Source organism: Pseudophryne corroboree, chromosome 9, assembly GCF_028390025.1.
Source record: "Pseudophryne corroboree isolate aPseCor3 chromosome 9, aPseCor3.hap2, whole genome shotgun sequence".
Lineage (NCBI taxonomy): Eukaryota > Metazoa > Chordata > Amphibia > Anura > Myobatrachidae > Pseudophryne > Pseudophryne corroboree.
Window position 1 is genome coordinate 352410836 of NC_086452.1, and position 63206 is coordinate 352474041.

General features: G+C 46.4%; 1 protein-coding gene across 1 annotated transcript; it reads right to left on the minus strand.

Annotated features, from left to right (window-relative positions):
* Positions 1-6567: 6567 nt before the first annotated feature.
* Positions 6568-38312, minus strand: MUSTN1 (musculoskeletal, embryonic nuclear protein 1). The gene is made up of 3 exons (XM_063940678.1): positions 38205-38312; positions 16335-16455; positions 6568-8049 (listed from the first exon to the last, which is right to left on the minus strand). Exons 1-3 carry the CDS (start codon positions 38217-38219, stop codon positions 7943-7945), a joined length of 243 nt encoding a protein of 80 aa, XP_063796748.1. The 5' UTR covers positions 38220-38312; the 3' UTR covers positions 6568-7942.
* Between the last annotated feature and the right edge of the window lie 24894 nt (positions 38313-63206).

The following is a 63206-nucleotide window of genomic DNA, read 5'->3' on the forward strand; positions in this document are numbered from 1 at the left end:
TGCAGTGCTGACAGTGTCCAGCAGGTCCGTCATTATATAATATATACCTGTCCGGCTGCAGTAGTGATATATATATATTTTTTATATCATTATCATCCAGTCTATATTAGCAGCAGACGCAGTACGGTAGTCCACGGCTGTAGCTACCTCTGTGTCGGCAGTCGCTCGTCCATCCATAATTGTATACCACCTACCTGTGGTGTTTTTTTTTTCTATCTTCTTGATACTAGTAGCTTACTTTAGGAGTCTGCAGTGCTGACAGTGTCCAGCAGGTCCGTCATTATATAATATATACCTGTCCGGCTGCAGTAGTGATATATATATATATATTTTATATCATTATCATCCAGTCTATATTAGCAGCAGACGCAGTACGGTAGACAATGGCTGTAGCTACCTCTGTGTCGGCAGTCGCTCGTCCATCCATAATTGTATACCACCTACCTGTTGTGTTTTTTTTTTCTATCTTATTGATACTAGTAGCTTACTTTAGGAGTCTGCAGTGCTGACAGTGTCCAGCAGGTCTGTCATTATATAATATATACCTGTCCGGCTGCAGTAGTGATATATATATATTTTTTATATCATTATCATCCAGTCTATATTAGCAGCAGACGCAGTACGGTAGTCCACGGCTGTAGCTACCTCTGTGTCGGCAGTCGCTCGTCCATCCATAATTGTATACCACCTACCTGTGGTGTTTTTTTTTTCTATCTTCTTGATACCAGTAGCTTACTTTAGGAGTCTGCAGTGCTGACAGTGTCCAGCAGGTCCGTCATTATATAATATATACCTGTCCGGCTGCAGTAGTGATATATATATATTTTTTATATCATTATCATCCAGTCTATATTAGCAGCAGACGCAGTACGGTAGTCCACGGCTGTAGCTACCTCTGTGTCAGCAGTCGCTCGTCCATCCATAAGTATACTAGTATCCATCCATCTCCATTGTTTACCTGAGGTGCCTTTTAGTTGTGCCTATTAAAATATGGAGAACAAAAATGTTGAGGTTCCAAAAATAGGGAAAGATCAAGATCGACTTCCATCTCGTGCTGAAGCTGCTGCCACTAGTCATGGCCGAGACGATGAAATGCCATCAACGTCGTCTGCCAAGGCCGATGCCCAATGTCATAGTACAGAGCATGTAAAATCCAAAACACCAAATATCAGTAAAAAAAGGACTCAAAAATCTAAAATAAAATTGTCGGAGGAGAAGCGTAAACTTGCCAATATGCCATTTACCACACGGAGTGGCAAGGAACGGCTGAGGCCCTGGCCTATGTTCATGGCTAGTGGTTCAGCTTCACATGAGGATGGAAGCACTCAGCCTCTCGCTAGAAAAATTAAAAGACTCAAGCTGGCAAAAGCACAGCAAAGAACTGTGCGTTCTTCGAAATCACAAATCCACAAGGAGAGTCCAATTGTGTCGGTTGCGATGCCTGACCTTCCCAACACTGGACGTGAAGAGCATGCGCCTTCCACCATTTGCACGCCCCCTGCAAGTGCTGGAAGGAGCACCCGCAGTCCAGTTCCTGATAGTCAGATTGAAGATGTCAGTGTTGAAGTACACCAGGATGAGGAGGATATGGGTGTTGCTGGCGCTGGGGAGGAAATTGACCAGGAGGATTCTGATGGTGAGGTGGTTTGTTTAAGTCAGGCACCCGGGGAGACACCTGTTGTCCGTGGGAGGAATAGGGCCATTGACATGCCTGGTGAAAATACCCAAAAAATCAGCTCTTCGGTGTGGAAGTATTTCAACAGAAATGCGGACAACATTTGTCAAGCCGTGTGTTGCCTTTGTCAAGCTGTAATAAGTAGGGGTAAGGACGTTAACCACCTCGGAACATCCTCCCTTATACGTCACCTGCAGCGCATTCATCATAAGTCAGTGACAAGTTCAAAAACTTTGGGCGACAGCGGAAGCAGTCCACTGACCAGTAAATCCCTTCCTCTTGTAACCAAGCTCACGCAAACCACCCCACCAACTCCCTCAGTGTCAATTTCCTCCTTCCCCAGGAATGCCAATAGTCCTGCAGGCCATGTCACTGGCAATTCTGACGAGCCCTCTCCTGCCTGGGATTCCTCCGATGCATCCTTGCGTGTAACGCCTACTGCTGCTGGCGCTGCTGTTGTTGCTGCTGGGAGTCGATGGTCATCCCAGAGGGGAAGTCGTAAGACCACTTTTACTACTTCCACCAAGCAATTGACTGTCCAACAGTCCTTTGCGAGGAAGATGAAATATCACAGCAGTCATCCTGCTGCAAAGCGGATAACTGAGGCCTTGGCATCCTGGGCGGTGAGAAACGTGGTTCCGGTATCCATCATTACTGCAGAGCCAACTAGAGACTTGTTGGAGGTACTGTGTCCCCGGTACCAAATACCATCTAGGTTCCATTTCTCTAGGCAGGCGATACCGAGAATGTACACGGACGTCAGAAAAAGACTCACCAGTGTCCTAAAAAATGCAGTTGTACCCAATGTCCACTTAACCACGGACATGTGGACAAGTGGAGCAGGGCAGGCTCAGGACTATATGACTGTGACAGCCCACTGGGTAGATGTATGGACTCCCGCCGCAAGAACAGCAGCGGCGGCACCAGTAGCAGCATCTCGCAAACGCCAACTCTTTCCTAGGCAGGCTACGCTTTGTATCACCGCTTTCCAGAATACGCACACAGCTGAAAACCTCTTACGGCAACTGAGGAAGATCATCGCGGAATGGCTTACCCCAATTGGACTCTCCTGTGGATTTGTGGCATTGGACAACGCCAGCAATATTGTGTGTGCATTAAATCTGGGCAAATTCCAGCACGTCCCATGTTTTGCACATACCTTGAATTTGGTGGTGCAGAATTATTTAAAAAACGAGAGGGGCGTGCAAGAGATGCTGTCGGTGGCCAGAAGAATTGCGGGGCACTTTCGGCGTACAGGCACCACGTACAGAAGACTGGAGCACCACCAAAAACGCCTGAACCTGCCCTGCCATCATCTGAAGCAAGAAGTGGTAACGAGGTGGAATTCAACCCTCTATATGCTTCAGAGGATGGAGGAGCAGCAAAAGGCCATTCAAGCCTATACAACTGAGCACGATATAGGAGGTGGAATGCACCTGTCTCAAGCGCAGTGGAGAATGATTTCAACGTTGTGCAAGGTTCTGCAACCTTTTGAACTTGCCACACGTGAAGTCAGTTCAGACACTGCCAGCCTGAGTCAGGTCATTCCCCTCATCAGGCTTTTGCAGAAGAAGCTGGAGACATTGAAGGAGGAGCTAACACAGAGCGATTCCGCTAGGCATGTGGGACTTGTGGATGGAGCCCTTAATTCGCTTAACAAGGATTCACGGGTGGTCAATCTGTTGAAATCAGAGCACTACATTTTGGCCACCGTGCTCGATCCTAGATTTAAAACCTACCTTGGATCTCTCTTTCCGGCAGACACAAGTCTGCTGGGGTTCAAAGAACTGCTGGTGACAAAATTGTCAAGTCAAGCGGAACGCGACCTGTCAACATCTCCTCCTTCACATTCTCCCGCAACTGGGGGTGTGAGGAAAAGGCTCAGAATTCCGAGCCCACCCGCTGGCGGTGATGCAGGGCAGTCTGGAGCGACTGCTGATGCTGACATCTGGTCCGGACTGAAGGACCTGACAACGATTACGGACATGTCGTCTACTGTCACTGCATATGATTCTCTCCCCATTGAAAGAATGGTGGAGGATTATATGAGTGACTGCATCCAAGTAGGCACGTCAGACAGTCCGTACTTATACTGGCAGGAAAAAGAGGCAATTTGGAGGCCCTTGCACAAACTGGCTTTATTCTACCTAAGTTTCCCTCCCACAAGTGTGTACTCCGAAAGAGTGTTTAGTGCCGCCGCTCACCTTGTCAGCAATCGGCGTACGAGGTTACATCCAGAAAATGTGGAGAAGATGATGTTCATTAAAATGAATTATAATCAATTCCTCCGTGGAGACATTCACCAGCAGCAATTGCCTCCACAAAGTACACAGGGAGCTGAGATGGTGGATTCCAGTGGGGACGAATTGATAATCTGTGAGGAGGGGGATGTACACGGTGATATATCGGAGGATGATGATGAGGTGGACATCTTGCCTCTGTAGAGCCAGTTTGTGCAAGGAGAGATTAATTGCTTCTTTTTTGGTGGGGGTCCAAACCAACCCGTCATTTCAGTCACAGTCGTGTGGCAGACCCTGTCACTGAAATGATGGGTTGGTTAAAGTGTGCATGTCCTGTTTATACAACATAAGGGTGGGTGGGAGGGCCCAAGGACAATTCCATCTTGCACCTCTTTTTTCTTTCATTTTTCTTTGCGTCATGTGCTGTTTGGGGAGTAGTTTTTGGAAGGGCCATCCTGCGTGACACTGCAGTGCCACTCCTAGATGGGCCAGGTGTTTGTGTCGGCCACTTGGGTCGCTTATCTTAGTCACACAGCTACCTCATTGCGCATCTTTTTTTTCTTCTTTGCGTCATGTGCTGTTTGGGGAGTAGTTTTTTGAAGGGCCATCCTGCGTGACACTACAGTGCCACTCCTAGATGGGCCAGGTGTTTGTGTCGGCCACTAGGGTCGCTTAGCTTAGTCACACAGCTACCTCATTGCGCCTCTTTTTTTCTTTGCGTCATGTGCTGTTTGGGGGGTGTTTTTTGGAAGGGCCATCCTGCGTGACACTGCAGTGCCACTCCTAGATGGGCCAGGTGTTTGTGTCGGCCACTAGGGTCGCTTAGCTTACTCACACAGCTACCTCATTGCGCCTCTTTTTTTTCTTCTTTGCGTCATGTGCTGTTTGGGGAATAGTTTTTGGAAGGGCCATCCTGCGTGACACTGCAGTGCCACTCCTAGATGGGCCAGGTGTTTGTGTCGGCCACTTGGGTCGCTTATCTTAGTCACACAGCTACCTCATTGCGCCTCTTTTTTTCTTTGCGTCATGTGCTGTTTGGGGGGTGTTTTTTGGAAGGGCCATCCTGCGTGACACTGCAGTGCCACTCCTAGATGGGCCAGGTGTTTGTGTCGGCCACTTGGGTCGCTTATCTTAGTCACACAGCTACCTCATTGCGCATCTTTTTTTTCTTCTTTGCGTCATGTGCTGTTTGGGGAGTAGTTTTTTGAAGGGCCATCCTGCGTGACACTGCAGTGCCACTCCTAGATGGGCCAGGTGTTTGTGTCGGCCACTAGGGTCGCTTAGCTTAGTCACACAGCTACCTCATTGCGCCTCTTTTTTTCTTTGCGTCATGTGCTGTTTGGGGGGTGTTTTTTGGAAGGGCCATCCTGCGTGACACTGCAGTGCCACTCCTAGATGGGCCAGGTGTTTGTGTCGGCCACTAGGGTCACTTAGCTTACTCACACAGCTACCTCATTGCGCCTCTTTTTTTTCTTCTTTGCGTCATGTGCTGTTTGGGGAGTAGTTTTTTGAAGGGCCATCCTGTCTGACACTGCAGTGCCACTCCTAGATGGGCCAGGTGTTTGTGTCGGCCACTTGGGTCGCTGAGCTTAGTCATCCAGCGACCTCGGTGCAAATTTTAGGACTAAAAATAATATTGTGAGGTGTGAGGTGTTCAGAATAGACTGAAAATGAGTGGAAATTATGGTTATTGAGGTTAATAATACTTTGGGATCAAAATGACCCCCAAATTCTATGATTTAAGCTGTTTTTTAGGGTTTTTTGAAAAAAACACCCGAATCCAAAACACACCCGAATCCGACCAAAAAAATTCGGTGAGATTTTGCCAAAACGCGTTCGAACCCAAAACACGGCCGCGGAACCGAACCCAAAACCAAAACACAAAACCCGAAAAATTTCTGGTGCTCATCACTACTCTTTCCATTAAAATGCGTCTTATTCACAAAACTATGTGAATAGGATGCACAAGTAGACTGCTGATTAAAATATGTGGCATGCCTATATTCTGTGTGCGACCTCAGTTATATCTGCATACGATAAAAACACTGTAACGTAGCATTTCGTATGCAGATACAGACACAGACGCACAGAGAATATAGGCAGGCTGCATGTCATGTTAATCAGCAGAGTCTGCTTATGCGTCCTATGGTCGTTGTTTTGTGAATGAGATGCGTTTTCGGAAAGAAAAAAAAAGACAGACGCTAACGGAGTTGTACAGGATCTGTCACCTCACTCGCGCTAGGCATCTCCCGTTGCGTGGCGTATCGAGGCAAGATGTATGAGGACACATCAGAGCATTCTGACCCTCCTGGAGAGGGTCATGTTGGGAGATATGAAATTGTGATTGCTGATGTATGGGCCCATATAGACCAGTGTTTCCCAACTCCAGTCATTAAGGACCCCTAACAGTGCGTGTTTTCCATACCTCCTAGTTGGTGTACATGTGTATTTATTACTGGCTGTGACACAGGTGGAGCTAATTATTTCACTTGTGATACTGGAGAGATCTGTAAAGCATGCACTGTTTGTGGACTGGAGTTGGTAAACACTGACTTAGACCAATAAAACTGCTTCAAAGAAACAAAAAAAAACAACAACCCACTAATATGGTATAGATAGACCATTATTAGATAAATAATTAGTTGCACAACCTTTATAATTTTTAGATGTTTATTGGCAAAAAAGTAGAATAAAAAACAGCTGATATAAGACACAAACACCTGTATCCAAGTTAGGAAAGAGAGTGAACATTGCTCAGAAAGCCAAAGTTAGGTTGAGAGTGATATGTAATGATACTGTATGTAGTTCAGCATTGGCGGGCTCCATGACGACAGAAGTGGTTAGCAGAGGATTGATGGACTAGTAGTGCTAGGCCCCAGGGGCAGATTGGGATGGAAAACCAGCCCGAGAAATGTATAGAAGCAGACCTAATGAGGGTGTGGTCTGATGAGGGGGTGGGATCTGTTTGAGAGGGGCGGGATTCCTCCTCATAATGCCTAATTGCACGCAGTTGCAGCTTTCCTTGCATCTTTTGCTGCAGTTGTGTCTGAGATCAGGGGCAGATTGGGAATTAAAAGTGTCCCTGTAAAATTTTGTGGAAGTGGCCAGACATGGGCAGCACAAGAGGTATAACATGCCGTGTAGCCATGGCAGTGTCACTGGATGGCAGAGTTGCTGTACTGCAGAGATGGAATAACAGAATGAATGGGGACAATGCAGTGTACTGACTGCGGTGGACTGCCTATCAGGTAGGGGGTGGGGCCACATAACAAAACACAAAAATAGGCCCCACCGGCACGTCGGCCTACCAGGAATCTTCCTGGTGAGCACTATGGCAGATCCGCCCCTGCTAGGCCCCATAAACACAGTAACCCCTGAAATGGCAGCAATTTCCCACAGAGATCAAATCCTTAGAAAAACATGATGTCTATGCATTATCTTGAGGGGATTTATACATAGCTATTACTGTACTGTTAATATAGGGGTTATATTCACTATTACAGCAATGATGGGATTACAGCAATGATGGGGGAAATTCAAGGCCAATAGAATCTAACAAATATCAAAAGGACAAACAAAAAACAAAAAGTATACTGCCTGGTTAAATATTGCTGGGCGTTTTTAAGTTAATGTCAACAGACGTTAATAAACTTTGAACTGGGCACATAAATCTGGATAGCACAGCCTAATCACAGACGCCATTTCTTTATGGCCAGGTTTGTGTAAAATGCTACCAATTTCATTACTACAGCTAATAAGGTCCATCAATTTCACTGGTGATTCCATACTGAGAGGCATAGTCCACTCATAACTTGTAGAAAATAATGATTTACAAAGTAGAAAATAATGATTTAAACAAGGTACTGTATACCTTTCATCACATATAAGCTGCTGCAGCACAAATAACTTCAAAAGTAAATGGTTGAAAATAGCCAGCAGAATGTAAGACTTTCACGCGGTGCATTCACAATCATAGATATTAAAGTGTTTTTTTGATGTTGTTTTTTTTTTAAATCCTTATTGCTATTCATCCAAATACACTCTTTGCCGGTCCTTCTTTTGGTTTCTCAAAGGCGGTCTCCACTCCCGTCCTGTTCTGGCTAAACACAGATGGAGCTGCACTTCCAGCTTGTTCTAGAAATTAATAAGGAGAAAGTGAATATATGTTGTACGCAACAAAATGTAAAAGTCTCTGAAGATAATTGCCACCTAGGTCAACTTGCCAAACATCTTCTTCTATGCTAGAAGTGATCCTGTGGGTCAGTACTATGGTCTCAAAGTCCAGAATGTTTATGCAGGGGCAGTTTAAGAGAGGAGGGGGCCTGTGTGCAGGCTCCGTGTGGCCCCTCTTCTCTCCAGTGGAAAATGCATAGGTCACCGGCAACATGGCGCCCATGCCTCGTTCCAATGACATCTTTTCTGCGTATGCGCAAATCACTTGGAAGAAGGCTGCCACACCCATGCCATTTTCCTGGTGATTTCTTTAGATCATCAGCCAGTGCTGGGCTGACAGAGCGTTAAGTAAAATTATATAGGTGCAGGGTGTGCGATGTGTGGGCCCCCCTGGACCCAGGGACCTGTGTGCAACTTACACCCTGCACCTATTATAGATGCACCAGTTTGTTGATCCTACTTATGAAATCACAAAAATAAAGATTTATGCTGTAATAAATATGAGTAAGGCACGGGGGATAGACTTAGGGCAGGGCTGGATTAAGGGCTACATGGGCCTGGGGCTGAAAATGTTCAAGAGCCTATACTTAGCAGGAGAAGAGTTGTGACCAGTGCTGTGTGGGTGTGGCCAAAGCCATGTGTGCGTGTACACCCCCTACACTATCAGCCACAATGTCTTCATAAAAATGTACAAATAAATTCTGAGGAACCTAGAAATACTATCTTAACACTTATGATTTATGGCCGACTGTGGCTAGTTAGGCAGCTGGTCATCATCCTGCTGTCATAATAATGGGCCTATTTTTACACGGAGGCCTGGAGCTGGAGCTCCATCCACCATATTGTTAATTTGGCCCTAGGTTAGGGTGGACACTGCCCTAGGCACAGGGCAGGATTAACGCTCTCCGGGGGGGCCTGGGTTACTTAATTCAAGGGGGCACCCAGACACATATATATTTATATATATTTTGAATACATCCACACACACAGCATACATACATACATACATACATACAAACACAACACAGGTGTCATACATAGTCACACACAGCATACCTACACACACATAGCATGCATGCATACACACATACACACACACACACACAAAAAGCATACATACCGTTACACCAAGCATACCTACAAACACACATAGCATGCAAACACACACAGCATATGTACACACAACATACACACAGTAATATACAGCATAACTACAAACACACACATAGCATGCATACATACATACTACACTCAACATACCTACAAACACATATAGTATACGCACACACACACACACACACACACACACACACACACACACACTAAAGCACTAACCAAGAGTGGAGAGGAGGAGGAGATTAACTGCAGGAGTCCATGTGAGCCAAACTGCTGCTGCTGTACCTGGTAAGCAGCTCCCTCGGCTGTGTGTGACTTTGCAACAATGGGCCTGATTCCGACCTGATCGCTGCTGTGCGTTTTCGCACAGCGGGCAATTATTTAACTACTGTGCATACGTATGCACCACAATGCGCACGTGCGTCGCCAAACAGCGACAGGATGGTGCGAAAATTTCGATTGCATGGCTGTTCACAAGGTGATTGACAGGAAGAGGACATTTGTGGGTGGTAATTGGCTGTTTTCAGGAAGTGTCTGGAAAAATGTAGGCATGCCCAAGCAATTTCAGGGCGAGTGTATGACGTCAGCTCCAGCCCCAATCAGCCTGATTTCTTCGCACTGGCATAGGCGTGCGCACGGGGGGTGCCTGGTGCGCACAGGCACCCCCTAATGTCCGGCACCCCCCGCACATCACACCTGCAATCCGATCATCGCTGTCTGTGTGCTGCTGTTGTAGCAGTGCTACTGCTACTACAGCAGCGCACTGATAGCGATGATCGGATAACCTGAGTCCTGCATCCAGCATTCACCCCTTCCCGCTGCGCCGCCGCCGGTCACACTCACACAGCTCCCTGTCAGCTGCACATAACATAAGCAGCTTCTTCGTGGACGGGTGGGCTGGCCGCACAGCCCAGCCCACCCACCGTCATAATCTGATTGCCTCGCGTGTGACTTCAGCACGTCACACCGCGCGCCCTCCCTCCCTTCCTGCCCTGCTTTGTCGGCTGTCCTCCGAGTCCCGGCTCCCGCCCGTGCTCACTTCTAGACAGTGGCAGTGAGTAGTGTGTGCCCTGCCATTTTCGACCGCTGGTCCGCTGGAGGAGAACAGTATCCTGCCTGAGCCTTCAGAATGTGAGTGAGAGACTCACTCACTCACTGTCTTTGTGTGCACCAGGGCACAGTTCAGCCAGGCAGGGGGTGGGGGTGTATAAGAAAATAAAGGGTTATTATTATTATTACTATATATATATATATATATATATATATATATATATATAGCTTGTAGAAGGTGGCACTCCCAGGACTTATATACTTATATATATATATATATATATATATATATATATATATAGTGTAAAGAGCTGGCACTCAATGGATGGTCCGTTAGTTGCCTTCCCAAAAACGCCTTGCAGCGAATTAAAGACAGCTTGTAAAAGGCGGCACTCCTAGGACTTTCTTATAGATAATATAAATGGGTGACGAGCAACACAATAACCTGTTAACGTTTCAGTTTTATTACAAAAACTGACGAAAGTATTTGTAATAAAACTGAAACGTTAACAGGTTATTGTGTTGCTCGTCACCCATTTATAATATCTATAAGTAAGTCCTAGGAGTGCCGCCTTTTACAAGCTGTCTTTAATTCGCTGCAAGGCGTTTTTGGGAAGGCAACTAACGGATCATCCATTGAGTGCCAGCTCTTTACACCTTATATATATATATATATATATATATACACATACACTGCTCAGAAAAATAAAGGGAACACTAAAATAACTTATCCTAGATCTGAATGAATGAAATGTTCTTATTAAATACATTGTTCTTTACATAGTTGAATGTGCTGACAACAAAATCACAAAAAAATTATCAATGGAAATCAAATTTATTAACCCATGGAGGTCTGGATTTGGAGTCACCCTCAAAATTAAAGTGGAAAAACACACTACAGGCTGATCCAACTTTGATGTAATGTCCTTAAAACAAATCAAAATGAGGCTCAGTTGTGTGTGTGTGGCCTCCACGTGCCTGTATGACCTCCCTACAACGCCTGGGCATGCTCCTGATGAGGTGGCGGATGGTCTCCTGAGGGATCTCCTCCCAGACCTGGACTAAAGCATCCGCCAACTCCTGGACAGTCTGTGGTGCAACGTGGCGTTGGTGGATGGAGCGAGACATGATGTCCCAGATGTGCTCAATTGGATTCAGGTCTGGGGAACGGGCGGGCCAGTCCATAGCATCAATGCCTTCATCTTGCAGGAACTGCTGACACACTCCAGCCACATGAGGTCTAGCATTGTCTTGCATTAGGAGGAACCCAGGGCCAACCGCACCAGCATATGGTCTCACAAGGGGTCTGAGGATCTCATCTCGGTACCTAATGGCAGTCAGGCTACCTCTAGCGAGCACATGGAGGGCTGTGCGACCCCCCAAAGAAATGCCACCCCACACCGTTACTGACTCACTGCCAAACCGGTCATGCTGGAGGATGTTGCAGGCAGCAGAACGTTCTCCTTGGCGTCTCCAGACTCTGTCACGTCTGTCACATGTGCTCAGTGAGAACCTGCTTTCATCTGTGAAGAGCACAGGGCGCCAGTGGCGAATTTGCCAATCTTGGTGTTCTCTGGCAAATGCCAAACGTCCTCCACGGTGTTGGGCTGTAAGCACAACCCCCACCTGTGGACGTCGGGCCCTCATACCACCCTCATAGAGTCTGTTTCTGATCGTTTGAGTAGACACATGCACATTTGTGGCTTGCTGGAGGTCATTTTGCAGGGCTCTGGCAGTGCTCCTCCTGTTCCTCCTTGCACAAAGGCGGAGGTAGCGGTCCTGCTGCTGGGTTGTTGCCCTCCTACGGCCTCCTCCACGTCTCCTGATGTACTGGCCTGTCTCCTGGTAGCGCCTCCATGCTCTGGACACTACGCTGACAGACACTGCAAACCTTCTTGCCACAGCTCGCATTGACGTGCTATCCTGGATGATCTGCACTACCTGAGCCACTTCTGTGGGTTGTAGGGAGGTCATACAGGCACGTGGAGGCCACACACACTACTGAGCCTCATTTTGACTTGTTTTAAGGACATTACATCAAAGTTGGATCAGCCTGTAGTGTGTTTTTCCACTTTAATTTTGAGGGTGACTCCAAATCCAGACCTCCATGGGTTAATAAATTTAATTTCCATTGATAATTTATGTGTGATTTTGTTGTCAGCACATTCAACTATGTAAAGAACAAAGTATTTAATAAGAATATTTCATTCATTCAGATCTAGGATGTGTTATTTTAGTGTTCCCTTTATTTTTTTGAGCAGTGTATATATATAATCTATCCTTACAGCAGCAGCCGGCACTCCCATAAAAGCACAACTTGCTCAGGTGCTCAGAAAGATAGATATATAAAGGTCCATAAAAAAACTGGCACTCAGAGACAGCAAAATGATTAAAAAGCAATATGTAATATCCATGTCAAGAAAATATGGGGCTAGGCACACCCAGTGGGCGGGGCTAGGCACACCATTCCAGTCGTGCACCCCCTAATAAAATGTGCTGCGCACGCCTATGCACACTGGAGGAGTAAGTGTTTAGCTATACACAGACTGCACAGAATAGGAAAAACTTTTGGCAATCAGAGCTCTCTGTGAGGAGAGCAGCTGCCAGCCGGGCATCTGCATCAGCCATGCCTGCGGTGCAGAGATGGAGGCCAGGTTGTCTCCATTTCTGAAAAACTAATTTGGTCCGGCAAGGGGGGCCCTTGAGATTTGGGGGGCCCAGGGTGACGTATCCCCTGCCCCCCCCCCCCCCCCCCCCCTTAATCCGGCTCTTCCTAGGCATTGTGTGGAAATTAGTGATTGTGCAATTTACAGGCCATCATTCATTCCTCCATTATTTCACTTGAGACGTATCAAACCTTTTAAAGAGGTCAAATGGTGTTGTTGCCCATAACAGCCAAGCAGATTATGGGAGACATGTACTAAGCAGTGATAACAGTGGAGAAGTGGCCCATGGCAACGAATCAGCTGCTCTGTATACTTTTATAGTATGCAAATTATAAATGTTACATCAGTGCTGATAGGTAGCCATGGGCCACTTCTCCACTTTTATCACTGCTTAGTACATGTCCCACTATATCTATTATTTTGTAGACTGTTCTAGTCTAGATCAATGGTTTCTATGTGTAACTTTTGTACTTGTCCTCTTTCTAAGGTTTTATACATCTCCCCCATAGGGAGACATTGGGGCTGATAGTGTAGTGGGTGGGCATTGGGCAGTGGTGGATTCAGTGGGGGGAAAGTGTGTGTGTGTGTGTGTGTGTGTGTGTGTGTGTGTGTGTGTGTGTGTGTGTGTGTGTGTGTGTGTGGTGGGGGGGGGGGGGGGGGGAGGGGTGTTTAAAAAGGCACGTGCCCTCCTCCTTCCCCCTGTCATTTAGGATAATTTTCTTCTTATTATTATTATTAAAACAGCTACTATTGAATCAAGAATCACACCAGGAATCATTCCTATTTCCTACACATACCAGGAACTAGGAATCCGGTGCCCCCATGGGACATTGTGCAGTCTAGCCCTTAATAACGTATCCCAAGTCCCGAGTACTTCGGCATCCCTCCTGAACAATTACAGCTAATTACCACCAGCTGCACAGGACTGAGCCAACAAGCTGGAGCGACTGCTACACTGCTACACTGGGCATTAAGGAGGTAATTCAGACCTGATCGCAGCAGCAAATTTGTTAGCAGTTGGGCAAAACCATGGGGGTAATTCCAAGTTGATCGCAGCAGGAAAATTTTTAGCAGTTGGGCAAAACCATGTGCACTGCAGGGGAGGCAGATATAACATGTGCAGAGAGAGATAGATTTGGGTGTGGTGAGTTCAATCTGCAATCTAAATTGCAGTGTAAAAATAAAGCAGCCAGTATTTACCCTGCACAGAAACAAAATAACCCAACCAAATCTAACTCTCTCTGCAGATGTTATATCTGCCCCCCTGCAGTGCACATGGTTTTGCCCAACTGCTAAAAAATTTCCTGCTGCGATCAACTTGGAATTACCCCCCATGTGCACTGCAGGGGGAGGGGGGGGGGGGCAGATGTAACATGTGCAGAGAGAGTTAGATTTGGGTGGGTTATTTTGTTTCTGTGCAGGGTAAATACTGGCTTCTTTATTTTTACACTGTAATTTAGATTTCAGTTTGAACACACATGGCTGACAGCCGACGGCTGTCTTTGCCTAGCGATTGCCTCATTGACAGGCAGAGGCGGTCGCTGGGCGGGAGGGGACGGCACGGCAGCGTTTGGCCGCTGTCTTGTGGGCGTGGTTCAGCCAACGCAGGCGTGGCCCGGACTGTGCGCTGCAACCCGGGCAGCGCCGAGTAGCTCCTGGTCAGCATGCAAAAGCTGCGCTGGCCGGGAGCTACTCCTGAAGTGCAACAGCATCGCCGCTGTGTGATGCTTTTGTACTTCTGCGGGGGAGAGCGGGCCTGACATGCGGGGCGGACTAGCCCTCTGCTGGGCGCCCCCGCATGTCAGTGTTCCTGATCATAGCCCTGCAAAATTTTGCTACGATCAGGTCTGAATTACCCCCCATGTGCACTGCAGGGGGGGGGCAGATATAACATGTGCAGAGAGAGTTAGATTTGGGTGTGGTGTGTTCAAACTGAAATCTAAACTACAGTGTAAAAATAAAGCAGCCAGTATTTACCCTGCGCAGAAATAATATAACCCACCCAAATCTAACTCTCTCTGCACATGTTATATCTGCCCCCCCCCCCCCCCCCCCCTCCCTGCAGTGCACATGGGGCCTAATTCAGACCTGATCGTAGCAAAATTTTGCAGGGCTATGATCAGGAACACTGATATGCGGGGGCGCCCAGCAGAGGGCTAGTCCGCCCCGCATGTCAGGCCCGCTCTACCCCGCAGAAGTACAAAAGCATCACACAGCGGCGATGCTGTTGCACTTCAGGAGTAGCTCCCGGCCAGCGCAGCTTTTGCGTGCTGACCGGGAGCTACTCGGCGCTGCCCGGGTTTCAGCGGCTGCGTGTGATGTCATGCAGCCGCTGCGGCCCGCCCCCCCGCACGGACCGGCCACGCCTGCGTTGGCTGAACCGCGCCCACAAGACAGCGGCTAAACGCTGCCGTGCCATCCCCTCCCACCCAGCGACCGCCTCTGCCTGTCATTCAGGCAAAGGCAACCGCTAGGCAATGACAGCCGTCGGCTGTCAGCCATGTGCCAGCGCACTGCGGCGCCAGTGAATGCGCACTTCTGACCTGATCGCTGCGCTGTGATGAATGGCAACGTGCGATCCGGTGAGAATGACCCCCGTGGTTTTGCCCAACTGCTAACAAATTTGCTGCTATGACCAGGTCTGAATTACCCCTTAAGCCAGCTCCCTGCACCACCTATGACAAGATTACATGGACCGGAGCAGTAGTTGCAGACAGCCAACAGAGCCGATAATACAGTAGCTAGGTTGAGGATAGGGTTAGTTTTTTTTCTACCCTGCACAGCTCATGCAGGTATATGCTACAAAGAGGTCTATAAATATTCACTCTCCATTTATTATTAATACTCTTTCTATATTTAAGTTTCATTCGTTGGTTAAATTTTTTCAGCTATTATTCAATTATTATTTTTAACATTATTGTTTATTATTCTATTTTATTTATTATTATTATTATTTATATCTCCATCTTTCTATTTGTTGCAGCTATACTTTACATTCACTTACATTAAAACTTTTTTCACCATTTCACTGCCTTTACCCATCACCCTTTCCTGTCATTCACTGCCTCCCTGATTCCCACAATATCTCCCCGTCACCTCTCTCTCCTATCACCCACCGACTCCCCCTCGCATAACCCACTTCCTCCCCATCATCCGTTCCCTGATGTCACCCATAGCCTCCCTCTGTCACCCATTCCCTGGCCTCACCCACTTCCTCTCTGTGTCATCTTCTGCCTCTCCCTGTCACCCACTATCCTCCATCTCCCCATCACTCTCTCTCTCTCCTGTCACCCTCTGCGTCTCCAAGGCATAACCCTCTCCCTGTCATTTGGATACGGCACAAAAAGCTCTAAATAGGATTTAAGAAGAAGTCCTTGCATTATAATGCAAAATATATTTTTTGCCTGTACTCACCACATTCTTTCATAACCATGTACGTCTTGGATTTGATTGGAGTTTGTTTGCCAAGCTTATTTTTTGCCCCTTTGAGATCTTCCTCCTTCATCACTGGTCTCTTCTTTTTAATGGGGGCATCCTGGAAAATAAGTTTGTATTAACAAATATTTATCTGTAAATAGCAGAAATCTAAATATATGATCTTATTCAGCTTCAGTTGCAGTTTTGCTAATTTAGCAAAACTGCAACTGCTAGCACTCGCATGTTGGGGTCCGCTCAGCACACGGCAAGGCCACCCAGCATGCTAATGGCAGTGATGCATTCGCAATTCAATTGCGATCTCATTGCATACCCCGCAAACTAAGGGAAGCCCCCTGCCTGCTCAACATGGCTGCGAAGGAAGACGCAATGCGGCCATCTTGACGTCAACCCGAAAAGCCATGTTGCACTGCAAGTGGGGCAACGTGGCATTGGGAAAAATGAAACAGCCAGTATTTATTTGCACGTTACATGCATATAAACACTTGCTGCTTAATTTTTACATTGCAATTTAGATTTCAGTTTGAACACATCCCGCCTAAATATAAATCTCTCTGCACATGTTACATCTGCCCCACCTGCAGTGCAACATGGTTTTGCCCAGTTGCTTTATTTTTTGGTTTGCGAACAAACCTGAAAAAGGCCAAATGTACTACAATTTTGAATAGCATTTAACATGCTTTTTTTGTTAACCTTTAAATTTTAAAAAGTTTTTTTTTTGCCTCCCGTCTACAACTAAATTATATTTTGGTATCTGATAACATTTATGATAAATCTAAGATCTAAACCCCACAACTATGATGTGTAGTTTATTCTTCTTGTCATTCTTACTGCTGATCTATTATCAAGTAGCTGTCCCGACTAGGCTATGGCTGAATCTCAGTACCGCACCTGCTAGCAGGAACCAGTGGGAGAGTGGAGAAAAGCAGAAAGAGCATGCCTCCTACCGGCTCTTCTCCAATGCTGCAGATAGGATGACACATAGAGCCGATTCTGTGCCGCACACAAAGCCGATGTTCACAGAGTTAAGTGAGTATTTGCTACTGTGTTAATATCCCTAAAAACCTCTTACATTGCATGAATTGCACAGTGTGTAAGCACAGAGGCACAGTGGTAATGGAGACACAAGGTCTCAGAAATGTATTGGAAATGTGCTGGACATTCCTAGGTGGTGACTCTGAGGTGACTATTCACAGATGGTCTGTCCTATGGGTGTGTTATGGGAGCATTGTGGCCACGTTGCATAAATGGTTTCGAACTCAGCCACTTACTCGGACATATTGGATGCCTTACTTTGGCATAACATCTACAATTGGCATGGGGCTGGTGCAAGATTTAAGGGTGCATCAGATGGTTGCATCGAAAAATACACAAAGCAGTATTACAGCCATACTTGCCTACTCTCCTGGAAAGCCAGGAGGCTCTCGAAAATTGGGTGTCACTTCCGCCCCCCCCAAGGAAGTGGGCAAGTCTCCCTCATGCCGCTCACCCCCACCGCTCACTGCATCCCCCTGCTCACAGCAGCAACCCGTCACACAATAGAAGCGGGGCAATTATGCGATTCGGGCTAAATCGCAACATCGTAGCCCCGCCCTCCACTTTACAATGCCGGTAATGTGGTCATTGTAAAGCACCGGGGGGGGGGGGCTACAATGATGTGATTGCATCACCACGCCCCCGTACCACCTCCTCCATGCCCCCTCCTATGTGACTTGGCCGAGGGAGCAGCCAAAAGTATGATTACAGCGTATTCACATGCTCACAGTGGACGTCCCAGTCTTTGTACATTTAGAAATACGCTTGTACAGCAGGGAAAGGGCGGATACCAGCTAGATGCTAAACAAGAGACAACAGTGTGGAAGGTGACTTGTGCTGTGTGCTAAGCGATCTAGGTGAGCACACATCGCTCAGCACACATCGCTATACATACAGTGATGTGTGCTGAACGATCTGTGCTAACCAGTGTTCTTATGCACATGATAGGCAATCTAACTAGATCTTGCCTGCATGTCCTAAAGATCTGAGCGGGCGATGGCGATGCGCGGTACCGCGTATCGCCATCGCTATGGGGTGTCACACGGAGCGATCCATGCTTAATTTCTAAGCAATCTAGACCCCCCCCCCCCCCCATCTTTCCCAGGACCTAAAATTACCCCGCCCCTCCTTCGACCTCAGTCTTTCAGTACCCTCTCTGCTGCTGCTTCTTCATGGACACCAAAGGGCAGCTAGTCTCTTGTAGAGTAAATGAGTGTTTTACTGTATACAAAATGTCTTATGAGGGCAGGTCTGGACTGGTTCATTTATCTAGGTAAGCATATCTAAGGAGTATGGTGGTCATTCCGAGTTGTTCGCTCGCTAGCTGCTTTTAGCAGCATTGCAAACGCTAGGCCGCCGCCCTCTGGGAGTGTATCTTAGCTTAGCAGAATAGCGAATGAAAGATTAGCAGAACTGCTGCTAAATAATTCCTTGCAGTTTCTGAGTAGCTCCAGACCTACTCCTAGATTGCGATCAGCTCGGTCCGTTTAGTTCCTGGTTTGACGTCACAAACACGCCCTACGTTCGGCCAGCCACTCCCCCCGTTTCTCCAGCCACTCCTGTGTTTTTGCCTGACATGCCTGCGTTTTTTAGCACACTCCCTGAAAACGGCCAGTTTCCACCCAGAAACACCCACTTCCTGTCAATCACACTACGATCACTCGAGCGATGAAAAAACGTTGCTCAAGCTTGTGGAAATCTCCAAAGTTTTGTGTTAAATTAATGAACGCATGCACGCTGCGTACCATGCGCATGCACATTTTCCACCTAATCGCTCCGTTGCGAAAAACGGCAACGAGCGAACAACTCAGAATGACCACCTATGTTGGGTATTAAAGTAAGAGTGTTTATTTCATAATGGGGGTAATTCCAAGTTGATCGCAGCAGGAATTTTTTTAGCAGTTGGGCAAAACCATGTGCACTGCAGGGGGGGCAGATATAACATGTGCAGAGAGAGATAGATTTGGGTGGGGTGAGTTCAATCAGCAATCTAAATTGCAGTGTAAAAATAAAGCAGCCAGGATTTACCCTGCACAGAAACAAAATAACCCACCCAAATCTAACTCTCTCTGCACATGTTATATCTGCCTCCCCTGCAGTGCACATGGTTTTGCCCAACTGCTAAAAAAATTTCCTGCTGCGATCAACTTGGAATTACCCCCTATGCACAAAATTTGTCACAGTGGTCTACTTGGTCAATTGCAGAGTAGGACACAGGGGATCAGTACGTAATCCCGCTGGACGGGATCCCGGCGGTCGAAATACCGACGCCGGAATCCCGACCACACAATCCCGACAGGGGTGGCAAGCGGAACGCAGCCCCTTGCGGGCTCGCTACGCTCGCCACGCTGCGGGCACGGTGCCTCGCTATGCTCGGCACACTATTATATTCTCCATCTATGGGTGTCGTGGACACCCACGGAGGGAGAATATGTCGGGATTGTGGCGGTCGGGATTCCGGCGTCGGTATTTCGACCGCCGGGATCCCGTCCAGCGGGATGTTGACCGCATCCCGGACACAGATATACATAAACTACTGCACAAATCTGTTCTAGAGTTAATAGTGTATAACAATAGTAATGCACCTACTAATATTAGTTTCTCTAACGTCCTAAGTGGATGCTGGGGACTCCGTCAGGACCATGGGGAATAGCGGCTCCGCAGGAGACAGGGCACAAAAATAAAGCTTTAGGATTAGGTGGTGTGTACTGGCTCCTCCCCCTATGACCCTCCTCCAAGCCTCAGTTAGGTTTTTGTGCCCGTCCGAGCAGGGTGCAATCTAGGTGGCTCTCCTAAAGAGCTGCTTAGAAAAAGTTTTTAGGTTTTTTATTTTCAGTGAGTCCTGCTGGCAACAGGCTCACTGCATCGAGGGACTTAGGGGAGAGAATTTCAACTCACTTGCGTGCAGGATGGATTGGATTCTTAGGCTACTGGACACCATTAGCTCCAGAGGGAGTCGGAACACAGGTCTCACCCTGGGGTTCGTCCCGGAGCCGCGCCGCCGACCCCCCTTACAGATGCTGAAGATTGAAGGTCCGAAAACAGGCGGCAGAAGGCTCTTCAGTCTTCATGAAGGTAGCGCACAGCACTGCAGCTGTGCGCCATTGTTGTCACACACTTCACACCAAGCGGTCACGGAGGGTGCAGGGCGCTGCTGGGGGCGCCCTGGGCAGCAATATTTAATACCTTTATGGCAAAAGAATACATCACATATAGCCATTGAGGCTATATGTATGTATTTAACCCATGCCAGATATCTAAAACTCCGGGAGAAAAGCCCGCCGAAATAGGGGGAGGGGCTTATTCTCCTCAGCACACAGCGCCATTTTCCTGCTCAGCTCCGCTGTGAGGAAGGCTCCCAGGACTCTCCCCTGCACTGCACTACAGAAACAGGGTAAAACAGAGAGGGGGGGCATTTTTTGGCGATATTTTGATATATTTAAGCTGCTATAAGGAACAACACTTATATAAGGTTGTTCCCATATATATTATAGCGCTTGGGTGTGTGCTGGCAAACTCTCCCTCTGTCTCCCCAAAGGGCTAGTGGGGTCCTGTCTTCGATAAGAGCATTCCCTGTGTGTCTGCTGTGTGTCGGTACGTGTGTGTCGACATGTATGAGGACGATGTTGGTGTGGAGGCAGAGCAATTGCCGATAATGGTGATGTCACCCCCCAGGGAGTCGACACCGGAATGGATGGCTTTGTTTATGGAATTACGTGATAATGTCAGCACATTACAAAAATCAGTTGACGACATGAGACGGCCGGCAAACCAGTTAGTACCTGCCCAGGCGTCTCAGACACCGTCAGGGGCTGTAAAGCGCCCTTTACCTCAGTCGGTCGACACAGACCCAGACACAGACACTGAATCTAGTGTCGACGGTGATGAAACAAACGTATTTTCAAGTAGGGCCACACGTTATATGATCACGGCAATGAAGGAGGCTTTGCATATCTCTGATACTGCAAGTACCACAAAAAGGGGTATTATGTGGGGGGTGAAAAAACTACCTGTAGTTTTTCCTGAATCAGAGGAATTAAATGATGAAGCGTGGGTTAACCCAGATAGAAAAGTGCTAATTTCAAAAAAGTTATTAGCATTATACCCTTTCCCGCCAGAGGTTAGGGCGCGCTGGGAAACACCCCCTAGGGTGGATAAGGCGCTCACACGCTTATCAAAACAAGTGGCGTTACCGTCTCCTGATACGGCCGCCCTCAGGGATCCAGCTGATAGGAGACTGGAAACTACCCTAAAAAGTATATACACACATACTGGTGTTATACTGCGACCAGCCATCGCCTCAGCCTGGATGTGCAGTGCTGGGGTCGTCTGGTTGGATTCCCTGACTGAAAATATTGATACCCTGGATAGGGACAGTATTTTATTGACTATAGAGCAATTAAAGGATGCTTTCCTTTATATGCGAGATGCTCAGAGAGATATTTGCACTCTGGCATCGAGAGTAAATGCGATGTCCATATCTGCCAGAAGGAGTTTATGGACGCGACAGTGGTCAGGTGATGCGGATTCCAAACGACATATGGAAGTATTGCCGTATAAAGGGGAGGAATTATTTGGCGTTGGTCTATCGGATCTGGTGGCCACGGCAACTGCCGGAAAATCCACCTTTTTACCTCAGACCCCCTCCCAACAGAAAAAGACACCGTCTTTTCAGCCGCAGTCCTTTCGGTCCTATAAGAACAAGCGGACAAAAGGACAGTCATATCTGCCTCGGGGCAGAGGAAGGGGTAAGAGAGGGCAGCAAGCAGCCCCTGCCCAGGAACAGAAGCCCTCCCAGGGTTCTGCAAAGCCCTCAGCATGACGCTGGGGCCTTACAAGCGGACTCAGGAGCGGTGGGGGGTCGACTCAAGAATTTCAGCGCACAGTGGGCTTGCTCACAGGTGGACCCCTGGATCCTGCAGGTAGTATCTCAGGGTTACAGGTTGGAATTCGAGAAGTCTCCCCCTCGCAGGTTCCTAAAGTCTGCTTTGCCAACGTCTCCCTCAGACAGGGCGACGGTATTGGAAGCCATTCACAAGCTGTTTTCTCAGCAGGTGATAGTCAAGGTACCCCTCCTACAACAGGGAAAGGGGTATTACTCCACGCTATTTGTGGTACCGAAGCCGGACGGCTCGGTAAGACCTATTCTAAATCTGAAATCTTTGAACCTGTACATACAAAAATTCAAGTTCAAGATGGAGTCACTCAGAGCAGTGATAGCGAATCTGGAAGAAGGGGACTTTATGGTGTCCCTGGACATAAAGGATGCTTACCTGCATGTCCCAATTTGCCCTTCACATCAAGGGTACCTCAGGTTCGTGGTGCAAAACTGTCATTATCAGTTTCAGACGCTGCCGTTTGGATTGTCCACGGCACCTCGGGTCTTTACCAAGGTAATGGCCGAAATGATGATTCTTCTGCGAAGAAGAGGCGTATTAATTATCCCTTACTTGGACGATCTCCTGATAAGGGCAAGGTCCAGAGAACAGCTGGAGGACGGAGTAGCACTAACCCAACTAGTGCTGCAACAACACGGGTGGATTCTGAATTTTCCAAAATCTCAGTTGACCCCGACGACACGTCTGCTGTTCCTGGGAATGATTCTGGACACGGTTCAGAAAAAGGTGTTTCTTCCGGAGGAGAAAGCCAGGGAGTTATCCGAACTTGTCAGGAACCTCCTAAAACCAGGGAAAGTGTCTGTGCATCAATGCACAAGAGTCCTGGGAAAGATGGTGGCTTCTTACGAAGCGATTCCATTCGGCAGATTCCACGCACGAACTTTTCAGTGGGATCTGCTGGACAAATGGTCCGGATCACATCTGCAGATGCATCAGCGGATAACCTTATCGCCACGGACAAGGGTGTCTCTTCTGTGGTGGTTGCAGAGTGCTCATCTGTTAGAGGGCCGCAGATTCGGCATACAGGACTGGGTCCTGGTGACCACGGATGCCAGTCTGAGAGGCTGGGGAGCGGTCACACAGGGAAGAAACTTCCAGGGAGTATGGTCAAGCCTGGAGATGTCTCTTCACATAAATATACTGGAGCTAAGAGCGATTTACAATGCTCTAAGTCTGGCAAAACCCCTGCTTCAGGGTCAGCCGGTGTTGATCCAGTCGGACAACATCACGGCAGTCGCCCACGTAAACAGACAGGGCGGCACAAGAAGCAGGACAGCAATGGCAGAAGCTGCAAGGATTCTTCGCTGGGCGGAAGATCATGTGATAGCACTGTCAGCAGTATTCATTCCGGGAGTGGACAACTGGGAAGCAGACTTCCTCAGCAGACACGATCTACACCCGGGAGAGTGGGGACTTCATCCAGAAGTCTTCCACATGATTGTGAACCGTTGGGAAAAACCAATGGTGGATATGATGGCGTCCCGCCTCAACAAAAAACTGGACAGGTATTGCGCCAGGTCAAGAGACCCTCAGGCAATAGCTGTGGACGCTCTGGTAACACCGTGGGTGTTCCAGTCAGTGTATGTGTTCCCTCCTCTGCCTCTCATACCAAAAGTACTGAGAATTATACGGCAAAAGGGAGTAAGAACGATACTAGTGGCTCCGGATTGGCCAAGAAGAACTTGGTACCCGGAACTTCAAGAGATGCTCACGGAGGATCCGTGGCCTCTACCTCTAAGACGGGACCTGCTTCAGCAGGGACCGTGTCTATTCCAAGACTTACCGCGGCTGCGTTTGACGGCATGGCGGTTGAACGCCGAATTCTAAGGGAAAAAGGCATTCCGGAAGAGGTCATTCCTACACTGGTAAAAGCCAGGAAGGAGGTGACTGCACAACATTATCACCGCATTTGGAGAAAATATGTTGCGTGGTGTGAGGCCAGGAAGGCCCCACGGAGGAATTTCAACTGGGTCGATTCCTACATTTCCTGCAAACAGGATTGTCTATGGGCCTCAAATTGGGGTCCATTAAGGTTCAAATTTCGGCCCTGTCGATTTTCTTCCAGAAAGAATTGGCTTCAGTTCCTGAAGTCCAGACTTTTGTAAAAGGAGTACTACATATACAGCCCCCGGTTGTGCCCCCAGTGGCACCATGGGATCTTAATGTAGTCTTGGATTTTCTCAAATCCCATTGGTTTGAGCCGCTCAAATCGGTCGAGTTGAAGTATCTTACATGGAAAGTAACCATGCTACTGGCCCTGGCTTCAGCCAGGAGAGTATCAGAATTGGCGGCTTTATCATATAAGAGCCCATATCTGATTTTCCATACGGACAGGGCAGAACTGCGGACGCGTCCTCATTTTCTGCCTAAGGTGGTGTCAGCGTTTCACCTGAACCAGCCTATTGTGGTGCCTGCGGCTACTAACGATTTGGAGGATTCCAAGTTGTTGGACGTGGTCCGGGCATTGAAAATATATATTTCAAGAACGGCGGGAGTCAGAAAGTCTGACTCACTGTTTATATTGTATGCACCCAACAAGATGGGTGCTCCTGCTTCTAAGCAGACGATTGCTCGTTGGATTTGTAGCACAATTCAACTTGCACATTCTGTGGCAGGCTTGCCACAACCTAAATCTGTCAAGGCCCATTCCACAAGGAAAGTGGGCTCATCCTGGGCGGCTGCCCGGGGGGTCTCGGCATTACAACTCTGCCGAGCTGCTACTTGGTCAGGGGCAAACACGTTTGCAAAATTCTACAAATTTGATACCCTGGCTGAGGAGGACCTTGAGTTCTCTCATTCGGTGCTGCAGAGTCATCCGCACTCTCCCGCCCGTTTGGGAGCTTTGGTATAATCCCCATGGTCCTGACGGAGTCCCCAGCATCCACTTAGGACGTTAGAGAAAATAAGAATTTACTTACCGATAATTCTATTTCTCGTAGTCCGTAGTGGATGCTGGGCGCCCATCCCAAGTGCGGATTGTCTGCAATACTTGTACATAGTTATTGTTACAAACAAATTCGGGTTGTTATTGTTGTGAGCCGTCTGTTCAGAGGCTCCTACGTTTGTCATACTGTTAACTGGGTTCAGATCACAAGTTATACGGTGTGATTGGTGTGGCTGGTATGAGTCTTACCCGGGATTCAATATCCTTCCTTATTGTGTACGCTCGTCCGGGCACAGTATCCTAACTGAGGCTTGGAGGAGGGTCATAGGGGGAGGAGCCAGTACACACCACCTAATCCTAAAGCTTTATTTTTGTGCCCTGTCTCCTGCGGAGCCGCTATTCCCCATGGTCCTGACGGAGTCCCCAGCATCCACTACGGACTACGAGAAATAGAATTATCGGTAAGTAAATTCTTATTATTTGCCTTGAATCGATCAAAAGCTGCACTTAAAAATGCAGTTACACAATTATTTATTAATATATCAAAACATCTGTGTTTACAGAAAATTGTGGAACATTTTCCAAAATCGTATTACTTAAAAACTAGTGTATTAAATTTAACACAAAATATAATTCCATTATTTAAACTAATCGTTTGTCATACATTAATTAATAAAGCTGTTTCTGTAGCAAGTATTCAAATAAAGTGCAGTTTTATTTCTTCTGAGATGGATCCAGGCAGCCAGTGTGTGTAATTTTCAATAGATGTGTTTATTTCAGTAGTTTTTTAAAGGTACAGCCAACATTGCTTTGTGGAAGCACTTGAACAAAACCAGTGTTTACCTAATGCAGTGATTTTCAACCTTTTTTACTCGTGGCACACCAGACAATATTTTAAAATTGCCAAGGCGCACCATCAGTTCCCCACAGAAAAAAAACAAAAAACACACATTGGCCCTCACAGTTAAAAGAACAACACACATACATTGGCCTACACAGAAAAAAACAATCACATTGCTCCCCACATAAATCATGTTGCTCCCTACATAAATCAATCACATTGCTCCCCACATAAATCATATTGCTCCCTACATAAATCCTATTGCTCCCCACATAAATCCATGTTGCTCACACATAAAGCAATCACATTTCTCCCCACATAAATCCTATTGCTCCCCACATGAATTATTCACATTCTTCCCCCCATAAATCCATAAATCATTATTCTCCCCACATAAATTCTATTGTTCCCCACAGGAGAAATAAAATAACAAATATTAGCCCCTACCGGTCAGCTGTCCTCCTCCCTGTCCCTCTGTGGCAGGGGTTGTTCATAGTGGAGTGCTGCAAATTCTGAGCAGCGGGCAGTCAGGCAGGTGTGGATGTGGGTGGGCAAGGAAAGCTGTGTATGCAGGCAGGAACTGGAAGATGTGTATGCAGGCGAGTGGGCTGGCTGGGTGGTGAGATGCAGCGTCCGTGACCTATGATATCACACCGCCGCGCCTTCAAGGCATAGATCACGGTCGGAGCATGACTGATCCTCTAAGAAGAGCCCGGGCCGACAGTTCACTCTGAAGGTGCAGGAAGTTGCTCTGGCTCCGCGGCACACCTTGCAACTGGTTGCGGCACACTAGTGTGCCACGGCATACTGGTTGTAAAAGCCTGACCTAATGTTTGTGTTTATAGTTCTGATTAAGGGGTACATTTACTAAGCAGTGATAAGAGTGGAGAAGTGAGCCAGTGGAGAAGTTGCCCATGGCAACCAATCAGCACTGAAGTAACATCTATAATTTGCATACTATAAAATTATACAGAGCTGCTGATTGGTTGATGGGGAAATTTCTCCACTGGCTCACTTCTCCGCTCTTATCACTGCTTAGTAAATGTACCCCGTGCTGTTTATATACCTCTACCATATCTCATGAAATGGGATCTGGTCAGGACCCGGCAATCAGAATATTGACGCCGGAATACCGACAGCCAGGATCCCTACGACCATACGCCGCCATGATGGAGAGGTAAGCCGCGGGGTGGGAGGTTAGGTTTAGGTTTCGGAGGAGGGTTAGGTTGCTCCCTGGGGTATTCGGTTTAGGCCTTGGGGGTGGGGTAGGGGAGGGTTAGGTTTAGGCTGCAGGAAGGGGGGGTGCAACCGTGGAGGGTTAGGGTTAGGCTATGGAAAGGTAGGGTTAGGGGTCCAGGATTTGGAATTCATTATCGGGATGCCGCGGTCAGTAAGTCAATCCCATCCACATGCAAACATATGACCCGGGAATTTCTCAGCTCAGACCAGGGTTTTTCAACAGAGCAAAAACCAGGGTTTTCCCTAGAGACTCCCCCTTCCACTACAGTTTGGACCCAGGAAATTCCCGGGTCGACTCCATTCACACTTAATGTGGGAATTTGCATTTTCTTTTTTTAACACACACATCCTAACTGTCCCACAGAACTGTGGTTCATTGGTGGTGTGACAAGAACACTGGGATAGTGTTTGAGGGCAGGTATATTTGTCCCAGGTTCTTGTCTTACATGTTTTAGAAAATGTTAACTTCTAGGAAAAATGCTTTTTGTTTTGTCTGAACCTTTTCAGTTTGCTGTAAAAGCTGGGTAAAGGCTCTGAGAGAGAGATAAGGCGAGTTCTAGACATTGGGCCCAGTTCGGGTCTTTGGCCTCACAGAGGGCTAATCAGGGTTTCAGCTGTGTAAGTGTGTTATAGTGCTGCTAACCTGATTAGTATGGGCAGACTGCCTGGGAAGGCTGAGGGATCTGTGTGTGAGAGACACGCTTTCTGAGGCAAGTGAGCTATACAGTATGTACTGAAGAACTCTGTGTTTTGTTTAGTGACAGTTAGGAATATCTTATGTTTAGTTAGTGCCGGACAGGCAAGGTATTTTTATTTTGGGGTTTGTTTTATTTTCTGTTTCAATAAAACTGGCCGGGGTCAGTTGTACCAGAAACTGGACTTGTGTTGTTCCTCAGCTGCTGCGTGCTACCATATTCCCCAGGAAAAGGCGCCTTGCACCCCTACAGTGTTACAACTTGGTGGAGAATGCGAGCAACCCCGTTCTGCGCATAAGTGAAAGCAGCAGCTTTGTGAGGCCTGCAGAAAACGGTGGTTTATGCAGATACAGCCCAGTGTGAAGTTACTGAGACTCACCCCTGAGGGTTTGATATATGTCTTGGGTGAAAGCAGCTACAAAGCCGCCTGAAAAATCTGTCGACATGGAGGATCTGCTTAAAGCCTTGCTGCAAGCTACAGCGGCTCAGCAGGAGGCCAACCGACAGCAGCAGGTGGCAATGGAGGAAAATAGGAGACAGCAGCAGGTGGCTATTGACGAACTTTACCGGCAACAGCGTCAGGATAGAGAGGCCTTAACAGAAGTGGTGCAGAGCCTTGCAGCCCGGATTGGAGATGTGGCCGTCAGTGCTCCGACCAGCTCTAGTTCTATACGGGCCAGTCACTTCTTGCAGAAAATGACAGAGGCTGACGATGTGGAGGCCTACTTGACCACGTTTGAAAGGACTGCAGAGCGTGAGAACTGGCCAAAAGCACAGTGGGCCAGTCTGCTGGCACCTTTTCTGTCAGGTGAGCCCCAAAAAGCGTACTTTGATTTAAGCCCTGCTGAGGCTCGGGACTATGATAAACTAAAGACTGAGATCCTGACCCGCCTGGGAGTCACGCTGTCAGTACGAGCACAACGGGTGCACCGTTGGGTGTACGCCATGGAGAAGCCTCCGCGCTCTCAGATGCACGACCTTATTCAGCTAACAAAAAAATGGCTACAGCCAGAGACATTAACTGGTCCCCAGATGGTTGAAAGAGTCGTCATGGACCGCTACTTGAGATCTTTGCCCATGGTCCTGCGCAAGTGGGTGAGCCATGGAAACCCGGGTACTGCTGACCAATTAGTAGACATGGTAGAGCGGTATTTGGCAGCAGAGGAACTACTGATGACCACCCAGCAACCCATAGATCCTCGACAGCGCCCTTCAGTAAAGACTGGTAAGACTGTTCCGTGGGAAAACGTTGCTGGGCGGTTAAGAGAACGCAAGGCTGGAGAGACTGTAAACACTGGCCCTGGAGACAGGCCAATGGGGCTAGAACGGTCTATGTTGCCCAAACGGGTTGATAATCGTGTGGTTAAATGTTTTAGATGTGGTATGCCAGGTCATGTTGTTGCCAATTGCCCAGTCATGCAAGAACCCATGCAATGTGATGCTGCCTTTGAATGTCGCAGAATGTCTTTCTTTGCTAGGTTAGCCTGTACTGTGGTACCTTCACCTGAGCTGGAAAAACAAATGTGTGATGTGTTCTTAGAGGGTAACCGGGTAGAGGCCTTGCTAGATTCAGGAAGTTTAGTTACCCTCGTGAAAGCTGGGTTAGTGAACCCCTTAAAGGTCCAGCAAATACCTATTGGGGTAACTTGCATACATGGGGATACCCAACATTATGCCACTGCTGAGGTGAATATAGAAACTTGTTGTGGGTCAGCAACGGTTAAAGTGGGACTGGTCCCTACCTTGGTGCATGAGGCCATAATAGGGAGGGATTTTCCTCATTTTTGGAAACTGTGGGAATCACGGTTATCAACAGATGTGAGAAGTAAAAAGCCAGTTGATAATACCGGTGATTTTATGGATGTACGTGGGTCTTCGGAACTTTCTGGCCCTTTGCCTTTTGCTAGTTTGGCTGGGGAAGTGACAGATGGGGAGTCCAGTGAGGACCCTCTTGCCGGGAACAGAGACATAGTAGTTAGAACTGAAAGCGTGCCTGACCTGGAGGTAAAGAAGGATCTGTTTGCGTCTGAACAGTTAAAGGATCCTACCTTAATAAAGGCTAGAGAGAATGTTAAGATTGTTAATGGGGAACCTGTGGTACCAGGTGACAGGGTTACGTATCCCCACATGGCCATCTGTAATGAGCTCTTGTACCACATTGTCAAAAGGGGTGAGGATGTGGTAGAACAGCTGGTAGTTCCCCAGCCTTATCGGAGAACGGTACTAGATTTAGCTCATAGTCACGTTACCGCAGGACATTTAGGGGCAGAAAAAACCACTGAAAGAGTTTTACAAAGGTTCTTTTGGCCAGGGGTTTATAAAGAAGTGTCTGAATATTGTTCTTCCTGTCCTGAATGCCAGTATCATGCCCCTAGACCCCATTTCAGGAGCCCACTAGTTCCCATGCCTATTATAGAGGTCCCGTTTGACAGAATAGCCATGGATCTCGTGGGGCCCTTGTTAAAGTCTGCTCGGGGCCATCAGTATATCCTGGTAATTATGGACTATGCCACTCGATATCCTGAGGCTGTCCCTTTACGCACTATCACAACCAAGGCGATAGCTAAGGAGCTGGTGCAGGTATTTAGTAGAGTGGGAATACCAAAAGAAATTTTGACTGACCAAGGTACTCCATTTATGTCAAGGATCATGAAAGAATTGTGCAAGTTATTTAAGGTCACTCACCTCAGGACGTCCATCTACCATCCCCAAACTGACGGGTTGGTGGAAAGGTTTAATAAAACATTAAAAAGTATGTTAAAAAAGGTTGTTGAGAGAGATGGGAAAAACTGGGATTGTTTGTTGCCCTACTTGTTAATGGCCATCAGAGAAGTTCCTCAGTCCTCTACGGGGTTTTCTCCATTTGATTTGTTGTATGGTAGACACCCCAGAGGGCTGTTGGATATTGCCAAAAAGACGTGGGAAGGACAGCCCACTCCTTATAGAAGCGTTATTGAGCATGTAACACAAATGCAGGATAGGATTGCAGCCGTGGTACCTGTTGTCAGAGAGCACATGGAACAGGCCCAAAGTGCTCAACAGAGGGTCTATAACCGGAGTGCCAAGATACGGGAATTTGCTCCTGGAGATAGAGTTCTTGTTTTGGTACCCACTGTGGAAAGCAAATTCCTAGCTAAATGGCAGGGTCCATTTGAGATTAGGGAAAAAGTGAATGAGGTTAATTACAAAGTATACCAGCCGGGAAAGAGAAAACCCGAACAGATTTACCATGTTAACTTAATCAAACCCTGGAAAGATAGGTTGTCTCTGTCAGCGGAGCCTTGCCCTTCGGTGTCTTCACCCCGGTTGCTTCCCGCAGTGAAGGTGTCAGAGACATTATCAGCTGATCAGAACAATCAGGTTAAAGAATTTCTCATCCAAAATAGGGAGGTATTTTCAGAGCTGCCTGGCCGAACGACCATAATAAAACATGACATTGTCACAGAACCAGGGGTCAGGGTTCATTTAAAGCCATATAGGATTCCTGAAGCTCAGCGAGAAGCTATTTCTAAGGAAGTTAAAACCATGTTAGAACTTGGAGTCATAGAGGAGTCTAACAGTGAGTGGTCCAGTACCATAGTGCTCATCCCGAAGCCCGACGGTAGCATACGCTTCTGTAATGACTTTCGTAAGTTAAATGAGGTGTCCAAGTTTGACGCATACCCCATGCCCCGTGTGGATGAGCTTGTAGAAAGGCTGGGAACAGCCAGGTTTCTCACCACATTGGACCTGACCAAAGGTTACTGGCAAATACCTTTATCTGATAGCGCCAAAGAAAAAACAGCCTTTTCGGTTCCGGAGGGGCTGTACCAGTATAAGATGTTACCCTTTGGGTTGCATGGGGCTCCAGCAACCTTTCAACGGGCGATGGATAAAATTTTGAGGCCCCATAGAAAATATGCAGCTGCCTATTTGGATGATGTGGTAATTCACAGTACAGACTGGGGGTCCCATTTGGTTAAAGTACAAGCAGTACTGGACTCAATCAGAGAGGCAGGGTTAACTGCTAACCCAAAGAAGTGCTGCCTCGCAATGGAGGAGGTCAAATACTTGGGCTTCACCATAGGCAGAGGTCTGATTAGGCCCCAATTGAATAAAGTTGATGCTATTCAAAACTGGCCTCGTCCAGTGAATAAAAAACAGGTAAGGGCTTTTTTGGGAATTACTGGGTACTATAGACGGTTTATTCCTAATTTTGCGACCACAGCGGTGCCGTTGTCAGACCTTACCAAAGGGAAGCAGTCAAATGTGGTGAAATGGAACCCTGATGCAGAAAAGGCGTTCCAAGCGTTAAAAGTGGCTTTGTGTTCACAACCGGTGTTGATAACACCAGATTTTTCAAAAGAATTTGTGGTACAGACAGATGCCTCAGAGGTAGGGATAGGTGCTGTGCTGTCCCAAACCAGAGATGGGGACGAACACCCTATCATTTATTTGAGTAGGAAACTCAATGAGCATGAAAAAAGGTATGCCATTGTGGAAAAGGAGGCTTTGGCCATTAAGTGGGCACTAGATACCTTGAGATATTACCTCTTGGGTAGACAATTCAGACTAGTGACAGACCATGCCCCTTTAAAATGGATGTATGTAAATAGAGGCAAGAATGCTCGTGTAACTAGATGGTTTCTAGCGTTGCAGGACTTTAAGTTTACTGTCGAACATAGACCGGGAACACAATTGGCCAACGCAGATGCATTGTCTCGCATCTTCTGTTTGGGGGCTACAAGTGTTCCGGCCCCTAGGTCGAAACAGGGGAGGGGGATATGTGACAAGAACACTGGGATAGTGTTTGAGGGCAGGTATATTTGTCCCAGGTTCTTGTCTTACATGTTTTAGAAAATGTTAACTTCTAGGAAAAATGCTTTTTGTTTTGTCTGAACCTTTTCAGTTTGCTGTAAAAGCTGGGTAAAGGCTCTGAGAGAGAGATAAGGCGAGTTCTAGACATTGGGCCCAGATCGGGTCTTTGGCCTCACAGAGGGCTAATCAGGGTTTCAGCTGTGTAAGTGTGTTATAGTGCTGCTAACCTGATTAGTATGGGCAGACTGCCTGGGAAGGCTGAGGGATCTGTGTGTGAGAGACACGCTTTCTGAGGCAAGTGAGCTATACAGTATGTACTGAAGAACTCTGTGTTTTGTTTAGTGACAGTTAGGAATATCTTATGTTTAGTTAGTGCCGGACAGGCAAGGTATTTTTATTTTGGGGTTTGTTTTATTTTCTGTTTCAATAAAACTGGCCGGGGTCAGTTGTACCAGAAACTGGACTTGTGTTGTTCCTCAGCTGCTGCGTGCTACCATATTCCCCAGGAAAAGGCGCCTTGCACCCCTACAGTGTTACAGTGGTCATTCCGAGTTGTTCGTTTGCTAGCTGCTTTTAGCAGCATTGCAAACGCTAAGCCCTCTGGGAGTGTATCTTAGCTTAGCAGAATAGTGAACGAAAGATTAGCAGAACTGCTACTAAATAATTCCTTGCAGTTTCTGAGTAGCTCCAGACCTACTCCTAGATTGCGACCACCTCAGTCCGTTTAGTTCCTAGTTTGACGTCACAAACACACCCTGCATTCGGCCAGCCACTCCTGCGTTTTTACCTGGCACGCCTGCGTTTTTTAGCACACTCCCTGAAAACAGCCAGTTTCCGCCCAGAAACACCCACTTCCTGTCACTCACACTACGATCACTCGAGCGATGAATAAACGTCGCTCGAGCTTGAGCAAATCTCCAAAGTTTTGTGTTAAATTAGTGAACGCATGCGCGCTGCGTACCATGCGCATGCGCATTTTCCACCTAATCGCTCCGTTGCGAAAAACGGCAACGAGCGAACAACTCTGAATGACTACCATTGTGAGGTATGGGTGTGGGGGTTTTTTACGCAAATAATGTTTTTGTGTCTTTTTTTAGGCATAGAATGGGCCTTCCGAAGGAAGGTGCCGTAAGTTTTTTTTTGGTGGTTTATTGTGTCATAAACCAGTCACTCCACTGGAACCCAGGTCGTTTTGGCCATGTAGGGAAATTACCGGGACTTTGAAGCATGGTTCAGATGAGCTTTGTGTTGCACAAAATTATATGTTTATAGTTCTTAATGCAGAATGTTCAAGGGATACGTTTCTGTGCTGGCCAGAATTGTGATCTGTAACAATGGGGGTAATTCAGATCTGATCGCTGCTATGCGTTTTTTTCGCACAGCGGGCGATCAGATCCAAATTGCGCATGCGTTTGCACCGCGATGCACAGGCGCAACGGACGGCTGCAATGGGGATCGTTGATCAGCGACGGGTTTGTGGTAAGGATCCATTTGCACGGGCATTCGCAAGGAGATTGACAGGAAGAGGGCGTTTGTGGGTGGCAACTGACCATTTTCAGAGAGTGTCTGGAAAAACGCAGACGGGACCAAGCGTTTGAAGGGAGGGTGTCTGATGTCAAATCCGGTCACGGACAGGCTCATGTGATCGCAGCGGCTGAGATAGGGGGACATATACTAAGCAGTGATAAAAGTGGAGAAGTGAGCCAGTGGAGAAGTTGCCCATGGCAACCAATCAGCATTGACATAACACTTGTAATTTGCATACTACAAAAGTATACAGAACAGCTGATTGGTTGCCATGGGCAGCTTCTTCACTGGTTCACTTATCCACTTTTATCACTGCTTAGTACATGCCCCCCTAAGTCCTAGTCTGCAAGAGACTGCCCTGTAGTCGGCGACAACGCAGGACAGCAAAAATCGCTGCCTAGCGATCAGATCTGAATTACCCCCAATGTGTGATACATGTCAGATGGCTTAAAACGGACAGATATATCTCTAGCATTCTGTAAGCTGTATTCTGTAAGCTGTGTTGAGCTGTATTCTTTAAGATTCCATATTCATGATGGACTCCGATATAGGGCTTCATGTTGCACAGCTCCAAGGGAATAGTGTAGAGATTGTAGATAGAGAGTACATTTGTCATAGTCAATCTGCTGACATTGGTCCTATTTTGGCAGGAGGGGGTACACAAATGAGATTGTTGACAGTGCCTGCTGTTCCTCGGATGTCACCCATCCCAGTACAAGCCAGGACTATACTTGCTTTGCTTCCAAGTTCAGATGCATTTGGATTTCTCCAGACTGCTTTGACTGTTTGCATCCATTTCCCCTTTTGTGAGTGAGCTGTGTCTCTTAGGTTCTACTTCAGGCTATTTGCACTTCCTTACCTTTTACTGTCTTCTCATCCAACTGAGTGTGGCCTTGTTAACTATATTCATCATTTCAAAAAGCTTGACAATTTGTAGTCTAAATTATGGCCTCTTGCTGACAGAGTCTTCTAGATATAAATACACTTGGGGGGTAATTCCAAGTTGATCGCACAAGGAAATTTTTTAGCAGTTGGGCAAAACCATGTGCACTGCAGGGGGGGCAGATATAACATTTGCAGAGAGAATTACCCCCTTGGTTTCCTCTTATGAGATTATGTTGGTGCACCCTCTCTTCACTACAGAATTTGTATTGCCTTTCTTTATCATCTTCTGTCTGCTGGCGTGGCCTGCTGACTTTTCTTCACTGTCAGCGCCACAACATCATATATTCATAATGTCACATGCAGTGCAAGAGGAGGAGGTCTGCAACTGGTGACAGGAAACTGGGAGCATCTTTAGGTCACCTCTCCAGAAATTCGCTTAGCTGGGCACAGGTGCCAATCCTCCAACCAGGACTGTAAAAGTGCTAATAAATGGTTTTATTTTTGAATGGCTGCAGTAGACACAGCTGTTTGACACAATTACTAAATAGCTTTCTTTAGGCAACTTAAATTCACAATCAGCTGTTAAATCGCCACAATGAATTACCCCCTTGTGTATCTGGTAAATTTCTCCTCACCCGCACACTTGCTTTCAGGAGAATTTGGGAAATATTTATCTAGAGGTACTGTATCAAAAACATGTACTAAATCACTACCACATCTAATAACTGGAACTATAACCTGATCCTTGTCAATAGGGCATTCCATGAGGCTAATTCAATTACATGTGAGTAGCTATACAACGTGCACACATTACAACAATTACGTTGTATGCTTTTTTTCTATTTACAACACTATAGCCAGAAATGGAATGTCATCTCAACACCTCAAACATAATCTTCCAAAACAGAATTAATAATATTTCCACTGATTAGTAGTACTTACCAACCTGATGTCTCCATCACTGTTGATAACTCAACAATCAACCCTACCTAACTAACTTGCTGCCTAGGTGTCATCCTTGACTTAGAACTGTCCTTTGTTCTCCACATTCAATCTGTTTACAATCCTGTTACATACATCTACAAATACATATCCAGAATATTCCCCATATCTTACACAAGACACTGCAAAAAATGCATGCACTTATCTTCTGCATTCATTATTGCAATAGTCTCCTTACTGGTCTTCCCCAAAACACACTCTGAAGAATGCCCTCCTGTGCACAATAAGACTTTCCTCTAGTCTCTGTGAATACTTAAGTACATGTGATTTCTTAATTTTTTTATTTTTAATAAATTTGCAAAAATCTCAAACACTTTTTTCACGTGGTCTTTATGGGGTATTGTGTGAAGAAATTTGAGGGGAAAAATGTATTTATTTCAGTTTGGAATAAGGCTGTAACGTAACAAAATGTGGAAAAAGTGAAGCGCTGTGAATACTTTCTAGATGCACTGTAGCTCTTATACTTGTGTATCAATGCCTATTTCCCTATAGATTGTAAGCTTGCGAGCAGGGCCTTCCTACATCTATGTCTGTATGTTAATACCCAGTTTTGTTTTATTACAGTTTTCTTCACAATTGTAAAGCATGGCAAAATATGTGGGCATTGTATAAGTTACTATTAATAAATAAGAGACATATATTTCTAAGCCGGTCATGCGGCACCTTGTGTATAATTGAATCAGTTCCCAAATTTGGGGGTGTGGTAAGCAATATTTTAAAACGCAAAACACAAAAAATTGTATGGAATTGCAAAGTCAAAGATTTATTTCTGCAAGTTGAAAAGTGCTAAGCAACAAATCCCACCAGTGTATCCTCGCCATAGAACCCCATTGTAATATTGTACTGTATTGTACTCACAAAGGTAATGGAATTAAAATACATTTTCACATTACATAATAAGTTTACCAAATGTGAGTGACTGTATTATAAACACAGGCAAAGAAAACTTCATATGTTAGGATTACACAAACCTCTCACCCTTTACATAGTCATTATGGCATGCTCCAATAATTTAGATAGGGAGGGGGTGAGGGCATTTAACCCTCCAGAGCTGGAAGCTCACTATACTCCCAGCAACATTGGTCTCTGGATAAAGATCAAGACATTCAGTTGTCAACTCACTGAGAAACAAGAGTGACAAAGACAAGAGTTTCTAATTTAGAACACTGAGTCACAGAAGTCACCTTGGGAAGGTCTGATTCGTAGGAGCATAAAAACTTAAAAAGACTCTGTGTGCCATAGCTGAAATGATGGTATACCCAAAATTACATCAGCTTTATGAGTGAGAAAGACTACAGAATTATAATACATTGGCATCATGAAAATGTGTGCAGAAGTTAGTTCAAGTGTTTCAACCGTGAAGTGAAGGTTTTGGAATCAATGGGAATCCATTTATTTCAAAGTTTACCCCTATGTACAGACAAAAATCTATATTAGCACGGTCCACTTTTTTCAATGGAAGATATGTGGGATATATACACTGCATCGTAAAGTGGGCCTGTATAAGCTGGTAAGACATACTGTCACTTCTACTGTCTCAACTGAACTATTATCAAATTGAATTCACTTCTAGGACATGGAATTCATTACAATGTCAAAATCACTGTAGGGCTACCTGCCGAATCAGGAACCAATATAGACAGACAGACCGACCGACCGACCGACATGCATGCATAGATACATAAACACTTATTCAGCAGCAGAGTCTACGAAAAATATGACAAACAATAGCGCCTATAAGGCATCTCAAACAGTGTTTGTTGGAGGCAAGTGAGAAAAAGTAAAATATCTTGGAGTGAGCCAACAATCCACAAGAAGCAGTTATAGAAATAGTGCAATTTACACTCTAAAGTATTATATAAAACAGGAGCAATCTGTAAAAAAAAAAAAAAAAAGATATAAATATAGTCCTGACTGTTGGTAACTTGCCCAACACTCTTGAAGCTATACGAGTTTCCCAGCAGCAGAGTACTAGTGAATTTCAGATCTATTTTACTATGAAACATGTAACCCGCAATGCTTTTAGCAATCCAGCGCTTACTGTACCTCAGGCTGGGACATCTCTGATCTCTCAGTTGATGAAAAGCACCAGCAATGCCTCGGAGACGGTTCTGAGCCCACTGCTTAACAGCTGCATCTATATATGCAAGAAGGGGGTGACGTGGGGAGTGGGTGTCTCACCAGATTACACACACAGACTCTGCCTTAGCCAGAGTCGCAGGATGCTGTGTTTTATTCTGATACATGACTCCAGTGCAAAGAATTCAAGCAACTGTTCTGTAAACTGGAACATGTTACGGCAGTTGCCATATTTATAAATGAACACAACACCGATTCCAGTAAAACACAGCAGATAAATTACCTAAGGCACCAATTTATCAGATTTGCTTTTATTTTGCTACAATACACGTTGTAGCAGCATAATCATTATTTTATGCAAAAACAGGGAACGTTTAAAACTAATGGTGCCCATACACTTGTGCGATGCCCCGCAACGCGACATCGCGGGGCATCGCACCGGCAGTTTAGGTGCGATGAAATCGCACTTGAACTGCCAAAGTGATTACCATGCGATCATGCGATAGATCGCATGGTAATCACGTGATGGGCACGTCACCGCCGAGTGGGGAGCAACCTCAGGCCGCTCCCGGCGGGTGCCCATCGCACATCGCAGTGTGATATATTGCATGTGTTTTAAAAAACACATGCGATCGCACTGCGATGCAATAAATATTAAGGGCAGCAAGGTTTCAGTTTTGGGTGCCTTGTCATGCAAGCCACCGTATTTAGTGTTTCATAATGACAGAGCGGAACTTTAGATGAATCCCGCTTTCCTGCCAAAAGTAGGGTCCTCTTTTCGCATATCCAATAGTAGTTCCTGTGTTAACAGGAGATTCTGGAATTTTGGTTGTGGTACGTGCATTACGCGTTTATGTATTCCGAACGTCTACAGTTCCTAAGACGGATACGTTGTTATTCTCTATGATGCGGCCAAGATGGGTTGGCCACCTTCTAAGCAGACCTTATCCAGATGGATAAAACTGACCATACGTCAGGCTTACCTTCATGTTAGGTTACAGCCGCCTACATCAGTAAAAGCTCATTCCACACGTTCTCCGGGAATGTCATGGGCAGCTGCTCGTGGAGTTCTACGACACAGCTTTGCAGTGCGGCTACATGGTCTTCAGTGCACATGTTTGTGCTCTTTTACAGGTTTGATACTTTTGCGGCATCAGCATCTAGCTTTGGCCGTCTAGTGTTACAGGTGCCAAACAGCTCTCCCGCCCAGGGGGGAAACTTTGGTACATCCCTAGAGTACTCCAGTGACCCCTAGTGGATGAAAAAGAAAATAGGATTTTGGTACTTACCAGGTAAATCCTTTTCTTTGAATCCATAGGGGGCACTGGACGCCCACCCAGAGCAGTTTTACTGGCTTGTGGTAAGTTCAGGGAATCTAATGGTAACACACTCTCACCGACTGGTTCAAATTAGCAAGTTTGTCGGGTTGGTGTCAACTGATAGTTGTCAGTAATGTTATGTGTCAACTTTATTGTTGTCCGTTTGTTATATGTAATTCTCCATTAACCTCTATAGCTCCTGTTCCGCTCAGTAAAAAAACACTGAGGTACTCTGGGATATGGAGGGGAGGTATAGTCAAATTTTAACTATTCAGTGCCTAGTTCCTGTGAAACCGTCCATATCCCTAGAGTACTCCAGTGCCCCCTATGGATTTAAAGAAAAGGATTTACCTGGTAAGTACCAAAATCCTATTTTTATTAATATTAGTTAAATATGATTGATACAACCTATACTAAAGTCGATTGTGTTAAATATTAATACTGTATTACATACGGTATCCAATGTACTGTATAAAAAGACCAATGTGTACAGTAATGTCCAGGGTCGATACTAGGTTCCCCCACACTTGCTCCAATGTTCCACAGAGTGGGAGATTGTAGATTGCATTTGGAAACCTCTCTCTAAAAATCATGTTTGCCACTGTACAGTACCCTTTTTTTAACAGTCTGTACTGGCAAGCAGGGCTGCACCGATTTGTACCAGTTGCTGGCAAAGCCCCACATGATCTCTATAGCACTACAGCACTGCCTAGAACTGACTTCCACAGTGCTGGTGAACCGACAGTCTGCTCTGTCCTCTGTGTAGCTACAGCATTGCTGGGGGGGAGACACCCCCAGCCAGATTCAGACTTATTATGCATTATGCCGCATCCAGAATGCCGCCAATAGCATAGAAATAGCAGCGATGAGCATGCAGTCAGATGGGCGAGTTAAGCAAGGCTAATCCTTTGTGACTCATCTCATGCCCCTTTTACCTGTGACCATGTCCCCTGTATCTGTGGCTACACCCCCCTTTCCCTCATCTGGGGAATCAAGTGTACTGCTTTGTAAATGTGAGATGTTGGAGGGAATGAGGCATTTCTGCACTTTAGTTAAAACTGTATTCACAGGTAAACTGTAATGTTTAACAAGACAAGACTGCTCCTTCTACTTAGTGGAGCCCTGAAACCTGCATACAGTATTGAAACAATTTTTACCAGGTTGGCTCCGTTTGTGTAATACAGAAGAACACCATCTTATGGGGCAATGGGGGTAATTTCGAGCTGTTAGCTCGTTGACGATTTTCGCTATACTGCGATTAGTCGCTTACTGCGCATGCGCAAGGTTCGCAGAGCGCATGAACTTAGTTATTTTACACAAAAGTTAGGTATTTTACTCACGGCATAACAAAGCTTTTTCATCGCTGTGCTGATCGTAGTGTGATTGACAGGAAGTGGGTGTTTCTGGGCAGAAACTGGCTGTTTTATTGGAGTGTGCGGAAAAACGCAGGCGTTCGAGTTGCAAAATGCAGGAGTGGCTGGAGAAACGGGGGAGTGGCTGGGCGAACGCTGGGTGCGTTTGTGACGTCAAACCAGGAACGAAAAGTACTGAGCTGGTCGCAATGGCTGAGTAAGTCTGGAGCTTCTCAGAAACTGCGGGGTAATCATTACGAGAAAATTAACGAAGCTTTCGTTAGCAATTCTGCTATGCTAAGATACACTCCCAGTAGGCGTAGGCTTAGCGTGTGCAATGCTGCTAAAAGCAGCTAGCGAGTGAACAACTCGGAATCACCCCCAATGTGTGACCAGTTTATGACCCCACCCACCAAGAAAATGTACAGAGCATGCAGCTTCCTATTGCTCCTCCTACTCACACCCATTTTCCAGGTGCCATTCTAGAATGGCAATGAAGTCACCCATCTACGGCTAACTGGGCACAAGAAATCAGAATAACACAAGATGATCTCATGCTGGGTGTAGTGCTGTAAAGTCTGGGAATGGGACTGATTATACAACAGGCATCCTTGGCTATGGACAGTGGTAGCTTAAATACATTATAATGATCCTCAACAGAGGAGTTTAACCCTTTACATTATTTTTGTGTATAAGCTCCCTTCAAGCACAGTTTCCTGTCCCAGAAATGGATCTGAGTACCGTTATATATGGGTGTGGTATGGTATGCCGGCGGCTGGGCTCCCAGCAACCAGCATACCGGCGCCGGAAACCCGACCGTCGGCTTACCGACAGCGTGGCGAGCGCAAATGAGCCCCTTGCAGGCTCGCTGCGCTCGACACACTGCGGGCGCGGTGGTGCACCACGCTATCTATTCTCCCTCCAGGGGGGTTGTGGACCCCCACGAGGGAGAGAAACTGTCGGTATGCCGGATGTCGGGATTCCGGCACCAGTAAACTGTGCGCCGGGATCCCGACAGTCGTCAACCTGGAGACCACCCCTTATATATATATATATATATATATATATATGTATGTGTGTAGCTCAGATAAATTATATATAATCTATCTGAGGGTAGTTCCTCATTTAAAACACGATGGACGTGTGTAGTTATATGCTACTGTATGAAGGATTGAATTAGGGTTCTATAATGTTGTTCTTTTACAGGTTGCTATATAAATAGTAGTGATGAGCGGGTTCGGATCCTCGGGATCCGAACCCGCCCGAACTTCACCTTTTTTTTCACGGGTCCGAGCGACTCGGATCCTCCCGCCTTGCTCGGTTAACCCGAGCGCGCCCGAACGTCATCATCCCGCTGACGGATTCTCGCGAGATTCGTCGCCGCCATTTTCACACGTGCATTGAGATTGATAGCGAGAGGACGTGGCTGGCGTCCTCTCCGTTATAGTAGAACACAGAGTGACTTAGTTAGTTATAATTGTGGGGAGGATTGGGGACGGGGAGCAGCTGTTAGGGAGTACAGTGCAGGGTTTTGATTATAATACCACCAGTGAGTTTAATCCGTTGTTTCTCTGCCTGAAAAAACCGCTCCACCATATCTGTGCTCACTCAGTGTGCTGCACTGCTGCATATATCTGTGCTGAGTGCACTGCTTACACTGCCTAATTGTGGGGACTGGGGAGCAGTTATAGCAGGGGTACAGTGCACAGTTTTGCTGACAGTGACCACCAGTCCAGTATACGTTTGTCTGCCTGAAAAACACTCCTGTGGTGGCTTTTTTTTTCTTCATACTAGTTTAGCAGTCTGCTGACAGTGTCCACCAGGTCCGTTATTATTATACAGTATATTATATATATATATATATATATATATATATATATATATATAGCAGTACGGTAGGCCACGGCTGTACCTACCTCTGTGTCGTCAGTGCACTCGTCGTCCATAAGTAATATAATACTATACTATAGTATCCATCCATCTACATTGTATACCTGTGGTGGCTTTTTTTTTCTTTATACTAGTTTAGCAGTCTGCTGACAGTGTCCACCAGGTCCGTTATTATTATACAGTATATTATATATATATATAGCAGTATGGTAGGCCACGGCTGTACCTACCTCTGTGTCGTCAGTGCACTCGTCGTCCATAAGTAATATAATACTATACTATCCATCCATCTACATTGTATACCTGTGGTGGGTTTTTTTTTTCTTCATACTAGTTTAGCAGTCTGCTGACAGTGTCCACCAGGTCCGTTATTATTATACAGTATATTATATATATATAGCAGTACGGTAGGCCACGGCTGTACCTACCTCTGTGTCGTCAGTGCACTCGTCGTCCATAAGTAATATAATACTATACTATCCATCCATCTACATTGTATACCTGTGGTGGTTTTTTTTTTCTTCATACTAGTTTAGCAGTCTGCTGACAGTGTCCACCAGGTCCGTTATTATTATTATACAGTATATATATATATATATATATATATATAGCAGTACGGTAGGCCACGGCTGTACCTACCTCTGTGTCGTCAGTGCACTCGTCGTCCATAAGTAATATAATACTATACTATCCATCCATCTACATTGTATACCTGTGGTGGGTTTTTTTTTCTTCATACTAGTTTAGCAGTCTGCTGACAGTGTCCACCAGGTCCGTTATTATTATACAGTATATTATATATATATATAGCAGTACGGTAGGCCACGGCTGTACCTACCTCTGTGTCGTCAGTGCACTCGTCGTCCATAAGTAATATAATACTATACTATCCATCCATCTACATTGTATACCTGTGGTGGTTTTTTTTTTCTTCATACTAGTTTAGCAGTCTGCTGACAGTGTCCACCAGGTCCGTTATTATTATACAGTATATTATATATATATATATATATATATATATAGCAGTACGGTAGGCCACGGCTGTACCTACCTCTGTGTCATCAGTGCACTCGTCGTCCATAAGTAATATAATACTATACTATCCATCCATCTACATTGTATACCTGTGGTGGTTTTTTTTTCTTCATACCAGTTTAGCAGTCTGCTGACAGTGTCCACCAGGTCCGTTATTATTATACAGTAAAATTATATATATATATATATATATATATATATATATATATATAGCAGTACGGTAGGCCACGGCTGTACCTACCTCTGTGTCGTCAGTGCACTCGTCGTCCATAAGTAATATAATACTATACTATCCATCCATCTACATTGTATACCTGTGGTGGTTTTTTTTTCTTCATACTAGTTTAGCAGTCTGCTGACAGTGTCCACCAGGTCCGTTATTATTATTATACAGTATATTATATATATATATATATATATATATATAGCAGTACGGTAGGCCACGGCTGTACCTACCTCTGTGTCGTCAGTGCACTCATCGTCCATAAGTAATATAATACTATACTATCCATCCATCTACATTGTATACCTGTGGTGGCTTTTAGTTGTGCGCATTAAAATATGGAGAACAAAAATGTGGAGGTTAAAAAAATAGGGAAAGATCAAGATCCACTTCCACCTCGTGCTGAAGCTGCTGCCACTAGTCATGGCCGAGACGATGAAATGCCATCAACGTCATCTGCCAAGGCCGATGCCCAATGTCATAGTACAGAGCATGTAAAATCCAAAACACAAAAGATCAGTAAAATGACCCAAAAATCAAAATTAAAAGCGTCTGAGGAGAAGCGTAAACTTGCCAATATGCCATTTACGACACAGAGTGGCAAGGAACGGCTGAGGCCCTGGCCTATGTTCATGGCTAGTGGTTCAGCTTCACATGAGGATGGAAGCACTCATCCTCTCGCTAGAAAAAAGAAAAGACTTAAGCTGGCAAAAGCACAGCAAAGAACTGTGCGTTCTTCGAAATCACAAATCCCCAAGGAGACTCCAATTGTGTCGGTTGCGATGGCTGACCTTCCCAACACTGGACGGGAAGAGCTTGCGCCTTCCACCATTTGCATGCCCCCTGCAAGTGCTGGAAGGAGCATCCGCAGTCCAGTTCCTGATAGTCAAATTGAAGATGTCAGTGTTGAAGTACACCAGGATGAGGATATGGGTGTTGCTGGCGCTGGGGAGGAAATTGACAAGGAGGATTCTGATGGTGATGTGGTTTGTTTAAGTCAGGCACCCGGGGAGACACCTGTTGTCCGTGGGAGGAATATGGCCATTGACATGCCTGGTCAAAATACAAAAAAAATCAGCTCTTCAGTGTGGAATTATTTCAACAGAAATGCGGACAACTGGTGTCAAGCCGTGTGTTGCCTTTGTCAAGCTGTAATAAGTAGGGGTAAGGACGTTAACCACCTCGGAACATCCTCCCTTATACGTCACCTGCAGCACATTCATAATAAGTCAGTGACAAGTTCAAAAACTTTGGGCGACAGCGGAAGCAGTCCACTGACCAGTAAATCCCTTCCTCTTGTAACCAAGCTCCCGCAAACCACACCACCAACTCCCTCAGTGTCAATTTCCTCCTTACCCTGGAAAGCCAATAGTCCTGCAGGCCATGTCACTGGCAAGTCTGACGAGTCCTCTCCTGCCTGGGATTCCTCCGAGGCATCCTTGAGTGTAACGCCTACTGCTGCTGGAGCTGCTGTTGTTGCTGCTGGGAGTCGATCGTCATCCCAGAGGGGAAGTCGGAAGACCACTTGTACTACTTCCAGTAAGCAATTAACTGTCCAACAGTCCTTTGCGAGGAAGATGAAATATCACAGCAGTCATCCTGTTGCAAAGCGGATAACTCAGGCCTTGACAACTATGTTGGTGTTAGACGTGCGTCCAGTATCCGCCGTTAGTTCACGGGGAACTAGAGAATTGCTTGAGGTAGTGTGCCCCCGTTACCAAATACCATCTAGGTTCCACTTCTCTAGGCAATCGATACCGAGAATGTACACGGACGTCAGAAAAAGAGTCACCAGTGTCCTAAAAAATGCAGTTGTACCCAATGTCCACTTAACCACGGACATGTGGACAAGTGGAGCAGGGCAGACTCAGCACTATATGACTGTGACAGCCCACTGGGTAGATGTATTGCCTCCCGCTGCAAGAACAGCAGCGGCGGCACCAGTAGCAGCATCTCGCAAACGCCAACTCGTTCCTAGGCAGGCTACGCTTTGTATCATAGCTTTCCAGAATACGCACACAGCTGAAAACCTCTTACGGCAACTGAGGAAGATCATCGTAGAATGGCTTACCCCAATTGGACTCTCCTGGGGATTTGTAGCATCGGACAACGCCAGCAATATTGTGCGTGCATTACAACTGGGCAAATTCCAGCACGTCCCATGTTTTGCACATACCTTGAATTTGGTGGTGCAGAATTATTTAAAAAACGACAGGGGCGTGCAAGAGATGCTGTCGGTGGTCCGAAGAATTGCGGGCCACTTTTGGCGTACAGGCACCGCGTACAGAAGACTGGAGCACCACCAAAAACACCTGAACCTGCCCTGCCATCATCTGAAGCAAGAGGTGGTAACGAGGTGGAATTCAACCCTCTATATGCTTCAGAGGATGGAGGAGCAGCAAAAGGCCATTCAAGCCTATACATCTGCCCACGATATAGGCAAAGGAGGTGGAATGCACCTGTCTCAAGCGCAGTGGAGAATGATTTCAACGTTGTGCAAGGTTCTGCAACCTTTTGAACTTGCCACACGTGAAGTCAGTTCAGACACTGCCAGCCTGAGTCAGGTCATTCCCCTCATCAGGCTTTTGCAGAAGAAGCTGGAGGCATTTAAGGAGGAGCTAAAACAGAGCGATTCCGCTAGGCATGTGGGACTTGTGGATGGAGCCCTTCATTCGCTTAACCAGGATTCACGGGTGGTCAATCTGTTGAAATCAGAGCACTACATTTTGGCCACCGTGCTCGATCCTAGATTTAAAACCTACGTTGGATCTCTCTTTCCGGCAGACACAAGTCTGCAGAGGTTCAAAGACCTGCTGGTGAGAAAATTGTCAAGTCAAGCGGAACGCGACCCGTCAACATCTCCTCCTTCACATTCTCCCGCAACTGGGGGTGCGAGGAAAAGGCTACGAATTCCGAGCCCACCCGCTGGCGGTGATGCAGGGCAGTCTGGAGCGACTGCTGATGCTGACATCTGGTCCGGACTGAAGGACCTGCCAACGATTACTGACATGTCGTCTACTGTCACTGCATATGATTCTCTCACCATTGAAAGAATGGTGGAGGATTATATGAGTGACCGCATCCAAGTAAGCACGTCACACAGTCCGTACGTATACTGGCAGGAAAAAGAGGCAATTTGGAGGCCCTTGCAGAAACTGGCTTTATTCTACCTAAGTTGCCCTTACTCCAGTGTGTACTACGAAAGAGTGTTTAGTGCCGCCGCTCACCTTGTCAGCAATCGGCGTACGAGGTTACTTCCAGAAAATGTGGAGAAGATGATGTTCATTAAAATGAATTATAATCAATTCCTCCATGGAGACATTCACCAGCAGCAATTGCCTCCAGAAAGTACACGGGGACCTGAGATGGTTGATTCCAGTGGGGACGAATTAATAATCTGTGAGGAGGGGGATGTACACAGTGAAAGGGGTGATGAATCGGACCATGATGATGAGGTGGACATCTTGCCTCTGTAGAGCCAGTTTGTGCAAGGAGAGATTGATTGCTTCTTTTTTGGTGGGGGCCCAAACCAACCAGTCATTTCAGTCACAGTCGTGTGGCAGACCCTGTCGCTGAAATGATGGGTTTGTTAAAGTGTGCATGTCCTGTTTATACAACATAAGGGTGAGTGGGAGGGCCCAAGGACAATTCCATCTTGCACCTCTTTTTTCTTTCATTTTTCTTTGCGTCATGTGCTGTTTGGGGAGTATTTTTTTGAAGGGCCATCCTGCGTGACACTGCAGTGCCACTCCTAGATGGGCCAGGTGTTTGTGTCGGCCACTTGGGTCGCTGAGCTTAGTCACACAGCTACCTCATTGCACCTCTTTTTTTCTTTGCGTCATGTGCTGTTTGGGGAGTATTTTTTTGAAGGGCCATCCTGCCTGACACTGCAGTGCCACTCCTAGATGGGCCAGGTGTTTGTGTCGGCCACTTGTGTCGCTTAGCTTAGCCATCCAGCGACCTCGGTGCAAATTTTAGGACTAAAAATAATATTGTGAGGTGTGAGGTGTTCAGAATAGACTGAAAATGAGTGGAAATTATGGTTATTGAGGTTAATAATACTATGGGATCAAAATGACCCCCAAATTCTATGATTTAAGCTGTTTTTTTAGGGTTTTTTGAAAAAAACACCCGAATCCAAAACACACCCGAATCCGACAAAAAAAATTCAGTGAGGTTTTGCCAAAATGCGTTCGAACCCAAAACACGGCTGCGGAACCGAACCCAAAACCAAAACACAAAACCCGAAAAATTTCCGGTGCACATCACTAATAAATAGGTGCCTGTCACAGTTTGCTGGTGTATAAAGTTTCATTGGTCCTGTAGCTGGCTGATTAATCTTTTATTATACCTAATATTTTCATTCCTGGTATTTCAGAGTCATCTGTACTTTGAGGCAGGGCCCGCGCTACCACTAGGCAGCTTTAAGCAGCTGCCTATGAGCGGCGACCACTGGAGGGCGGCACCGCTTAGTGAATGAAAGAGAACGCCTTCTTTATCATCTGCCTCGCCTCAGCCCAGCCAAACTCCGCCTATTCTTTAAGAGACAGAGGAGCAGCTCGTGGGCGCCCACCACGTCTGTCTTCAAACAAGTGAGTTGACTGACTATGTGTGAGTCCCTGATTGATTCAGCAACCCTGCCGTGCCACACCCCCCCCCCCACACCTCTGCGATAGCCCGCACAGTGTGGAATGTATTATGTTCAGGCTGCTGCCGCCTGTCTGCCACATGTGCTCCTGAGTCCGGGGTCCCACATTATCATTATGGGCTCTCACCGCAGCTCCCCCACGCGATGGTCTCCCGCGTCATGATGCCCGCTCCGCATCCCCCCTGCATTTGGGCACATCATGAAGCAGTCACCCGCTGGCCTGGTCGCATTGTGTTACTATGCCGGCGCCGCCTCCCCCCTACGATCGACTGCAAATTGTTATCTGCGCTCCCCCCCTCCATTCAATCCCGCGACAGGCTCCCGTGATCAGCACTGAATGGGTAAATGAGTCTCATAGAAGGCCAGTGAATGATACATATATATATATAATATTCTGCACAGCACAACGTGATACCATTGTGTCATATGCGCTGTGGAAAAGCATACGCAGACATGATTGTATAGACAAAGGGGTTTTTCTTTGATAACGTCGGGAAATCTCCCTGGTGGGCTTCCACTGGAAAGGGTGAAGGATAGTTATCTAATTTCTCTGTTTTTCACCCTACAAACAATTCCAGTTGAAAGATACCGAAAAGGAATTTTTCGCTGCCTCTCTCAGAAAATATTCCAACAGAACCTCCACCGAGAGAAATCACGGTGCTGTAAGGTCTGATAGGAGCCCTAAGTTGGGTACATCACCTTTGCTATCGACACTGTGTATGGTAGTACCGGCCAACGTGGGCGAGAGTGGGTGGAAGCGCTCGGAGAACTTTCACCATCGCCTTATATTGAGTATTTTGGTATTTGTGGGAATAGCCGAGAAGGCAAGACCCACAAATTATGGGAGCCAGTTGCTCAACTAAGGGACGTATGGTAGCCAGGGTTCAGGCAGAAGAGTTGGGATCGAGAAGGTCAGACTTGGGATCGAGAAGGTCCGAGAGGGTCAGCAAGGTTTATTATGTGTGGAAAATATGGTCCACACGCTGAAGTTTACTGTGACGAATGGGTACGTATGACTGACAACGATAGGGTATCATTCCCTAGGGTGGGCAGCTTTGAGCCAGAGGTATTGCAGAATGGAGGTATTAAAATATGTCTGATAAAATCCAGAAAACAAAGGGTCAGACATACAAATTGTTTCAACCTGTGGCAGCAAGAGGGGTTGGTGAGTTTGATCCTAAGGTATTGCAGGTGGTAGGTCTAACAAAAGTCATATAAAACAAGAATGGAAATATAAGAACTATTTGAACTTGTAGCAACAATAAACAAGTAGAAAAAAAGAGAGAGAATGCAAGTACACCGCCATATGTAGATGTGGAAGCAGTTACGGCCAGCATACAAACTATAGAAAATAATAAAAATATGAAAAATATGACTGCAACCTATATATGTACTAATGAATGTTGAAGTTTATTTAGGAGGAGAAGCTGACCTGATCGTTTTCAGCCATTTCTCATGCACTCAGAGGAGTATCCAACTGGTAAAAGAAGAGCAGTAGCCTGTGGGGGAAGTGGCTGAGACCAGTGGAACTGGTAAGTATGGTATCATTCATGTATATATATAGTAAAATGCAAAATAAAACAAAAATCAAGAAAGTAACGTCAGAAATGGAGAAAAATCTGTCCGCGCATTAGTATATGCAGGTAGGAAAGCGGACAGAGACAGGGTATCCCCCGGGTATTTCTTTCAGTTACCATATAAGAAGTATTCATTCCTAGTAATGCCCCTAGTCAAGATGAGCTCAGAAATGTTTGTTGTACCGTGTACAGACCCTTAATACGGGATGAGAAGGCATGACCTAGAAGCTTGTTAAACTTTTTTTTTTTTTTCATCTTTTGCAGCAATAGAAAACTCTCCATCTGGATAAGATCACTGGTAAACACTAATTCGGCAAATGGGTGGTGGCTGTCTCTGTGCTAATGGACGGGCTCAATAAGGCATTGAGGGTCAGGGTGCAGACTTCTTTGCAAAATTGGAAAAGGGTCACAGTAGCTAATCTTAGAGAGTGTGCTATTGAACATCACAAGAATAGTGCTAGGCGCAGAGAACAACAGGTGGAGAGGTTGAGGACGGTAAGTATACTGGCACATACAGAAAAGACCCATCAGTCCAAACCCCAGATCCCTAATGGTCAATAATATGTTACACTTGTAGGAAGGAAGGGCATTTTGCCAGAGATTGTAGGAGTAGTAGGACACATAATCAATATAGACCCCCTAGACAGAAAACACAAGCCACATTATTAAACACATAAACGGGACCAAGGGACATATAGTAAGGAATCATAAGCCATATAGAAAACAGATTCGGCTAATAGGAAGAACGGAATAAATGCAACTTTACCCTTTTGACAAAACTTGCTGGGGTTAAGATGAGGCCTCTAAACTTTTGCTTCTTTCTCTAGCAGAAAAGGCCCCTGATTAACTTAACAGGAGTTTTGTTAGAGATGGTATACATATAGCGTGCTCCCGCCCAGGAAGCACAAAGTATGTTGGATACCCACGAAGACTAATGTTGCATTTCATGGTTGTAGATTCATGTCCATCACAGGTAGAGGAAATTATCTCACAGATACCGGGTTCCCTATGAACTTAGGATGGACAGGACACTGGATTGATGGCTGGGACAGTCCCAATAGCGATACGACAAACACAGAATTTTTTTTTTTTAAGGGGAGTAGACCTAGTAGAGAATCACTTCCCCGTAGTGCCCAATCCAGTTGTCAAATTTTTATAAAATCTTCTCCACCTCTACAAAGTCATCTGTCACCAACCTCTATTCTGTTTCTCTACAGTTTCCTCTTCATCTTTTGCGTTCACACAGGGTGGTACAATACATGGACCCAAGTACAGTTCGAACTCCACATGCCTAGGTCCTTCAGAGTTCTGCCCAAACCTAGTATATCTCAACAGCACGATAACACCAGTATTACTGCAGTGTGCCTTGTCATGCACAAAGGGTGGAGGAAGGATGAGAATACTGGTGAAGGGAAATTTTGTATAGACACTGATATGCCTGTTGGTGAATGGCAAACCTGACATTTTCTTTTTCATTTTCTTCTTCTTTCTCTCCTCTAGAGATGTTTCTTTTTTCTTTTTTTTATTGAGTTATACTCATGGTACTCTACATTGCAAACACACAATGACTTCGTACAGTTAACACCCTTTAGGAATTATTGTTATGTATTGGTGTGCACTGATGTTTTCTCTAACTGGGTAGAGGCATTTCTTCCGCCACGGATGCTGCTGTGTTTACCGCAAAGGAAAATTGCGCAGAAATTTGTATGTTGATAATGGTACCCCTAGAAGTAGGAGCAAAGCTTGAAATTGTACTATTGTGATCATAGATACTGCCACTAGTATTATGTAGCATCGGAACCACTCCCAGATCTTCACTTAACGAATCACCCTCTTCGAAATTTGTTTTTGTTTTGGTATTTGTGTTTTTTTGTTGTTTTTGGAAGACAACCTTATGTCATGATTGATCCGCACAATGATCAGAAATACACCAATGAGGTGACAGTACAGTACTTTATCGAGATGAGCCAGCATTTGAGAACTTGACAAAAGAACTTGAAACTGTTGATTGCTGGTATGCCAAATACTAACTGTCTTGATTGTGAACCAAGAGACTGTGTGATTGTTCTTACGCTCAGGTTGCCTAATAGGTGGGAAGGACCATACCAAGTTGTTGACAGCACTATCCCAGTGAAAGTAGCCAAGAGAGAGACTTGGGTCCACGATTGCCATTGCAGGAAAGTCGGTAGTCCGGAAGGAACTCGTAAATGGAGTGAGATCGCAAAAGTATCACCAGAGACTCTGTTCCGTGAAGACTGAGAGGCGGCACTGTTGAACACTACCTGAGCGTACTAAAGGATTGCAGAAAGACCAGTCATTGTAATTGATTTGTTATGAACAAGAGTTGTTTTGTTCTATTTCTCTTTTCTCTCTTTCCCGCTGACAAACATTTTTTTTTCAGGACATTCTATTTTTGCGAGGTTTTTTTATGAGGGGTCGAGTGTGGGACTGGAACTGGTTCTGGAGGAAGGAGTGATTTCCTTATAGGATCCCAGGATTAGCCGATCAGTTTGTTAAAGTCAGAGAAAAATCAAAGGTCTAGTAGTTATGGAGTTCGGAGGTAATCAGGAACAATCAGACAATAGCTATTCACACATTGCAGATAAAGAGCTCATTAATATATGTGGAAGAAAGGTTTATGAGTAGCTCTCCCCGAACTCCGAAGGTTTATGTTATTTAGGAAGGACACTACTTATAACCCTTGTTCAATTATTAAACAGACCTAGCATACGTTCCAGAAATGGAAACAATGTTCAGAAAATGATAGGAATATGTAGATCATGAAAATTTTATATGTCACTTTCACGATTTGTTTGTGTCTTCTTCATCTACCCAGCAGAACCTCAGTCGAATCCAAACATCAGTGTACAAAGACGTAGGTACATGTATGTGTGAAATGTTCATCGCAAATCAGACATTATAGGCCAAAGCACTGTCCCAGCATACTCTATAGGTTGAATGTTGTCCCACACCCAACCAGTGGTCCCATGACCGTCGAGTGCCTATAGAGGATGTCTCGTCCTCCTCCCTGTCTTCCCCAAATATAGTCAAGTGTCTGATTTGCAAAATGAATACATACTTGTGTCTAGGTCACCGATTATTGTCTGAAATATTTTTTTTTCTTATGTTAATAATTGATGGCAGTTATTGTTTACTGCCAAAGGGTGGACTGTCAAAGTCAAAAAATATTACATAGAAAAAACATACAGACTCCACACATATAAGTCGCTATACTTGCAAATACGCGCAGAGAGCACAGCAATATATGGTAACACACGCATTTACACGGACATGCCACAGAGATGGATTCTACACTTATTTCATACAGTACATAATTATAATAATATCAAGCGCCAGACATCATAATGATTTAAAATTATATAATGGAGTAATGTCATGTATGTGTATTATTTGAATGAAGCAAGATAGACCTGTCGTATTTGGTATTAAAGCAAGCAGATTAATGTGTAGATTCATTTGATACTTGTTATTAAGTTGTAGGACATTGCAACAAATAGTTATGATTAAATGTATGAAAGCTAAAATCACTTTTATTAGGACAATAGACATTCCAAACAGGTGGTGGACAGGAAACTCAGGCCAGCCCTTTGGATGTCTTCAAGGCTGAACCTGTTTAACATACGAACAAACCAGTGACTCATCATGAATGAGAAAGTTCCCTCCCTTAAGCTAGATAACACATTATAGAGACACACAGTTGCTAGTTGCTGTTTTGTCCCAGACGATGATGGAGATGCTGTCTGCCCAGTTCCTGCATGATTTTACAGAGAGAGAGTGATATGGTGGGACGAATTTATATGAGAAAGATATGGTAATTGTATCGCTGGCCTGTAACTGTATGTATTAACTGCTTACTGTATAAATTAAAACCATGTAACTATATGTATACCGTACATTGTGATATATTGAATACATATCCTTTTAATAACAAATATATACATCAATGAGCTTTGGAACTCAGATAATGTGTGGATGTATTGTTTTCTCTTATGGGATGCAGTGTTTTGCGATGTATAGCGCACATTCATGGCACATGGTAATAAGATGTGCAGGCGTCTACAATATATATTAGAGCGGGCATTTTAAATATTTGTTAGAAAGCAATTTGGTTTTTACACTTAGCATAGCAGAATTGCTTACGAAAGATTAGCAATTCTGCTATTAAGTATTTCCTTGCAGTTTCTGGGGGTCATTCCGAGTTGTTCGCTCGTTGCCGATTTTCGCAATGGAGCGATTTAGGCAAAAATGCGCATGCGCATGGTACGCAGTGCACATGCGCTAAGTATTTTAGCACAAAACTTAGTAGATTTACTCACAGCCGAACGAAGAATTTTCATCATTGAAGTGATCGGAGTGTGATTGACAGGAAGTGGGTGTTTCTAGGCGGAAACTGACCGCTTTCCGAAAGTGCGCGGAAAAACGCAGGCGTGCCAGGATAAAACACGGGAGTGTCTGGAGAAACGGGGGAGTGGCTGGCCGAACGCAGGGCGTGTTTGTGATGTCAAACCAGGAACGAAATGGGCTGAGCTGATCGAAGTGTAGGAGTAAGTCTCGAGCTACTCAGAAACTGCTAAGAATTTTCTATTCGCAATTTGGTAATCTTTCGTTCGCAATTCTGCTAAGCTAAGATACACTCCCAGAGGGCGGCGGCCTAGCGTGTGCAATGCTGCTAAAATCTGCTAGTGAGCGAACAACTCGGAATGAGGGCCTCTTGAGTAGCTCCAGACCTACTCCTAGATTGCGATCACCTCAGTCCGTTTAGTTCCTGGTTTGACGTCACAAACACGCCCTGCGTCCGGCCAGCCACTCCTCTATTTCTCCAGCCACTCCTGCGTTTTTACCTGACACGCCTGCGTTTTTAGCACACTCCCTGAAAACGGCCAGTTTCCGCCCAGAAACACCCACTTCCTGTCAATCACACTACGATCAGCATAGCGATTGAAAAGCTTTGTTCACCCGTGAGTAAAATAGCATAGCTTTGTGTAAAATTGCTTAGCGCGTGCGCCCTGCTGTGCATACGCATGCGCAGAACTGCCGGATTTTAGCCTATTAGCAATTCTGCTAAAATTAGCAGCGAGCGAACAACTCGGAATGAGGGCCAATGTTCCAAAAACAGTACAATGGGGAAAGTAAGATCTTCATCCATTGGTCCAGGGGCAGGACATATGGTTGAATGTGCTGACAACAAAATCACACAAAAATTATCAATGGAAATCAAATTTATTAACTCATGGAGGTCTGGATTTGGAGTCACACTCAAAATTAAAGTGGAAAAACACACTACAGGCTGATCCAACTTTGATGTAATGTCCTTAAAACAAGTCAAAATGAGGCTCAGTAGTGTGTGTGACCTCCACGTGCCTGTATGACCTCCCTACAATGCCTGGGCATGCTCCTGATGAGGTGACGGATGGTCTCCTGAGGGATCTCCTCCCAGACCTGGACTAAAGCATCCGCCAACTCCTGGACAGTCTGTGGTGCAACGTGGTGTTGGTGGATGGAGCGAGACATGATGTCCCAGATGTGCTCAATTGGATTCAGGTCTGGGGAACGGGCGGGCCAATCCATAGCATCAATGCCTTCGTCTTGCAGGAAATGCTGACACACTCCAGCCACATGAGGTCTAGCATTGTCTTGCATTAGGAGGAACCCAGGGCCAACCGCACCAGCATATGGTCTCACAAGGGGTCTGAGGATTTCATCTCGGTACCTAATGGCAGTCAGGCTACCTCTGGCAAGCACATGGAGAGCTGTTCGGCCCCCCAAAGAAATGCCACCCCACACCATTACTGACCCACTGCCAAACCGGTCATTCTTGAAGATGTTGCAGGCAGCAGAACGTTCTCCTTGGCGTCTCCAGACTCTGTCACGTCTGTCACATGTGCTCAGTGAGAACCTGCTTTCATCTGTGAAGAGCACAGGGTGCCAGTCGCGAATTTGCCAATCTTGGTGTTTTCTGGCAAATGCCAAACATCTTGCACGGTGTTGGGCTGTAAGCAAAACCCCCACCTGTGGATGTCGGGCCCTCATACCACCCTCATGGAGTCTGTTTCTGATCGTTTGAGTAGACACATGCACATTTGTGGCTTGCTGGAGGTCATTTTGCAGGGCTTTGGCAGTGCTCCTCCTGTTCCTCCTTGCACAAAGGCGGAGGTAGCGGTCCTGCTGCTGGGTTGTTGCCCTCCTACGGCCTCCTCCATGTCTCCTGATGTACTGGCCTGTCTCCTGGTAGTGCCTCCATGCTCTGGACACTACGCTGACAGACACAGCAAACCTTCTTGCCACAGCTCGCATTGATGTGCCATCCTGGATGAGCTGCACTACCTGAGCCACTTGTGTGGGTTGTAGACTCCGTCTCATGCTACCACTAGAGTGAAAGCACCACCAGCATTCAAAAGTGACCAAAACATCAGCCAGAAAGCATAGGAGCTGAGAAGTGGTCTGTGGTCACCACCTGCAAAACAACTCCTTTATTGGGGGTGTCTTGCTAATTGCCTATAATTTCCACCTGTTGTCTATTCCATTTGCACAACAGCATGTGAAATTGATGGTCAATCAGTGTTGCTTCCTAAGTGGACAGTTTGATTTCACAGAAGTGTGATTGACTTGGAGTTACATTGTGTTGTTTAAGTGTTCCCTTTATTTTTTTGAGCAGTGTATAAAAAGACACACACCTGGCCCAGGTTTCAGTCACCTTTCTCAGAGGTCATTTTACTAGACTGAGGCCTGGATCCAGGAGCGCATACGTATGTATGTATTGGCTGTAGCTTTCATTGTATTGCATTACCTTTGCTTGAATTAGTAAACAAACTGTTGATGCGTTGGACAACAATATTAATAACTACAATTGGTGTCGCATTCACTTTCTATTGGGTTTTAGCATACTGAACCACACATGGCGTCCTTTGTGCATCCACTGTGCTGGCTAAGATGTAGCGTGTGGCCAAAGCGGCCATTGTTTCACTTTGCGTCCGTAGCGGACATCTTGTTTTAGCGCAACTAGGAATATGAACTTAACAATAAGTTTTATGGTAAGAACTTACCTTTGTTAAAACTCTTTCTGCGAGGTACACTGGGCTCCACAAGGATAGACATTGGGGTGTAGAGTAGGATCTTGATCCGAAGCACCAACAGGCTCAAAAGCTTTGACCTTCTTCCCAAGATGCATAGCGCCGCCTCCTATATCACCCCGCCTCCGTGCACAGGAGCTCAGTTTTGTTAACCAGCCCAATGCAGTAGCAAGTAAAAGAGATGACAACTGCAAGTAGCCACAAACTCCACACTCTCCCGACAGGAGAAGTGTCAGCGGCTAATGCCATACCAACCCAAAGAAGCTAAGTGCGTCAGGGTGGGCGCTTTATGGAGCCCAGTGTACCTCGCAGAAAGAATTTTAACAAAGGTAAGTTCTTACCATAAATCTCGTTTTCTGCTGCGGGGTACACTGGGCTCCACAAGGATAGACATTGGGGATGTCCTAAAGCAGTTCCTTATGGGAGGAGACGCACTTTAGCGGGCACAAGAACCCGGCGTCCAAAGGAAGCATCCTGGGAAGCGGCAGTATCGAAGGCATAGAACCTTATGAACGTGTTCACTGAGGACCACGTACCCGCCTTGCACAAATTGTTCAAGGACCGCACCACAGTGGGCCGCCCAAGAAGGTCCCACGGACCGAGTAGAATGGGCCGTAATGTGAGCAGGAGCTGATAGACCAGCCTTCACATAAGCATGTGCAATCACCATTCTAATCCATCTGGCCAAAGTCTGCTTGAGCAGGCCAGCCCCGTTTGTGAAACCCAAACAGAATAAAGAGAGAATCAGATTTCCTAACAGAAGCAGTTCTCTTCACATAGATACGGAGAGCCCGTACCACATCCAAAGACCGCTCTTTGGGAGACAGATCAGGAGAGACAAAGGCCGGTACCACAATCTCCTGATTAAGGTGGAACGAAGAAACCACCTTAGGCAAATAACCGGGACGAGTCCTAAGAACCGCCCGGTCACGGTGAAATATCAGATATGGGGAACTACAAGACAAGGCACCCAAATCCGACACTCTTCTAGCTGAAGCAATAGCCAGCAGAAATACCACCTTAAGGGAAAGCCACTTAAGATCGGCTGAACCAAGAGGTTCAAACGGAGACTCTTGTAACGCCTCCAAAACCAACGACAAGTCCCAAGGAGCCACAGGCAGGACATAGGGAGGTTGGATACGCAACACACCCTGAGTGAAGGTATGCACATCAGGTAAGGTCGCAATCATTCTCTGAAACCACACCGACAAGGCAAATATTTGAACCTTGAGGGAGGCCAGACGCAGGCCTAAGTCCAGGCCCTGCTGAAGAAAGGCCAACAACTTGGCTGTACTAAACTTGGAAGCGTCATAATTGTTAGATGCGCACCAAAGTAAGAATGCCAGACCCTATGGCAAATCCGAGCAGAAGCCGGTTTCCGGGGCCGCAACATAGTTTGAATGACCGCCTCAGAAAACCCTTTAGCCCTCAAGACGGAAGCTTCAAGAGCCACGCCGTCAAAGACAGCCGGGCCAGGTCCTGGTAGACACAGGGGCCCTGAACGAGGAGGTCTGGGCATTGTGGAAGTAGAATTGGATGCTCTGACGATAGGCCCTGCAGGTCTGAGAACCAGTGCCATCTGGGCCACGCTGGAGCTATGAAAAGCAGAATTCCTCTTTCTTGCTTGAACATCCGAATTACTCTGGGCAGGAGTGACACCGGAGGGAACACGTAAGGCAGTCGAAACCTCCACGGCACCGCCAGCGCATCCACGAATGCTGCTTGAGGATCCCTCGTCCTTGCTCCGAAGACCGGAACCTTGTGATTGTGTCGAGACGCCATCAAATCTACATCTGGAAGGCCCCACTTCCAGTGGAAGGCCCCACTTTTCCACTAGGAGTTGAAACCCTTCTGGATGGAGGCCCCACTCTCTGGCGTGTATGTCCTGATGACTGAGAAAGTACGCTTCCCAATTCAGGACTCCCGGAATGAATATTGCCGATATGGCCGGTAGATGGCGTTCCACCCAATGTAGAATCCGTGAGACTTCCTTCATTGCCAAACGGCTTCGAGTGCCGCCTTGATGATTTATGTAAGCCACTGTGATGGCGTTGTCCGACTGTACTTGAACAGGACGGTTCTGAATTAAATGCTGCGCCAGGTTCAACGCATTGAAGACCGCCCGCAATTCCAGAATGTTGATCGAGAGGAAAGATTCCTCCTTGGTCCACCGACCCTGAAGAGAGTGTTGCTCCAGCACCACTCCCCAACCTCTCAGACTGGCATCGGTCATCAACAGGACGCAGTCGGATATCCAGAAGGGACGGCCCTTGCACAATCGTTGGTCCTGGAGCCACCAGTGCAGCGACAGACAGACCTCCGGAGTCAATGAGATCATGTGAGACCTGATCCGGTGAGGCAAGCCATCCCACTTGGCTAGAATCAGCCTCTGGAGGGGGCGAGAATGGAATTGAGCATACTCCACCATGTCGAACGCTGAGACCATGAGGCCCAGCACCTGCATTGCCAAATGTATCGACACTTGCGGACGAGAAAGGAAGCAACGAATCCTGTCCTGAAGCTTCAGGACTTTCTCCTGAGACAAGAACAACCGCTGGTCCAATAGCGCTCCCAGGTGCACCATGCTCTGAGCAGGGACCAGGGAGGATTTCTTCCAGTTGACGAGCCACCCGTGGGCTTGTAGAAACCGGACAGTCATATCCAGATGATGTAGGAGAAGTTCTGGGGAATTTGCCAGGATTAACAAGTCATCCAGATACGGCAGGATCCTGACCCCTTGACGGCGGAGTACCACCGTCATAACTTTGGTGAAGACTCGCGGAGCCATAATTAAACCAAAAGGTAACGCCCGAAACTGGTAATGGAGGTTGCCTATCGCAAACCTCAGGTATTGCTGATGTGACACTGCTATAGGAATATGCAGGTAAACATCCTGTATGTCCAGGGAGACCATGTAATCCCCAGGTTCCAAGGCCAAAACTATAGAGCGAAGAGTTACCATACGGAACTCGGAAACTTTCACAAACCTGTTCAATGCCTTGAGATTGAGAATGGGCCGGGGACTCGTTCGGTTTCGGGACTAGAAACAGTGGAGAATAGTACCCCCGGCCCCTCTGAGCAAGAGGCACCAGTACTACGACTCCTGTATCCAGGAGGGTCTGTACCACCGAATGTAGAGTGTTTGCCTTTGTCTGGTCCAACAGGACGTCTGTCAGGCAATGAGGGGGACAGTTTTTGAAGGCTATGGCGTAACCTTAAGTGACAACTTCCCATACCCAGGCATCTGAAGTGGTCTTCAACCATTCCTGGGTATACCCTAGAAGCCGGCCCCCCACCCTGGGATCCCCCAGGAGGAGGCCCGCCCCGTCATGCGGAAGGCTTATCCGTCTTGGACGCTGGCTGATGGGCATCCCAGACTCTTTTGGGCTTCGGCTTACCAGGTTTGGAAGTGCGGGCCTGCTTGTTGTACGCCTGACCTTTTGCTTTACCTGAAGGACGAAAGGGGCGAAAGGAAGTACCTTTAGCCTTCGACACAGAAGGAGCGGTACTTGGCAGACAGGCAGTTTTTTCAGTAGCCAAGTCAGCCACTATCTTATTGAAGTCTTCCCCAAACAGAATATCTCCCTTGAAAGGGAGTACCTCCAGGGTTTTTCTAGAGTCCAGATCCACAGACCAGGATCTCAGCCACAATATCTGGCGAGCCAGGACTGATGTAGTAGAGGCCTTGGCTGCTAGAATACCGGCATCAGAAGCCGCCTATTTAATATAATGAGAAGCTGTGACAATATATGACAAGCATTGTCTAGCATGGTCAGAAGAGATTTCAGCCTCCAACTCTAGGGCCCATGCTACAATAGCCCCTGCAGCCCATGTTGCTGCAATAGTGGGCCTTTGTGCAGCACCCGTGATGGTGTAAATCGCTTTCAGACAACCCTCCACACGTTTAACCGTAGGCTCTTTTAGAGACGTGACGGTAATGACAGGCAGAGCTGAGGAAACCACCATCCTAGCCACATGTGAGTCTATTGGAGAAGGCGTTTTACTTCCATGCTGATTGGTTGCCATGGGCAACTTCTCCACTGGCTCACTTCTCCACACTTTTCACTGCTTCATGAATAGACCCCCAGTCTTAGACTGGGGGTCTATTCATGAAGCAGTGAAAAGTGTGGAGAAGTGAGCCAGTAGCAGTTGCATTGCAACCAATTAGCATTGAAGTAACATTTATTATTTGCAGAGGAGTGGGCGGAGAATGGAAGAGGGTGGAGCCAGAGCTTGCTTCCCAATCTGTGTAAACGGCCGCACACTGTATTTATGTCTAAAGCAGCATCCGGCCCCAATAATTTTATTTGGAAGTCGGAACCAAACTAGACCACCAAGCTGGTAAACACTGGTAAAGATTAAACATGGTACTACGTTATTGAAGCAGCAAAAACAACAATGGTTTATTCATTATAGTAGTTCAACTTTGAGATCTGCTTTCTTAAAATTGACAGTAAAGGGCCGTATTCACGGGCCGATTTGGGGAGAGATGTGTGCTGAGCGGTTCGCTCAGCACACATCTCTCCCCCCACTCAGCACAGCGCCATGTGTGCTGAGCGTGCGGGAGGAGACGGGGGGGGGGGGCGCTCATTTTACCCAGCGGGTGAAGTGAGCGACCTGCTAGATTGGCCTGCATGCAGACCAATCTAGCACCAGCGACAGCGATGCGCGGGGCTGCACATCGCTATCGCTGTGAGGGGTACACATGGAGTGATCGCTGCTTAAAATCTAAGCAATCTAGTCAGATTGCTTAGATTTTAAGCAGCGATCGATCCTTGAGTACCCCCCTTTACGGACTGGGTACACTTCATCTCTGAACCCTCTATATGTAAAGCAGATACATAATGAGAAGAACTTACCGTTGTTAAATCTCTTTCTGCAAGGTACACTGGGCTCCACAAGGAATTACATCGGGGTGTAGAATAGGATCTTGATCCGAGGCACCAACAGGCTCAAAGCTTTTGACTGTTCCCAAGATGTACAGCGCCGCCTCCTCTATAACCCCGCCTCCATGCCAGTGAGCTCAGTTTCATTAACCATCCCAATGCAGTAGCAGGTACCAGAGACGACAACCGATCGTAGCCAATTACACCACACACTCACCGCAGGAGAGGGTGTCAGCGGCTATGCCAATACCAACCCAAAAAAGCTAAGTGCGTCAGGGTGGGCGCCTTGTGGAGCCCAGTGTACCTCGCAGAAAGAGATTTAACAACGGTAAGTTCTTACCATAAATCTCGTTTTCTGCTGCGTGGTACATTGGGCTCCACAAGAAATTACATCGGGGATGTCCCAAAGCAGTTCCTCACGGGAGGGGACGCACTGTGGCAGGCACAAGAACCCGGCGTCCAAAGGAAGCATCCTGGGAAGCGGCAGTATCGAAGGCATAGAACAATATAAACGTGTTCCCTGAGGACCAAGTCTCCGCCTTGCACAATTGTTCAAGGGTCGCACCACGGTGGGCCGCCCAAGAAGGTCCAACCGACCGAGTAGAATGGGCTTTGATGGTAACAGGAACCGGACAACCAGCCTGTACATAAGCATGTGCAATCACCATTCTAATCCATCTGGCCAGGGTCTGCTTGGAAGCAGGCCAGCCACGTTTGTGAAAACCAAACAACACAAAAAGAGAATCAGATTTCCTAATGGAGGAAGTTCTCTTCACATAGATACAGAGAGCCTGTACCACATCCAAAGATCGCTCTTTGGATGTGGTACTCAGGAGAATTAAAGGCCGGAACCACAATCTCCTGGTTAAGGTGGAAGGAAGACACCACCTTGGGTAAATAACCTGGGCATGTTCGAAGCACCGCCCAGTCACGGTGAAAAATCAAATA

Bases quoted from the DNA above. Each gene is read 5' to 3' on its own strand.
- MUSTN1 (XM_063940678.1), bottom strand. The intron at 8,050-16,334 runs GTGAGTACAGGC...ATTAATTTCTAG, and splicing joins CATGGTTATGAAAGAATGTG to AACAAGCTGGAAGTGCAGCT.